Raw genomic sequence first — 72,089 nt, forward strand, 5'->3', positions numbered from 1 at the left:
CCGTCGAGAGAGATGGTCCATGCCTCAGCACAGATAGCTTCTGTCTTTCACAAATATTATAAGGTCTTATAGAATATCCATAACCCAGAACCATCTCTTTTAGATCCTCTAAAATTCCACCAAACTAATAGATTACCTCAAATACCTCCCCTCTCAAGCTGAATAGTCTATTAACTCCTTTCTTTATTTACAAACTAACACACGTTATCAAAGACATCCGATCGGGGAAAAATCTTAAACCTGATGGGTTTACAGCTGCTTTCTATTCAATTTTGGCATTTGCTGACCCCTATTCTATGCAAAATGTTTAACACGGTTCCTTCGACCGGTCCTTTTACTCACCAGACTTAAGAGGCACACATTACCTTTATTTTTTAATGGTTTACCATACTTTATTTTGTTTTTCTTACTGAGGGGGTCTTTCCCTCCTGCTTTTCCTGTGCCTGTTCTTATGGTGCATCGTTTATGGATGCTTTGGTTGATACATGAGCAAATATTAACATCGTAGAGAGGCTTAAGGTATCTCTTTTTGTTAGCTTACTATGTAACTGCCTATTTTTTTTTTTGTTTCCCTATAAATCTGTACATGTACTGATCGTTTGGATCTTATGAAAATAATAATATAAAAAAAAACTACTCTAAAGGAGGAAGGACATACATGATTCATTCTTAGCCGATTTCCCCATCCACATATTCAAAGTGAATGGGGGAATCCTTCTCAATGTGCTGATGTATTCTGACAGGGTTGGAGCCTTTCCCCATCGGCAACATACATTGATCGGTATGGCCAGCTATAACCAGCAACAATGATTGTTCGGAAACAATCCTGACAGGATGGTTGTACACAAGTCGATTAATAGTGGTCAGCCACTTTTCTTCAACCTGTTGATAGGAGTAAATTGCAGATAGATCTCCTCATCAACATGCTGCACCTTAATTATATTTGTGGTCTGTGGTCGGCTGGTGACCAAGCTGCACTGCTTAACTGTAATGACGAAAAGTGAGGTAATTGACCTCACCATGCTGTCAGGAAGGTGTTCAGATCAAAAAAGAGTAAACAGAATAACAAATATTTGAAAATCCAACATTTCAAATGTGCCTTTATTTAGCGGTTTGCCTGGAATTCAGCTTCATAAATAAGAATATTTTCAATTACATTTTCATAACAATACATCTGTTACAGTATATCTGTAACACAATGTGGCACAATCTTCAATAAGAAAATCAAAAGTTACATTTCATCAACTCTCTTAGACAAATGGTGGCATAACTGGATGAATCTAATTCAAAGGACAGCTTTAACGATGGGTTTGCCGTTTGTAGAATCTCCGATTTTGACCATTTTTCCCTGCCTTGAATTTGGACATCATCCTCTTCAAAATGTTCATATGACAAATTTCTTGGGTATTTCAGTATATGCCTGTAGCATCCTGGAATATTCAGTTGCAGGGAGCCAACCCGAAATTTGCTGAGCTGCAGACCAGCTTTGGCTAGAGCCTCCTTATACCAATGACCAACCCGATTAGAAGGATACTTAATGCTGTGTCCGGGCATGGGAAGAACTACCTAAAAACAAACATATTTCAGTCTATAAATAAATGAAGAAAGAGGTACACAGTTAAACTGTTCCTAACTGCAATATGTCTTCAGGTCCCTCTGCTCTTAAAGCAAAACTCTGACTTTAATTGCTCAAACCAACAACCAGCCCACTCCCCCAAGCCTTTCTAAGGGTTTTTTTTTTTCTTTTTAATTCCATTCATACACTTTTTACAGTCTTCTAGATGGTCCAGCGATGTCACAGGAGCTTTATGTTCTTTTTCAGCAGCAGCAGCAGGCAGATATTCTTCCAGGACTCAGTGGCACTCACACAATGACATGAAAGTGCATCCCCCGGGTGTTTGCCTACTACATTCTGGACTCATAGGAAATGGGCAGAATGAAGCAAGTGTCATTCTGCCTGAAGAGGAACAGCAGTGCTGAACCAGGTAGAAGCTGTGAAAACAGTAGGTGCAACCTTTGGCGCTTTTTCTTTTTACATTTGAATAGAGTATGAAGCCTATCAGGTTTTTTTTTTTGCCATCTCTGTAAAATTTGAGAGATTTTAATTAACTTCCTGTCCTGTAGACAACAGGAAGCGAGGGGAAATCTCTTGAAAGTGAAGTAAATCTTGTGACAGTTGTCAAAGGAACAAGTGTGCCCTTTTAAAAACATTTCCCCTCAAGTTCTGTTATTTTGTCATCATTTTGGATTTTCCTCCACTCTATTTTCAGTAATAGTGGTTACCAGAACAAATTAAAAGCTATGTTCAGCTTTAGAGCATAGTACAACAGCAATGCAAATTTTCCAAATGTTCTAACCCCCTTTTTACTCTATCCAAACCTTAAAATTACATTTTTGTTTTTGGGTTTGGACATACTTTAAGTGGACTTAACTTTCATGTCAATGGATTTTACATGGTACCTGGGTTTGTGCTTGTTGTGGAAATTGCATATTTAACAGTGGCTCACTAAAGATACCTTTCTTTTGTAAAGATTTGGAAGGAAGTTTGGCCAAGCCTAACCCCCCCCCCCTTCAAAGTCACTGTCCAAACAATGGATAAAAAGCCCTTTTGTCCTCAGGACAAATGGTGTTGGTTTGGGGGGATGGTATATTCCTTAATCACAAGTCTAAATGACTGCTCAAAGCTGCATGAAGTCAGTCTCAAACGAAACATCCATGAAGCGATGACTGCTGACTTTTCTCTGTGCCATGTGCTTGAAAAGCAAACGGGACTCCATGGCTGCAAACTTCTTTTAGTTAAGTATATTTGCTTTATCTTTATCTGTATCTGCTAGTCTTGTATTATGCTCCTAAATATTGTAATAGTTTTGTATGTACAGATTGTTTTTGCATAGTAAAAGCACATTTATACACCACAAAGGTCTACGTTTCCTTGGTTGTACCGCAAAGTGACCCTTGCTAGAAACGCAAGCAAAACAGTGCTTCAAGTTGCATCTAAAACCAAAAACTTTTCTATACTGCAGTTTACCAGTCATTAGATGCCATGGCTGTATTTGTCTGTTTTCAGGGTTTATCCCTGTATTTTTACCTTGTGATTCTGAGAATAACACACTTCTCGTATCTAGGAAGGGTGTCATGGTTGTCACCAAGGCTGGACTTCAAAACAGGTCTGCCTTCATCTTTATTACATGGGATATGAGGAGAATAGAAGTGTACAGTAGGAAGAGGGTTTCTTGGTTTTAACTCTCCATTAATTTAACTTTTAAATCAGTTTACATACTCATTTGCTCTGCCACTTTCAGCACATGCAACTAAGGCAACACTGGTCTCAGATAACTTGCTGTGAGAAAACAATTATACACAATGGTCTGTTTTCCCAGTGTTGGATTTTGAAGCATTCAGAAGATTATGTCATTTTCACGTTATATACCATGAAACAAACTTAGTTACCTGGTTCATTAAATATACATTGTCTGCCTCTTCTTCAGCTGTGACAGCATGAACCTATTTAAAAAACAAAAACAAATTAGTCAATTTACAATGTAAATAAAATGCACCTATAATGTATATTATATATGGAAAGTAGAGAAGTCATATGCATCACATTCACTAATTGATGAGATTATGAGACAATGTATAGCAAGCAGTACATGCAAAACACATCTGGATAATAATAAAACTTTTTTATGATTCAATAAAGGATATTTTGTTATATGGTCTATAAAGTGTTAAATTAATAAAACTTGTGTGATACGACCTCTGGGGTCCTCCTTCCATACATAAATGAATAAGATATTGATATTGCTATGATAAAACAATTCACTCACTCTATCAAATAGTGAAGATTTCTGATTCTTATCCTGACAGCATAATACCAAGTCTCCTTCAACAACCTTTAAACCATAAGTAGTCATTCGGTAAGATGCAGCTTCATTCCAGACTTTGCTGCAAAAGGCATGGATGTAGAAGATGCGCATTGAATGCGGAATACTGAGCCAGCATCGAATATTTCCTTCATCAGTCATTCCGTATCTATTCAAAGCCCGCAGCATCATCTTTTCGCGTACTTTAAAGTCCGGCATCAATGCAAGAGCACCTTTAGCATCCCCTAGAAATAAACATAAGGAATAGGTAAATCTAAATTCCAAGCAAAAATTAAAGCCCACAAGTTCCATTTTATGATAAATATACTACTCACCTGATAAACATCAGGTTTATCAACGACTATAAACATGATAAAGTCAAAGGTATAGTAACAGAATAAAAACAAGAACTACCCATGCTATGGATATATACAAAAAAATATTAATAATCTAAATTAAACAATGAATGTTAAAGTGTGTGGCTGTTGCTGCTACAAAGGTGCTACATGCCCTCAACAAATAGATAGGTCCAAAGTCACAGCATTGTCCTAAGCAAACACCCTCTAAGTGCTACAAATAAATATATATAATCATTATTTCATAGCAATCAAACATTCATAAAAGTGCTCAAAAATCCTATAAAGTGCTTAGTGTCCGTAATATATACACTCATCGGCCACTTAATTAGGTACACCTGTTCAATTACTTGGTAACACAAATTGCTAATCAGCCAATCACATGAAGGCAACTAAAAGAGGAAGTAAACACTCCTCTGCAACTTTTACCTTTAGGTAAGCCTATGATAAGGCTTACCTATAGGTATTGTAAATATCTCCTAAACATGTACCGTTTAGGAGATATTTACCTTACATGCAGCCAGTGACATCACTGGCACATGCACTCTGAAGGAACGGCCGCTGGTGCCGTTCCTTCATAGCCCCGTGCCGTGACCGTCGGCTCCCGCGCGGGAGTGACATAATCGCAGGTCTGGCCAATCAGATGGCCGGATGCCGCGATCCCGGAAGACGGGCGACTGAACATCGCCGGGTGACTGAACAAGCGAGCGGCACAGCGGGGGCTCGTTCTAAGGTAAGTATTTCATAATGAGCTAGTATGCGATGCATACTAGCTCATTATGTGTGTTTCTCTTTCAGGTTGGGAAAAAAAATAAACATTTTAATGAGTTTACAACCTCTTTAATGCATCTAGGCATCTAGACATGGTAAAGAAGCAATTATTTCAAAAACTGCTGATCTATGGGGATTTTCACGCACAACCATCTCTAGGGTTTATAGAGAATGGTCTGAAAAAGAGAAAAAATCCACTGAGTGGCAGTTGTGTGGATGAAAATGCCTTGTTGATGTCAGAGGAGAAGAGCAGACTGGTTTGAGATGATAAAAAGGCAACAGTAAATCAAATAACCACTCGTTACAATCAAGGTATGCAGGATACCATCTCTGAACGCACAAAACATCGAACCTTGAAACCGATGGGCTACAGCAGCGACAACTACACCGGGTGCCACTCCTGTCAGCTAAGAACAGGAACGTGAGGTTAAAGTTTGCACAGGCTCACCAAAATCGAGCAACAGAAGACTGGAATAACCTTGCCTGGTCTGAGGAGTCTAAATTTCAGCTGCAATATTTATATGGTGGGGTCAGAATATGGCGTAAACAACATGAAAGCATGAATCCATCCTGCCTTGTATCAAGAGGCCCACACTCACCTGCGCTTATGGACTCTATGCCCTAGGCATTAGGAGTCATAAGCTCTTGCCAGCAAGTCCAGTATGGGTAAGGGCACTCTCTTCTGCTCCTCTTTCACCATACCCATTTTTGTCTCTCTCTCACTGCTCCAGGGCAGTGTTTAACCAGTTCCAGACTGAAAGGATTTAGCTCCTTAATGGCCAGGCCATTTTTTTGTGATTCGGCACTGCGTTACTTTAACGGAAAATTGGGCGATTGCGCGACACTGTAACGAAATAAAATTGATGTCCTTTTTTCCCCCACAAATAGAGCTTTCTTTTGGTGGTATTTGATCACCTCTGCAATTTTTATTGTTTGCGCTGTAAACAAAAAAAATTAGCGACAATTCTGTAAAAAAAAAAAAAAATTTCACATTCTGCTATAAAACAAAAAAAATGTAAAAATCAAAATGTTTTAACCTTTTAGGCCAATTTGTATTCTACTACATATTTTTGGTAAAAAAAAAAAAAATATTGCAATAAGCGTATTTCGATTGGTTTGCGCAAATTTATCGCGTCTACAAACTAGGGGAAAGATTTATGTAATTTCTACCTGTAATGGCAGCAATCTGCGATTGTTAGTGGGACTGCGACATTGTGGCGGACAGATTGGACCACTGACGCTTTTGACACTTTCGGTGGACCAGTGCTAAAAAAAAGCACTGTTACTGTTAGAATGACATTAGCAGGGAAGGGGTTAACCTAGGGGTGATCAAAGGGTTAATTGTGTGCCTAGGGGAATGTTTTCTAACTGTTGGGGGAAGGACTTGTGAAATGATCATACAGACCTGTGATCCTATATAGAAGGATCACATGGGCTCTATGATCATTTCAGAGAGAACAACGGTCAGCTGTGTTTACAATAGCTAACCGTTCTCTCTCAGCGGGGGAGCGATCGCGGGTGCCCGTTGGCAATTGCGGTCGCTGGTCCCGTGGATCGGCTTCCCCGCTGCCTAGTGGGGACGGCGGGCGGTTGGCAAGTGGTTAATATTTAATCTTGCTCCTCACAGGATATACTGTAACTCTCAACATGCAGAGGAACAGACAAGGAAAAACCCTCCATAGCGCAACCCCATTTTATTAATTAAAACACACACAATAAAAACACACATGAAAGCTGGTATACAATTGTGAACAAAGCCAAACCCGGAAGTGAACTCCAACGACTGTATGTGATGGGACCTTACTGGAGCAATTGAAATATATATATACATACTGTTTAAAAAATAAATTAAAGGAACGATTTTATAATCAGTACAGCATCAAGTCAGTTAAACTCCTGGGATATTGATCTGGTCAGTTAAGTAGCAGAGGGGGTTGTTAATCAGTTTCAGCTGCTTCGGTGTTAATGAAGTCAACAGCAGGCGCACAGCAGGTGCACTAGATGGGCAACAATGAGACAACCTCCAAAACCGGAAAAGTTTTACAGGTGGAGGACAGTAACATTTGTTTTCCTACTCATCTTTTCTGACTATTTTTCACTAGTTTTGCATTTGGCTGGGGTCAGTGTCACATGAGGCAATAACAGGACCCTATAGAGGTTGCACAGGCAGTCCAACTCCTCCAGGATGGCACATTAATACATGCATTGTTAGAAGGTTTGTTGTGTCTCCCAGCACAGTCTCAAGAGCATGGAGGAGATTCCAGGAGACAGGCAGTTTTTCTAAGAGAGCTGGAAAGGGCCAAAGGGCCATAGAAGGCCCTTAAACCATCAGCAGGACCGGTATTTCCTCCTTTGTGCAAGGAGGAACAGGATGAGCACTGCCAGAGCCATACAAAATTACCTCCAGCAGGCCATTGGTGTGAATGTCTCTGACCAAACAATCAGAAACAGACTTCATGAGGGTGGCCTGAAGGCCCAAAATCCTCTAGTGGGCCCTGTGCTCACTGCCTGGCACCGTGGAGCTCGATTGGCATTTGCCATTGAACACCAGAATTGGCAGGTCCATCATTAGCGCCCTGTGCTTTTCACAGATGAGAGCAGGTTCACCCTAAACACATGTGACAGATGTGAAAGGGTCTGGAGAAGCCATGGAGAATGTTATGTTGCCTGTAACATCGTTCAGCATGACCATGGTGGTGGTTCCCCATCCACGGAGGTGACTGTGACTAACAGGAGTTGGTGATAGGCCTCTATACTCTTTACCACTGAGGAAAATACAAGTATCTTACTATTCGTCCAAGGTTCATCTGCCTTTTTCCTTTTCTGATTGGGTTGTCTTTACGGTATTCTGATCAATGGTACTGACCGGTATGTGATATACTGGAGGGTTTATATGATTCTTGATCTGAATGAATCACCATATTGTTGACAGGAATCAGTATACTACGATTCTCAATCATCCCATGCGCTTCCCGGCTCCTTTGGTTTCACCCCCTGTTTATTCCTCTTTTTTTTTTACAAGCAAAGTACAGAGTGATGAACTTAAGCTCCAGATGAAGCATAAATGCGAAACATGTTGAGTTGTACTGAGCTCACACTCAAAAAATCACTTGTACCTGTGATGACCGCATCTACAGATCCCCTAAAGTATAGTGGTACCAGCCTGTCCCCTATGATGGACCGTCCCGATGTGGACAACATCACAGATAACTACTTAATTTGTACATGCTTTTATGCGTTTGTTTAATTATTATTTGTTTTCTTTTTGTTTCTTCCCTTCTTTTTGCTATCTACAGACTAGCCGTCATATTTGCACCAAATAGGCTATGCTTCTGTTTTTAAACTTTACAACACTAAATGTTTATTTTTTATACATCTGTGCCGATAAAGTCCATGTTTTCCGACCTATTTTTTCAGTTTAAATGTGGTAAGAGTATGCAACCAGTGAACCATGAAGGAATTGATACCACTGAATGGCCCCTTGGTTGCCTGATCTATATCCAATAGAGCACCTTTGAAACATTATGTTTCGGTCCATCAGACGCCACCAGGTTGTACCTCAGCCTGTTCAGGAGCTCAGTGATGCCCTGGTCCAGATCTGGGAGGAAATGCCCTAGCACACCATCCGCCGTCTCATTAGGAGCATACCCCGACGTTGTCATGCATACAAGGACGTGGGGGCCATACAAACTACTGAGTACGGTTTTGAGTTGCTACAATGAAATTTCACAAAAATAGAATAGCCTGCTGCATCATTTTTTCAGTTTGATTTTCGGGGTGTCTTTGAATTCAGCCCTCTGTAGGTTTATTGATTTTCATTTCCAGCAAACAATGTGGCATCCTTTCCTTCCTAACACATTACCCAGTCCATATCAGTATAGATATCCTGTATGATATTTTCCCCCATTGAGATCTGATGTGTTTTCAAAGTGTTCCTTTAATTTATTTGAGCAGTATATTTATTTTGGACATTATAGGATTTTGAGCACTTTTATGGATGTTTAATTAATATGAAATATTGATTGAATATATTTATTTGTAGCACTAAAGGGTTGAGGGTGTTTGCATATGTCATAGTAACAGAATCACCTTTTTTCCCATCTGGTGATGGCTATTTTCATCTGCACCATGATTCCCCATTGGCTTCATTTTGTATCCTGAATGTCTGCCCAGTAAAACCCCTATCCATACATACAAATGTGATTAGTTTACTGCAAGGGCTGCTGGAAAAAGTAGCCCAGAAACCAGCAGCTATCAATAGGACGAAAGCTGGAAACTGAGTGCTCTTGTGAAGAAAATAATTTTTTAGCTACATGTATAAAAGCATGATACAATAGATGCTAACGCATTTGGGCATTTGCAGCCTTCTTCATAGCATGTAGCAGAAACCAGAAGCATCTGTAGAGCCGCTGTACTGCATCATGCAACCTGCAAATTTGAGGACATAACTAAACCATACTTTGGATAACTTCTACACATTTTTCAATCACATCTTTTCTCGGTATAGTGATCTCCCTGCAGCACTCACAGTGCACTTGTAGGTTGGGACATTGTGTTAACATTTAGCTAGAGAAAATTAGGAAACTGCAAGACAGGTACCAATTACAATCCACAGCCTGTTAGAAGGATCACACTTTATAAACCAACTAAGATGAAAAAGCAGCAGCATCACAGAAGGGACGGGGAAGTTGAATAGGAGTTGCTCTGGCTGCAGAATTTCCAGCTGAATAAGTGCTCAGTTTGTGCATGATTTGGAAACAGGGAGTGCTTGTTTGTTAAGTATCATGTTATTCATGTTCAGGCCTGAAAGGCATATTATTGAGGACTAAACACTGCCTTAAAAGTATTTTCATATTTGTTAAAATATATATTTAGGTTCATGTTCACAGTCCGGCCACAGATTTACTCTAGTAGGTGTAGCACCCTCCTAGGTAGGTGCTAGGAAAACCATAAGGGAGGCCCTGTCTGCTTATCAGGGGGGATTGCTTGTTCAGCTAGGCTGTCATGTGTTCTCAGGTGTGACTGTTAAGCTTGGGGAGTCTCCCCACCGTGTCCAATGAGGGCTCTCATTGGACAGTGGAGGAAACCTGGCCAATAGCACACCAGGGCTTGTATCCACCCCAGAGGGCAGAATTCTGCTGCAGTGCATCCTGGGAGGGGGTAAAAATAAGTCTGAGGTGAGCACATGACAGGGTGTCTTTGGCGGGAAGCAGAGTCCCAGGAGGAGGGTGACGGCTATCTCTCCTCCTGTCAGCGGTCGGCCTAGAGGACAGAAGGTTGAGCTGAGCTGCAGAGAGGGATCCAGTGTGCTGTGGACCAAGTGGAGCTGCTGGGGCAGACGTTTCCAGGAAAGCAGTGTCGTGAGTACGGTAAACTGCCCAGGGGTCTGCCTAGGATAGGGGACCACATCAGAAGGTCAGAGGGATCCAGGAGCCGGCTAACCAGGAGGAAGCTTAGAAAGGGGGTGCCTGAGTCTAAGCCCTGAAGAGAAGTGTGTGTGTGTAAAGAGGGCGCCAGTGCGGGCCCTGAAGTGTTAAGCGTTGCAGCAGATGTACAAGTAGCTACCTCACAGAAAAGTGTTAAGGGAGCTTCCACAAGGACTATGTGCCACAAGAAAGTAACAGGAGTCAGTTCAGTGCTAAGAGACCGCAAGTCAGCGCTCATTAGCGCCAACTGGCGTTGACCGGAATTCAGCCAGCGGCAGCAGGCATTTTTTCAGTTGTCCCCCTAATATTGTGCATAGCTGAGCCAGAAGAGTATCCCACTCATCCCTTCTCCCATCCAAGTTCTCAATAAACCTAAAAACCCAAAGATACTGGACTGATTCTTGCTTCAGTGCTCACACTTGGAGAATATGCCTAACTGTGCTGCTGTTGCTAGCGGTAACCCTGGCGGACCCATATCCAGCAAAACGGCTGGGAATCCTGCTACATAGAAATCTGTCATGACAGATTAATGGAGGCTGCAATTTTGAAAATGTAAATTTACTGGCTGCCATTCTGATGCCAAGACTTCAATGCTGTCTGAGTTCCGCCGACTTGGAGAAAGTATTGAGATAAGAAGTTTTGACACAATTACAGCATGCTGGTTCCGGATCTTTAACTTAAAAGTACAAAAGTCAGTCACAGTCAGACATCTAGCATAAGGATTCCTGTATTGGTAGCCCACAATTTTCTTCTGTGAGAGTGTCACTTTAAAAGGAGCCTAGATTTCAGTTTGAAATTGTAAACTCCAGATTTTTTTTTTCTTTTTTTAGCAATTCCAGTTATACAAAGACAGTGGCATCACTATAAGAAAATAAAAACATTTTTCGTCCATACATAATAGAACATGAAGAACCTGGGGGGAAGCAAATGCCTCACCTGAGTCATAGAGTAAGAATTCCAGCAAGAGCTGTGTCATGGGTATAAACCCACCTAATAGTAAATTCTCAACCATGGAACTACAAGGTGTGTTTCTAGGACTATACATGAAGTGCAGTAGAGCTTATGAATTCTGAAGGTATTTGTCAAAAACTCATGCCAGAAAAACCAAAACTAACCAACATTTTTTTGGCAGAGTTCTTTGCAGCATTGAAGAGACAAGACAAAGTCCTCTGTTATTATGTGACGTCATCATGCAGAGTGGTTTGTCCGATCCAGTTTGCGATTTCTTTGATATGCATATGATTTTTTTTTTTTTTTAAATATGCAAGTTCATTACTTTACTTTTGAAAAATTTGAACCTGCATAACTACACTATGAGGCTGTCTGTATACTTTCTATAACTGGAGCATTTATCCGAAATAATGGAGAAGATACATTGCTGGAAAGGTTAATGGCAGAGTGCCTCAGGCATTATGCTGGATATCTATTACAGAAGGCTCCAGTGATGGTTGTTTGAAAAGCGCTGTTTGAATGCTCAGCTTTTGAGGGTCAACTCCATCTGGTAAGCAGCCTTGATACTTCCCCTTGGTGCCTTTTGCAAGAATATTTCTACACAGAGGATTACTTTGGAAACTCTCTCACACTTTAGAGTTGATTGCTTTCATTATTTCCTATAATTTTTATTGGGACTTTTTGATAGACCCATTTATATAATCTTTATATACAGAGGACTGATCTTTCACTAATTTGTGTGAAGTTTTTTTTATTTTATATGTTACACAGGTGGTTTTACATTTATTATATGTTTAGCACTGCACTTATTCATGGGAATTCTTTTTGATTTGGAATCAAGATACTATGCCATCTGCTTTATTTTCTATATTTTTGTAAATCTAAGTGCAGGTGTCACGGTTTATTAATCTCAGCCTTAAAAATAATAGAAATTTTAAACATCAAAGCATATTGGTGAGGTAGTCGGCCGTTTCCATTATAATGGATCACAGTTCCTGGTTGCATTGATGATATGTATGAGTTGCAGTGGAGCAGGAATGCAGCTGGATTATCCCCCAGGTATATTCCTGTAAGATCAAGGATGATAGATATAACCTCTGACCAAAAAAAGTCACATCAGGGAGCACTCCAAAAAAATGTGGAGTTGTACATCTTGTTGCAACTCCAGCATAAAGGGGAAGTGTGTGGGAAGACTTTATTTAGGTAAGTGGGAGCCCTACATCAACTTAATAGAAGCTTAAAGCATGTTTCTTGGGTTTTGCTGGCATTAGAACACTTACATATGAAGTAGATCATTTTATCCCTTTGGGGCTGGGTGAAGGAATATCCTAGATCTGATTCCCACATCCAGATACAGGGAGGGGTAAATTCTGGTGGTGAATTGAACAAGAGGGTGTAAATTTATAAAGAGTGTGTCGCAGGGGTTCTACATCCATGCAGAGTTTTTCAAAAAGTGAACTTTGTGTCATGCGGAGAGAGTTTAGTGGAAAGGAAGTGGTGGAGTTTTAGGCCTTTCCAGAACTTTAGTTCAAGACTCATTATACATTGGACCCCAGAGATTTCTTTAAGACAGATTTCAGTTTTGATGAGAGAAACACTATCCCCTCTATATAAGCTATAAAGATTGCAAGGGTTTAAACAATCTTTGAGCCAATCACACAAGCAGGAAACACCATTTCTGGGGGCATTACATACATGGTTGGTTCCTCCTGTTTGTAACATTCAAAGGATGAGAATTGTGACAGTTTCCCTTTAAGGCATCCATATAAAAAAGGTACCTAAGGCCAGCTGCAAACAGCTATTTACAAAGCCACAAAAGCCCCACCAACACCAGGTTGCTTTTGTCAGTTTTGCGGAACACAGAGCAAAAGATTTTAGTAGGACAAGGTACTATTTTGATGTTTTGCAAAACAGTCAAGTACACAGTAGGATCACTGGTATTGGTATTTAATGATCATAATAAGTAGCAGGTGTGGCAGGCACGGAAGTCAAAATTAGCCTAGGTCCACACTGAAGCCGCTTTGAAATTGTGCGAGTTCAGCTAAATTTGCATGATTTTAAGCCGGCATTTCATTCCGACTTTGGTGGCGATTTCAGACATCTGAGCGGGTTCCTGCACAGAGGTCTATGAAAATCGCTCCCAAAGTAGTACAAACTACTTGTCAAACCGGACCAATGTGAACATGGACTTAAGCAGAAGCAAATCCATAAATGCATTCATTCAGGTGTTCTAGATATTTACTTAAACTAGTAATAGCAATCTATTGTAAGTTAAAGCTAACATTTAAAAATTACCGATGCTTCCTTTAGGCTGCAAGTACAACAACTTTTCAGTAAACTCTGAAGTTGCACACAATCAGAAACATTTTCATAAAAAGCAAGTTAAATGACAGATTATTAATGGTTGACATTCACTGCGAAGAGTATGTATTTTGATCATTTTTATATCTAGCAATTTAAACACAGTGAATTGCAATTTTACACTTGCCTGACTCAAAAAAGTATCTTTTTGCTTTGTTTACTGGATCATCACAGTCCTCTGGTGTGAAGAATAACTTTACTGCCAGCGCCTGAAGAATACAAAATAGTTTTTATTTTTTGACACTGAATTCTAGCCTGTAACAATTGGTATTCTTATGCATATTGTTAACTGTAAAAACGTATCTGGGCTATTTTAGTGCTAGTAAGTACAAACATTCTCTTTTTTTTCTTGTCCACTGAGGGACACATGAAGTCTTAAGACAGGCATAGACAGTTTGAATGTCAGCCAATTCCTAGTGAACTATGTATGGGCAGGCTTACTGTATCCAAGTGGATTGATCAAACTACTTGGGTAGAACCAGCCTGTCAGATTTTAAATGCGATTATTGCTAGTGGCTGGTATAGCTTCTAGCAATAATCACTGTGTTCTCCAGACGGGGATGGCTTCCACTACACCGCACGGGGAGAACACAATGGCTCCTCAGGAGATATTTCCACACCAACAATGGCTGGGTTGATGGTGGAATTGAGTAATTTTCTTTCCTGCAACCAATCGCTCTGTCTATGGCCAATCCTAATCCTTCCAGTTGTTAAAAAAAAAAACAATGCAACTGTGGTGAGGGTAACATAGCACAAAGACTAACAAACCCAAGAAAAAAGGGGAAAAAAAACACAACAGAAGACCAGCCTTGTAGGCTTGCAAATCTGGAAATATTTACTTAATGCGACTACTCCAAGAATCACTCACAGATCTAGACAGGAAACACTATCCTTTAGAGCATAAGCATAGATGATGGTCTGCCTGAGCCACCTAAAGATGGAGAAACAAGAAGCTGAAGCACCCTTACAAGGTCCTTCTAGGAAGACAAAAGAGGAATCAGTTTTCCAGAAAGAAGCAATAGCTGAGAGAGAAATTCTCATTGCCCAGACCACATCCAGACTTCCGAAAGAAATTTCAGTTTGGTAAACTGGAGCCGAGCAGAAGAATGGAATAACAATGCCCTTGCTGAAGTGAAATGCAGAGAAGGAAGTTCTGGGCTTTAACGTCATTTTGTCCTTATGCAAAACCAGCAAGGGTTCTTTGCAGACTGGTTGGTGAGTTGAGCTGGGAATTTTTCTGGTTTTGTCTTGCATGCGTTGCCCTTCCATGTGCTCCTTGCTGTGAAGGCCAGTTATAGGTTGGGCCAGGGGCCATATTGTTTGTCAGCAAGGGTTCTTTGCCATGTAAAACCTTCCGTTCAAACGCTTGCCCTGATGAGGTGAAGGCTACAAGAAACACCACCGTGTGGGTGAGAATAGAGAGATATGTCTTAGCTAGTTCCTCTGAAGTGCAGAGGGACAAAATTTAGATCCCATGGAGTCACAATGGAACAGACCAGGGGAGATACATGGGTGGGAGACCCCTGAACAAAGGTCTCAATAAAAAGTGATAGGCCATCAATCACTGAAATAGAATATAAAGAGCAAAATCTTGATCCCTGATAGTGCAGACAGCCAAACATTGGTCCAGACTCAGCTGAAGGAAGGAGAACATTCATCCCACAGAAACTCCTAGGGGTAAATCCCCGAGACCCACACCAAACAAAGTATGCATTTAACATTGATGGTATACTGATAGTAGACCTTGCGGGATGTAGACTTCCTAGCTGTGGCCATAATTAGGAATCACAGATTTAGAATGTTCCCTGTCTCTTAGAACCTGGGCTTCAACAGCCATGCTGTTAAAGCCAGTGACTGAAGCACAATGGTTAATCGGTCTTAAGTCAAATGATCTTTGCGATCTAGGGGAGCCCACAGAGCATCTGCCAGGAGTCTTACCAGGTCAATATACCACATCCACCTGGGACAAAATAGAGTTACAGAGATAGCTGCTGAACCTGGAGGTCCACATCCAGCATTCCCCACCTTTGACAGAGGTCTTGGAACACCTCCTGGTATAGGGACCACTACCCTCTATTTAGGTGCCTTTTGCTGAGGTAGTCAGCCTGTGAATGGTGGGGGATTTAAGTCAGTGCCGTGGCACTGTCCGACAATCTGGATTGAATTACCTAGCAGGATGGTCCAACCCTGCAGAGATAGCCAAAGATTCAGGATGTTGATCGTGAGATGAAATTTTGACAACAAGTTCCCTGCATTTACCGGGTGCTCAGCTCTCCTCCTAAGCCTGATTTACTGGTATCCATTGTTAGGATCCTCAAAAGGATGGGAAGGAAGCACTTTTCCCAATACCAGAACTGGATTCCTGAGCCATCAGGCCAGGGACAACCTTATTTGACCATGGTCTTTGCACAGGTTTTCTCCCTCTGAAGCCTGTCCAAGTGTCCAGCAGCCATAACACTTAATCTTTTCCACCTCCATTGTTCTAAGGGCCATACTTCTGGGGTAACGAGGAACCAACAGGTGTATGCAAGATAAATCCATATGTGCACACGTTCCTGTGTGTCCACATGCATACTCCTTCCCCATTTATAGCTTTATCATCAGTGCAGTTAGGTAGAAGGAAGAGGGTGGGGAAAAATAAAATGGTAACGTTTCCGTGGTAGAGCCCATGACAGAAAATAAAGTTGACTCATGTTGCCTTTGCAGTTCATGAAGCAAAAAGCAAGCCCAGTATAAAAAGGAGAATTTTAACTCCCCACAAAAAATAGCAATCAGCTACAGTCGCTACTGTAGCAAACACAGTTAGTGTTCTTATACTAAAAGTCAGCAGCCACAGTATTTGTAGCTGTTGACCTATATTTTCTCAAACAGACTGAAGCTCCTCTTTAAATAAAGGAAACCTCAACCCAGCATAGGTTTTCTAGATCACAACAGTCCTCTGTGAACTGGAACAAGGACAGTAGTCACTGCCGAATGCAGAACTCTCCCAGAGAGAACACCAGTATGGATAATCAACTGGGAAATTGTGCTCCTTGGCTGACTGGCGAGAGTTCTGGAATCTTCATATTTAGCATGAATCTTCCAATAGCAGTTGATGACTGGACGAACTTCCAGAATGGCAGGGCAGTTGCAAACAACACCAGTTACTAATGAACTGGGAAAACCTGCACTTGTTGGTTGACTAGAGACTTCAAGGATTAACCACTTAAGCCCCGGAGGATTTTCCTGCTAAACGACCAGGGGGTATTTTGCGATTCGGCACTGCGTGACTTTAACAGACAATTGCGCGGTCGTGCGACGCTGTATCTGAACAAATTTGGCGTCCTTTTTTTCCCACAAACAGAGCTTTCTTTTGGTGGTATTTGATCACCCGTGCGATTTTTACTTTTTGCGCTATAAACAAAAAAAGATCGTACATTTTGCAAAAATAACAATATTTTTCACATTTTTTTATATGAAATTCCCCAAAAAAAAAATGTAAAAATCAAAATTTTTTAAAATTTTCGGCCAATTTGTTTTATGCTACCTATGTTTGGTAAAAAAAATCGCAAAAAGCGTATTTTGATTGGTTTGCGCAAAAGTTATCGCGTTTACTAACAAAGGGAAAGATTTCTGTCATTTTTGGTGTTTTTTTTTTTAACGTGTAATGGCGGCGATCTGCGATTTTTTTTGCGGTACTGCGACATTGGGGCGGACAGATCGGACCCTTGACTGACATTTTTGACACTTTTGGGGTTACCAGTGACATTTCTACAGTAATCAGTGCTATATATATGCACTGTTACTGTAAAAATACACTGGTAGTGAAGGGGTTAACTTTATTTGGGAGGGAGGGGCTGTGTGTGTCCCTAGGGGCGTGATTCTTACTGTGATTGGCTGTGGCTCTAGCTGTAAGGACACTGATCAAAGGATCTACATACTAGATCCGAGTGATCAGTGTTTTTACAGCGAGGAGAATGACAGGTGGCTTGTTTACACAAGCTGCCTGACATTCTCCTTCTCCCCCGCCGATCGCCGAGTGACCGGCGGACATCGGGTCCGCTGGTCACATGCGCGGGGGGGTCCATGACCGCGCGGGAGCGCGCCTCCGCGGGCGCGCGCTCGCTCCCCAGAGCCTCACAGGCGAGCGACGTAGACCTACGTCACTCTGCCTGTGAGGGGCCGACTGCCGCAGTAAATATACTGTGAGCAGTCGGCAAGCGGTTAAACAATAAACAGCATACAACATATAACAAAAGCTGTTAATAGCGAAAAAACTAACAGAAAACAACAGGCTTGAATAAAACATGCTCACTCTCCTGAGGACACTAGTAAAAAACAGGACTGTTTGCGGGTTATTCTGTGCTGGCTAATAGTTTTTTTTGTTGCTAGCGTCCATTTGTGCTGTAGGTACAGTATAACCAGAAGGTTTAAGATTTGATATGATGTTGTTGTTATGCCCACACCTTCGGCCAATTATGTAACAGTAAGAAAATTATACTTTTAATGCTAAGTTCATTAGCATCACTCACTTACTGTTTATGTGTATTCTTACCGTTTCTTCTTTTAGCAAAGCTAATCCAACTTCCTGTGATTGCATGTTGCGCCCTTTTCCAAATCTTTGAGGTCCGTAATAGTTTAGAAATCCTCTCACCTGCAATAATAAGTTTAGATGAAGAAGAAAAATATAGCTGGATGACCTGAATTTTCATCTGTCCATATTTAAAGTGGAAGTGCAAACAACTAAATTCACATTTGAAATAAATGAGCATCAACTATCTTACCCACCAAAAAAATGGGTAATTCTGTTGAGCCAGTCTCCTAATCCAGACATTGTTGTTTGACAGCAAAGTAAGGTACTGACCCTGCTTTCCTCTATTTCAGTTAGACCAATGCAGTTTTGTCAAGACCCGCCCCAGCCTGTGAGTGAATACTGAACCACCGATGCAGCACACTGATGAAGTCAGCTCTGTACTCTCCCTCCTATCAGCCAGCTCTCTGTGTACTGTATGTGTAAAAGCCCGACTGTCCTACACTGCTGCCTCTTCCCCCTTCCACCATGAATCCTAATGTGCAAGGAGCCGAAGGCTAATAATAAGACAGAATGATTTACTATTTTTATATTCATTTTAGAACTTATTTTTGATGAATAATAACAGAGTCAAATAGCGATATTTTACGTATAACGGTTTATACTTTTGCTGTAACATTCACATATTTTCACATAGGCCTCATGCACTGTGGCTGTTTGGCTGATGTGTGTCATTTCCAGCAATTTTAGGTGCCAGGGAAACACAAGTGCAGTGCCCATCCCTGCTGTCAGCAGCCTGTCAAAGTCCATGAAAGGCTAAAATACGCATTATCTAGACGCTGTACTGAGTTGCACTATCATTTAGGACCCAGAAAGGACATTCACCAAGAACGCAGAAACTGGGCAGCTATGTTTTGTTACACTCTTACCTTAATATTATGCACTGCATCTTCAATTCTCTGATCCAAGTTAAAGGTGTCACTGCTGTGATTTCTAACATTTCTCAAAATTAGTGTAAAATGGTTGCCAGAAAGCTGTCCGAGATGTATATGGCACTTTGCAGGTCGTACGTTATGTATTTTTATACCATTTTTTTCAAGCAGCTTTCCAATTTTCTGCATTCTAAAAAGAAAAGCAAAAACAAACAAAAAAAATATTGTTGTTTATTTTATTTTATTTAGACTTAAAGCCAAAAAGTTTTTTAGTTTTGGATTAGACCTCCTGTTGGGTTTTTACTGCTATTCAGGGCTCCATTAGAGAAAACATACCTTTCCTTCTCTTCTGATGACAAAGTTATCACCAGACATGAAGTGAGGGAAAATTTTGAAGAGGACACAGACAAAAAATAAAAATCTGACATGAGTCTTCACCTACTCTACTACAGAATTGTCACAGTTTAGCCTGCAGTTTCCTGCTTGTGAAATGCTTACCTCCTTGCTGCAGTCATTCTGCTGGACCTGTAGTTCTACTAGCTTCTGTGTTCACCTGTGAGCATTGTCTGCTTTACTCTGGATTTAAATCTTATTCCCTTATATCACTTCCTGGTCTACCTTCTAGTCTGCTTCTGTATATATATATATATATATATATATATATATATATATATATATATATAGACATGCTCAGTGCAGCTTGCGTTACCTGAGCAACTTTCTAGTTTTTCTGTTCTCCTGCTTGCCCGTGTATCACTTGTAAACTGTGTCTGACTTCCCGTGTACCATCCCCAGCTTCACCTACCATTTTTGCCTGCCTGCCATGTGCCCTGACCTTGATTTTTGTTTTCTGTATTCTTTCTCCTGCAATATATACTCTGCACACGCAAGTGGTCTCCACATCTTCACCTGCGCAAACCTGGGGGCCCCGACCTGGCTTCGGTCTGCTGCAAGTCCATCCCCACAATCAGGGGCCCTGGTGAAGGAGTAGGCTGAAGCTTAGACTCCATATTCCAGGGACCCCCAAGTTTTTACAAGGGTTCACTACCATGGGAACCTGACACAGAACAGCTTTTATACTTCTATCTGTGTTGCTGTTTGAGCGGTCACCAAAATTCCTGTTTTGTAAAAACAAAAAGTTAAATCAAGAAGCTTTAGAAATTACATTCATTTAAAGGACACTTTTGCACATTCTATGCTTTTAACATTACCAAACCCAATATAATTAAGAATAATAACTTTCTGTGAAGAAGCATGTAAACAGAAGACACCAGGATGCCAAAGTGTGAATGAACCCTTAATTCTTGGTACATGGGGAAGAATATAAAACTAGGGATGCACCGAATGTTCGGCGGCCGAACATTATTCGGCCGAAAATAGAAAAAATAGCACTTTCGGTGTTCGGCCGAATAAGTCAAAAGGCCGAATAATTTTGTGCCGAATAATAGGGCTGAACGATAGTCGATATGATATCGACTATCGTTCTGTGGCCGTAGGCGATATTCATATCGCTGAGGTCACGATATTTACAGGGGGAAGGGACTCGGAGGAGGACAGGAGGACTCACAGACTTCCGTGAAGCCGGGACACTTCAGCAGTGAGCATACATTACATTACTCACTCGTGCACTGCAGCCCGCCCCACACATTCAGTGAGTCTTACTCTCCTCCCTAGTTTTTTTCAATGGCACATTCAGGAAGCCAATCACGCCGTGATTAGCTGCACAGCGAACCAATCACGCGTGCCTGCACACCTGATTGGTTCCGCTGTGCCGCTACTCACGGCGTGATTGGCTTCCTGAATGTGCCATTGAAAAAACTAGGGAGGAGAGTAAGACTCACTGAATGTGTGGGGCGGGCTGCAGTGCATGAGTGAGTAATGTATGTATGCGGCTGTGCTCCTTTCCAGGCTCCTACTAGTCCACCTCCAGCCTCCTACTACCACCACTATGAGAGACTGTCTGTCACTGTATAATCTGATCGAGTCCACACTGACACTGACTGACTGTCACTGAGTAATTGATGTTACCACATTAACCCTGACCTGCCCAGTGCCCTGTATCTGCAATTAAAATTTACAAGGCTGCCTGCATGCTTCCTGATTTCCATTCCCAGCATCCTTCCCAATCCCTACAGTGTCACTAACATTAACCCTATGGTACAAGGCTGCAGTGTGCACTGAATCCCATTCCCTACAGTAACATTTAGGGAGAGAGAGAGACATGAGAGGACAAGAGAGAGAGAGAGGACAAGAGAGAGAGAGACATGAGAGGACAAGAGAGAGAGAGACACGAGAGGACAAGAGAGAGGACAAAAAATTGGCAAAATAAATGGAAAAAATGTGAAACACCGCGTTCGGTATTCGGCCTTTGGCCAAACATTTTATTATTATTCGGCTTCGGCCAAGAATTTCATTTCGGTGCATCCCTATATAAAACGTTAGCACCTTTTAGCAGCCATTGCTCCTCAGCACAGAAAACCAGCCTAAACCATGATGTATTGATATTCAGATAATGAGATCTGTAGGATTCTTATACAAGCATCATAGGCTTTATGTGTTAAAGGATTAAAAGTCTGGTTGTCCTTACTAACCAGAGTTTACTTTTAGTAGTATGGGGAGAATGAAACAAATATTTAGACGATTTTCTGTGAATAGAAAGAAAGAAAGAAAGAAAGAAAGAAAGAAAGAAAGAAAGAAAGAAAGAAAGAAAGAAAGAAAGAAAGAAAGAAAGAAAGAAAGAAAGAAAGAAAGAAAGAAAGAAAGAAAATGTTGCCTCTGTACAAATCCTTAGTAAGACCTCATGGAATATGAAGATCAGTTTTGGGGACAAATCACAAAAGGGATAATCGGAGAACTAAAGAAAGTGCAGAGAAGGGCAACTAAACTGATAAGGGCATGGAGGAGCTCAGCTATGAGGAAAGATTAGAGGAATTAAACATATTCTCTCTTGAGAAGAGATGAACCACTTAAGCATCAGAAGGTCTTACACCCTTCCTGTCCAGAGCATTTTTCAGCACTGCGCTATTTTAACTGGCAATTGCATGGTCATGCAACACTGTACACAAATTAAATGTATATCATTTTTCACACAAATAGAGCTTTCTTTAGGTAGTATTTTAACACCACTTTTTTTTATTATATAAATGAAAAAGGGTCGTAAATGAACAATATAAAAAAAATCAAACAATCACATTTCCTTATGAATTTAGGCCAAAGTATATTCTGCACCATTGCTTTCGTAAAAAAAAAAAAAAAAAAAATCTGAATAAGTGTACAATAATTGGTTTATGAGAAAGTTATAGTGTCAATAAATTAAGTATATACTGTAATTATTATTATTTTTTTGTAATGGTGGAAATCAGCGACTTAGTTAGATAGTTGGACCGTGATCAGTGCGGCAGGCAATCTGACACTGAGTGGGAACTGACTAACACTGACATCAACAGTGAGACCAATACAGTTATCAGTGCTAATACTATACACTATCACTGTACTAATGACACTGGTTGGGAAGGGGTTAACATCTAGGGGCAATAAATAGGAATAACCATGTTCCCAACAAGTGTGATGTGTGCTGCTTTTACTAATAGATGTGGCTGATTTTTCCCCCTGCTTTGCAGGGGAAAGGTACCTGCACAGAGCCTTGTATTGTTAGTAAACACAGGGCTCTGTGCTTGGATTCCCTAAGCCGATCAGCAGGCCCCACCATAAATCATTGACAGGGACCTGCTGACTGACTTGTGCTGTGCCCAATAACATCACAGATTGGGCGGGGGGCGCGCGCCATATAACCAGAAATTCCGGGTCACATCCATGTACATTTAACAATGCAGACAAATTGAAAGCCGCTATCAAAGAAACCTGGGCTTCCATAACACCTCAGCAGTGCCACAGACTGATCGCCTCCATGCCACGCCGCATTGATGCAGTAATTCATGCAAGAGGAGCCACACCAAGTATTGAGTGCATACTATACTGTACATGGATATACTTTTTCAGTAAGCAAACATTTCTGAATTAAAAATCCTGTTTTATTGATCTTATGTAATATTCCAATTTTCTGAGATACTGAATTTTGGGTTTTCACTAGCTGTAAGCAATAATTATCAAAATTAAGCAAGCCATAGACAGATCAAAATTTGGCCGTTCCAGCTGTAACCGGCCCAATTTCAATCCATGTGTTTATGTATATTTAATAATCAACTTCAGTACAACCAGCCTGTTGAGTTTTTTCATTCGATCACTGTCAGCGGCTAAAAGCATTGTATTCTGACGGCTGGGAAACCTCCTGCTGTAAGAATACAACAGCTCAGTGGAAGGGATTCACCCATGGGGGAGTAAAAAAAAAAAAAAAAAAATTAAAGTGGTTAATGTATGGCCTGCCTAAGAGGAAAAGAGATGAACTTACACATAAGGAAAGACTTCTTCACAGTAAGAGTTGTGAAAATGTGGTACATATTACCTCAAGAACTATTTATCGCCAGTTTAGCAGATTGATTAAATAAAAAAAAAAAAAAGAACTGGATGTATTCCCAAATGCAGAACATATAACTGGATATTAACATTTACAGGTAATAACATCAGAGTTTGTTGATCCAGGGAATATCCGATTGCCTTCTGGAGAATCAGGAAGAAATGTATTCTTCCCCCACTGTAGCAAATTGGACTATGCATTATAGTTTTTTTTTGGCTTCCTCTGGATCAACTGTGGATTAAGGATTCTGTGTATGGATGATTTATGTTCATTTTTTGTATATTGTTTGAACTAGATGACCCTTTTCAACCTAACTTACCTCTCTGGAGTCACTTTCTTGACAACCATAGACTGATAAGTAATGGCTTTCTTATCTTTAATTCCTGCATAACTGAAGTCTGATGGAAGCACACCAAGTACAGATGACAGGTAGCTGATAGCCTCTAGTGTTTCCAAGTTCTCCTTCTCAAGAGTAAATGCTGCAACAACACAATCACATCCTTTTTAATAACTAAATGCTAGAAAACAAAATCAAGTTTTTTAGATTTTGCTAAAAAAAGTCTCAAGTCCAACCTCTAACAACTCCTGAAGCTTTGGATACTGCCAATACCGAGTACCGATACCTTTGCGGTGCGATTTGGGACCATAATAAATAAAGGAGCTCAAATCGCAGTACAAAGAATCGTAATCGATTTGAATAGAAATGCAGCGCGATTCCTGTCTGAATTGCATGCCGTTTTCCCACACCTCTCCTGTGCGAACCCAGGCTGAAGTCACCATGACAAGCACATTGCATTCCTGTTCAAATCACATGCGATTCTTTGCAGTATGAGTTGAGCTCATTAATTTTGTATGGGCTAAAATCACACCGCAAAGGTATCAGAGCATATGCACAAGTACTCATGCAAATGCTTAGTATAGGCACTGATACTGGTATCTGTGCAACCCTAGTCCTGGGGAAGACAAAACATCCTAAACCATTACATTTTACCACATAGGGTAAAAAGAAAAAATGCTAATAACTCTATATTTGCACCTGAATCAATACCCTGGATCAACATTTTACTACAATAACCACTAGTATTTATCATTTTAACAATGTGATGTAAGAAAATATTTTTTACGCTATAAGAGCCGGTTCACACTACCACGACCAGAAAGTTGCCCCATGAAAGAGCGACTTTTTAGCACGACTTTGAAGAGACTTGTAAGAGACTTAAATGATAGGCGACTTTGTCTGTGGGGAATGCCTGGCTAATCTTTTTCTTCTTCCTGGAAAGTCTGGTCACAGTCGCTTGAAAATAGATAAGGATCCAACTTAGAGATGACTCCCATTGAAGTCTATGTGCACAAGTCGGATAGAGGTCACCTTGAAGTAGTACAGGAACCTTTTCTGAAGTCGGAGAGACTTCAGTAGTGCATATTAAGACGGCTCTCATTCATTTACATTGAATTTGTAATGACAAGAGACTTGGGGCGACTTGAGGGCACACAAGTCGTGTCCCAAGTCGGAGTAGTGTGAACCGGCTCTTACTGATTTTTCTACTTCGTTACCGTATGTTTCTAGTTATAAAAGTTACAGTATAAACTGAATTGAACCACTCTTCATGTACAATAATTCTCTCCCTCTAAGGCCCCGTTCACACTGGGCGATCCGACTTGGGGGGGCGACCTCGGAACGGCCAGCACGGACTTCATAACATTGAAGTCTATGGCGGTCGCCCCAAAGAAGCTCCGGACCCTTTTTCTAAGTCGGAGCGACTTGTGTCGCTCCTATTAGAACGGGTCCGCAGCTTCCCTATGGAAGGCGACCTACGGCGACCTGTGAGGCGACCAGGTCCCCTCACAGGTCGCCTTAGTGTGAACGGGGACTAAGTATTGTTGTATAAAAAATAAATAAATATATATGTAGGAAGTGGGAAAAGAATTTGAGGAATGCAACCTTTAGACCAGTCCCAGGCAACTTTAAGGATATCTTACAGGTATATGTAAAGTGGATTTTGAAGCCTGGAACACACAGTAAGGGCTCTTTCACGCGGTCCGCTCCGTAGGCGGATCCGTGCTGCTCAGCTGGGATCGATCCGCGATCCCCGCTGAGCCGGCGGATGACAGCTCCGTCTTCGCTTGCAGTGCGGAGAGGGAGGTGTCACAGCCCCCGCTGCTCTCTATGGGGGATCGGATGAGAGCAGACCGCCTGTCCGCTCTCATCCGATCCGATACCTGAACGGATGGAAAAATAGGGTTTCCATCCGTCCGGATTTCACAGACAGGATCAGATACGGATGACAGCGGGTGTCAGCGGAGGTGTCTCCGCTGACATCCGCTGCCCCATAGAGCTGCATGGAGGATCCGAATAGATCCGCCTAAAAAACTGACAGGCGGATCTGATCGGACCGCCCGTGTGAAAGAGCCCTACATTTTTTTTTTCTCAACCCAGCGGGCTGTACAAAATAACCAGAGGAGCTTGCAGTACTAACTATGCGATGTTAGTACAGTGATCTCCCCGATGAGCTATTGTATTCTGACAGGGGGACCATTTCCCCCTCCCCCTCCCCCACCAGTCAAAGCTCACCAGCTGCTGAGTATCCAGCATGCTCATTTGACAGAAGCCAGTTGTGAGATCGGCTTCTGTCGCACAAGGGTCAAATATCAGCCAGTTGCTACAGTACTGGCTATTTGTTTCCTGAGTGTACAGGGCTTTACCCATCAGATTATCCTTGTATCAGCTGTTCTCTCCCTCTTACACAATGTCAGAGTTTTTTTATTTTTGTAAACAAAAGCAGCCCACCACTTCCTGACTCCTCGTCTGGGTGAGAATGACATCTGGCTCCCCCTATTTCCTGGGATGACCACAACGCATATACTGGGAGGCAGTGTTTCGGTAAGGAACGCATGCACATCATGAGATTCCGCAGACCGTGAGTCACTTCCAATCATTTCAGACCTGGCTGAGACCTGCAGCTTGCCTGCTTACATGCAGAATCCCATAGAGTGCATAACAAGAAGTTTCAATGAGGAGGATTGTCAGGGTAGTGGTGACAGAGAGTAATAGAGTGGCATAAGATGAACTTCAATAAGCATGTTTTTTTCTTATGCTCATACAGAAGAAAATATTAGAGAGGGAATTTAGTTCCACCATCATACATACACACGATATTTGGGGGTACTTGGACAGAAAATCCACATATGTGTTTACAGTTTTAAATTATTACTAACACTGGCAGGACTAGACATCAGAGGTGCGTTTGATCATTTTGGGACTTCCTCAAAGTACATCCATTTACGGACAACACTCGCAGAATGAGAGCCATATTCTCATGCTATAATTGTACCCAGCTATCAAAACTTCCTGTGTGAAGTGACAGGACCAGATTAATTCCTACCTGTAAATATTTCAGAGTGCTCGTCTGTTCTCTGCCTCTTCCCGGAGGAGCTCCTTTTCTCTCTGAACCTCACAGTTACGGAGGCTCTTTGCACTCCATCAATGTCTTTCTCCGAAAATGATTTGGTTTCCACTAACTTCCCAAATTTCCTGCTGATGAAATGATGCACAGATGTCCTGTGTTCTTTACTCACATCTGGTTGAAATGTAAACGTAGAGTTTTTGACTTTTGCATCTAAAAATGTAAAGAATTTGCCTGCTTCCTCTTCAGATGTGAGTCCAGAAAGCTCTTGGTAATCCAGGTTTGGTTTAACGAGGAGCTCTGTGTTTTTTGTGAAAGTTACCAGGAATGGGAATGTCTGTCTCACAGCGCTGTGAATGGTGGCTCTCTCATCTTTACTGGAAAAGAGGCCCAAAGAAAGTTCACTTGACTCACATCTTTCAACTTGGGATTCAAAAGAAGATTTTACCGAGTTGGCAAAGTTGTTTAAAGCTTTTTGCACTTCTATACTCAACAAAAGCTTAAGTAAGTTGTGTAAGCCTTCCTCACAATCCAATGGACTGAGGGTCTCAGCGACATCGTCCACGTTATCCCTCACTGGTTCACCTTTACATTCAGCCTGCCCTGGTATGGTGGTATCTTCAACATCCCTTTGGTCAGTCTTCTGTTTTTTAAACTCAGGTTCATTATCTCTCAGTTTGAGTTCAGATTCTTTACTGTGATCTTCTGTAACCAGATGGCCGGTGACATCAATCTCTGTGACAACAAAGTCAGCTGGAGAATGTTTGATAATTCCATAAAAACCAACATGGTCACTAACATAACAAAGAGTATCAATGCATTTATCTGGGAATCTGTCTTCCATTTTGCAGATGCATAATCTAAAAAAAAAAAAAAAAGAAAATAAAGCAGGATTGTTCACACAAATATAGCAAACAATGAGTACAGCACTTAGGCATCCTTCACATAGACAGGCACGGACAAAATCAAAAGAAGATGTATTACTGCAGCTGAGCTGACAGGTTGTTGCAGACAGCTATGACAGTTCAGCCTACACAAAGCACTGATAGGTTGATAGGAAACGATACTGTCTAATGATTTCTGCATGTACTGTATATAGACATCCAGCAGTTACAGTGGATATAAAAAGTATATATACCCCTATTAAAATGTCAGGTTTCTGTGATATAAAAAAACTAGACAAAAACAAATCATTTCAGAACTTTTTCCGCCTTTAATGTGACCTATAAACTGTACAACTCAGTTGAACAAACTGAAATCTTTTAGATAGAGGGAAGAAAAAATAAAAAACTAAAATATTATAGTTGCATAACTGTGCACACCCTTAAACTAATACTTTTTTGAAGCACCTTTTGATTTTATTACAGCACTCAGTGTTTTTGGGTATGAGTCTATCAGCATGGCACATCTTGAGTTGGCAATATTTGCCCACTCTTCTTTGCCACAACACTCCAAATCTGTCAGATTGCGAGGGCATCTCCTGTGCACAGCGCTCTTCAGATCACCCCACAGATTTTCAATCTGATTCAGGTCTGAGCAATTCCAAAATTGTATTCACCTTCTGGAGAAGCCATTCCTTTGTTGATTTGGATGTATGGTTTGGGTTGTTGTCATGTGAACGATGAGTGTGGGGTAATGTAGAGAGTAATGGTGCCTCCCTTTTAGATAAAACAACAAATTATTGTGAAGCTGCCTTCAATTTAGGTAAGATGAACTTAAATAGAAATGAAGGAAGTAGTGAGGCGCTAACACATAAGTACAACAAGTCACGAATATTCTCTTATAAAGGGAGAGAAAAAAATTCCTGCGCTAAGTTAAATAAATGACAGTGTATTCGATATGAAATTATGTGAGCAGCTAGCACCAAAATCAACTAACAGTGATCAATAACCAAAATCTTTACAAAAAGTGCAGCGCTAAAGTAATTTGAATAATAATGTGGCAAGTGGAGAACCACAAAAAAAACATATACAATATAAGCAAAATAGTGGGGCGTGTGGACTTTGCATCTGGAGTCGCCAACGTTTCGTCCCAGACGAAGTCTTTTGATGACGAAACGTTGGCGACTCCAGATGCAAAGTCCACACGCCCCCTTACGGAGCCGGCTGCTTTACATTGCTTGATGCTGTTTTGGACAATTGCGGGACGCCGCACTGTTCTATGTACCTGTTTTTTACCTTCTCACTGTGAGTAGTATTCTTTTAATAAATTGGATTTTATATGTTACGGAATTACGCTATGGGCTTTTATTCTTTTTATATACTCATGCTTATATGATGGAGTGATTATGAAGCATTGGAGCTTGACAACCGCTGGTGACATTGGTATAACATCTTGCTGGGAGAGGCTGTCTCATTAAATTGAGTTGCCAAGGAGTTCTGGTAAGCTGCTTGTGATACTTGTGCACAGAGGTGTCCCCATCCTTCACTTTTCCCTGGGTGTCACTGAAAAGGATTGTTCTCCTCAACACCTTGCATGCGGATTCATTTTCATTTGCATTTCTGTTTTGGGACTTTATTCAGTATTTTGGACACTATTTTGCTTATATTGTATATGTTTTTTTTGTGGTTCTCCACTTGCCACATTATTATTCAAATTACTTTAGCGCTGCACTTTTTGTAAAGATTTACGAATATTCTCTTAAATCACAACCCTAAATAATGAATGTAATAGTGCTAAAATAAATCACCAAATGCGACTAATATCAGTGCAAAACAACTCAAATAATAAAAAATATACCTAGAACAATTGGTAATGGTACACAAAGCAGACGTGAATAAATGGCAGAATTAATAAGAAAAATGCTAGTGCAATATTCCTCCTAAACACAATAATACTGGTGTTATAAGAGGGTGCACCAATTTATGCAAACAAGATATAATGATATAAGTACAGGCATACCCCGTTTTAAAGCGGAGTTCCGGGCACAAAATCGACCTAATCGATTTTGTGTCCATCCGCTTGCTCTTCTTCACCTGAAAAGGAATTGGATAGTTAGAGTTATTTTATTTTTTTTTTTTACTTACCTTGTAATTGTAGAATGAAATACTCACCTATTTTCCACTTCCTCCCTCTGTGGCCGCGGCCCGCGTCGTCACTTCCGGTTTGCAATGATTCCTGGGAGCTGAACGTCATCGCTCCCAGGAATCAATGCGACGGCACCGGCCCCGCTCGTCACTTCCGGTGCGACGCCGCATTCCCTGCTAAACAGCTTCTGGGCATGCCCAGAAGCTGTGAAGGAATGCGGCGCCGCACCGGAAGTGACGAGAGGGGCCGGTGAAGGCGCATTCTGGGAGAAGAAGACGCGGAAGAGGACACAGAAGAGGATCGCGCTGGCTTCAGCTGCCACAACAGAGATGGCAACGCTGGAGAAGAAATTTTAAAAGTGAGTATTTCTTCTTGCAGGTAAGTGCGAACCGGGACAGATCAGAGGCTAGCCATTGTGGAATGTACTAGCCCTGACTGTCCCGGGGGTATGTTCATTGAAAAAAATGATTCTGTGCCCGGAACTCCGCTTTAAGTACACTCACTTTACGTACACTCGCAAGTACAGACACAGCCTGGTCAGCTTGGCATGTCACTACTTCCGGTTTTTAACATTGGCGTCTATTGGAAATCTTAGTCAGCTTGACATGGCACTGCTCCCAAACCATAGGTAATCTACCATGTCATAGTCCTGAATCCCCTTAACATGCTCCCCAAACTTCATGTCCTTGTCATTTATGGTTTGGGAGCAGTGCCATGTCAAGCTGACCAAGATTTCCTATGGAGCTAATGTATTTGCATGCATTGAGAAATGAAAAAAGGTATTGCTTCACTTTAAGTACATTTTCGTTTTACATACATGCTCTGGTCACATTTTGTACTTAAAAGTGGGGTATGCCTGTAGGTGGGTTGCTTCATGCAATAAACCATAGAAGAAAAACTCCAGGACAAATAAATAGGAACTAAAGTGTGGATTGAATAAATGTGAATGAGTGCTGGACAGTGGACACAAATATGAATGATGAAAAAGTGACACACCATAAAAATTAATTAAAAAAATTGCCAGAAAGTCCATATGGGATATAAAAGTTCCAAGTGAAATAGTGACAATTCTTGTGTGGTTTCTCTGTGCTTCATCTCTTAGTGGGATATAAAAGTGACGTGGGGATATCTGATCCTTCACCCAGTGAGCTGAGGTCACTTACCAGAAGCACTAAGGCCTCTAAGGACCTATATTGCAGTTAGAGCTTTAAGGTCCTGCAGCGACACCCTCCTCCTAGGTGAAGATTCAGGGGTAATATTCTCCTATATGGATGGCTCAAATCCCAGGTGGCTCAAAAAACACATGGAGAGGTACTCATGGTGAAGTAATTTTTATTAAAGGTAGAATAAATGAAAGAAACTCACATTTATTGGTGCCACTTAAGGCACTTGCAGTAGGCAATGAATACAAGTCAGTAGGAACCGCTGGGAAGTGTTCCTTCTGCGTTCCACGCTACAGATTCCCGCAAACCGGACGTGACGTACTGGACCCTCAATGCATTTCGCTGATCATAGCATCATCAGGCAGATTCCTGAAGATCAGGAAGATTCCCGTACAGTTTTTAGGTCACATTAAATGTGGAAAAAGTTCTGAAATTATTTATCTTTGTCTCATGTAGACTTTTTGTATCTATTGATACAAGGAACGGATAAGTAGTTGTATGTTATCCAAATAATTGCCAAATTATTGAAGACCTACATTTGCTTAATAATCAATAAACTTTTAATATTTCCTGAAGTTTGGATTATACGATAATTAATTTAAACTATTTTTAATAATAGTGTTAATTTGGTATGTATGGAAAATATCAAATATTTTAATGATTTTTTTTTAAATATAATAATGTTTATACAAATTGCAAGTGATTAGCAATGATGAATTTAGTATGGAGTTTGGTATTAAACATGTACTGTAGAAGAGCTGGCCTCCTATGGCTTTACTCAGCTCAGCAGTCCTGGAGAGATCTGGGACTGCAGTATCTGGAAGGGTTAAGTCTGGGCGTTCGGACATCTATAAGAGCTGTGTTGCCAGGCCGTATGGCCACACCCTCAGGTGAAGGCGTAATGACAAAACGCGTCAGGGCGGGAGGTCAACATGCCGACTATCCAGAATGGTTTGCTGGTTTATTTGGTATATGATGTGATGGGCAATATACTTATTTAGTTTTATTAAATAGATTTTAGTTTAAACAAAGCGTTTTAAATGAAATTATGCTATGTGCGCTATTCTTTCCTTTGACCACAAATGAGCATATTAACCTATGGTGATATCTGGTTTTAATGAGGACCTATTTATCCGGAAAGAGTTTCCAATGCCCATCGTGCCAATCAGTAAAATAATGGGCAAAAGAAGTCGCTGAGTGTTGAACCATAAGGGGAGTGGATTTCACTTTGTTCACTGTGGTGAAACAGATGTGGAAAACAAGATGCACTTTGGAACTTGAATTTATTGTGAATTTGTATAAATTAAAAGGGGACTTCTTTTTTGGGTGAATAAAACTGTTCTTTAAGTTACTACTTTCCCTTTATGGTGGATTGTTGATTTCACTTATCACTTGGTGATTTTATATATGCTAATATTATAATAATAATATTGTTGTGTTTATGGGATAGCACTCCCTGAAAGAAATGGGTTTGTGTGTTAATTTTAAATGTTATGGTAGCAGCTTTTCTTTTTTTTTTTTTTTTTGTATTCCAGAAAGGTGAGATTCCTCCTAAGCGCCGTAGCATCTTGGAGTAAATAAAAAGTACCAACATTGTGCATAATAGGTAGGTCTTGTGGCCTGGTAACAAAAATTGCCTCAGTCTCAGCCAAAAGGCCTATCCCATGAGGTGTAATGCAGAAAAGACCTTTAGGTTCTATTCACACCTGGGTGTTCTGAATTTCAGGCAGAATCGCCTTGATTCTGCCCACGATTTAAAATTGTGGCAAAATGCACAACACACTTGCGATGCCATTATTTCTTAATTGCCCCCCAATTGCGGTGCGATTTTGCCGCAATAAATTGTGCTGCTATCGCAGGAAATAGCAACACGCGGCGATTGTTGTTCAAAAAGGAGCAGGAGCTTCCTTTGGGTGACAGGGTAGCATGTTGCATTGACACCCTGACTCCAGATTGAGACTACAAGTGGCGGGTTCCACGCGTTTGACGCAGGCATGGTCTACTGTTGTCGCCTTCAGGAAAGCCACCCTGAGAAATGCCATGCAGCTATTGTTGAAGTACAGTATATGCACGTAGAGAGGAAATTACTGTAAAGGGACTGTGGTTGATCAGCAACACTGGGATAAAAAAAGAGGGGCTCTAGTAAAAATAATGTCACTCAGTTATCTACGTTAAAATGAGGTGCTCATCTAAGCACCCTCTTCCTAGATAGAGGACACCATTTATTCTACGATCAATGTCCCATCCTCTGTATTATTCTCACAGTCAGCATGCAAAGACAGGTTCGCCTTCTGAACATGTTACATCTGTATTTAAGGGGTAACATGTTCAAGCAGATTCCCCTGTCCCCTTTAAATCCCCTCACTTTGACAGCAGGTGGGGGTTCCTCTCCCCCCACTGGCACATTGCCTCCCTTTGACAGAGGGTGGGGGTTCCTCTCCCCCACTGACACATTGCCTCCCTTGGAAAGCAGGTGGGGGTTCCTCTCCCCCACTGGCACATTGCCTTCCTTTGACAGAGGATGGGGGTTCCTCTCACCCACTGACACATTGCCTCCCTTTGACAGAGGATGGGGGTTCCTCTCCCCCACTGACACATTGCCTCCCTTGGAAAGCAGGTGGGGGTTCCTCTCCCCCACTGGCACATTGCCTTCCTTTGACAGAGGATGGGGGTTCCTCTCCCCCACTGGCACATTGCCTTCCTTTGACAGAGGATGGGGGTTCCTCTCCCCCACTGACACATTGCCTCCCTTGGAAAGCAGGTGGGGGTTCCTCTTCCCCACTGACACATTGCCTCCCTTTGACAGTGGGTGGGGGATTCCTCTCCCCCACTGACACGTTGCTTCCCTTTGACACCGGGTGGGAGTTCCTCTACCCCACTGACACATTTCCTTGCTTTGACAATGGGTGGGGGTTCCTCTCCCCCACTAACACATTTCCTCGCTTTGACAGTGGGGGGTCCTCTCCCCCACTGACACATTGCCTTCCTTTTGACAGCAGGTAGGGGTTCCTCTCCCCCACTGGCACATTGCTTCCCTTTGACACCGGGTGGGAGTTCCTCTCCCTCACTAAGACATTGCTTCCCTTTGACAGCAGGTGGGGGTTCTTCTACCCTACTGACACATTGCCTCCCTTTGACAGTGTGTGGGGGTTCCTCTCCCCCACTGGCACAATGCCTCCCTTTGACTGCAGATGGGGGTTCCTCTCCCCCATTGACACATTGCCTCCCTTTGACAGCAGGTGTGGGTTCCTCTCCCCCACTGACACATTTCCTCCCTTTGACAGCAAGTAGGGGTTCCTCTCCCCCACTGACACATTGCCTCCCTTTGACAGTGGGTGGGGGTTCCTCTACCCCACTGACGCATTTCTTCGCTTTGACAGCAGGTGGGGGTTCCTCTCCCCCACTGGTACATTGCCTCCCTTTGAAAGCAGGTGGAGGTTCCTCTCCCCCACTGACACATTTCCTCGCTTTGACAACGGGTTTGGGGTTCTTCTCCCCCACTGACACATTTGCAATTTCCTGGCTCTGCCCATCAACCACATTATTAATTTATAGGGATCTGTGAATTAATAAACTACAAGCCCTATCTGCCACCGCAGCAGACGGACTTGTAGTTTTTATGGACTGCAGGCATGCTGATCAGTGTGCCTGTATTTCACTTACACTTCCTACAGCTCTGAAACTGACAGCCTGTACGGAGGCACAGAGCTGGAGAAATAGTCTGCAGGCACCTGCAATTAGAGATGGGCTCGGGTGTGCAAGTTTGCACTTGCCTGATGCCACCAGTAAGCTGAAACTGCACTCCACTTATTATAGGCAGCGAGATATTTCCCAATCCACAGCTGCACAGATCAGGCAGTGTCCGCTTCCTGGCTGGATTGGGCACGTTAAACTCGAACATGCCCGAGCCCATCTCTACCTGCAATGCTCTGCAGCCTCCTGCGATTGCACGTTTCTTTCCTGCAAAAATGTGCATTTTTTTAAGGTGAACTTATCCTTTCACACTTAGCATTTCATATACAAATGTAAAGATCGCACAATTTCATATGCATTTACAAAACATTTTATAAAACGCGTATGGTGCTTGCGCTGCATATTTGCTAATGGCACGCCAAACACAGTATAAATTGTGTAGTTTTCATGCAAAAAAGTGCTTCAAATGCAGTTAAAAAAAAAAAAAATCAAAACTCAATATTTAACCTCTTCCGGACCGCCCACCGCAGTAATACTGCGGCAGTGCGGCCCTCCTGTACGAACCGACGTAGGTATACGTTGGTCACGCGCCTGCAGCTAGGGGGTGAGTGCGCGCCACCGCGCTCCCCCCACTCATCAGCGGGGACTTCGATGCCACCTGACACCCACGATCGCTCCCTGCTGAGAGAGAACAACGGTCAGCTGTTGTAAACACAGCTGACCGTTCTTCTCCCTGGAATGATCACAGAGCTCCTGTGATCCTTCTATATAGGATCACATGTCTCTGTGATCATTTCACAAGCCATGCCCCTCCCACAGTTAGAAAAACGTCCCTAGGTACACATTTAACCCCTTAATGACTTACTGTGTTAACCCCTTCCCTGCCAGTGTCATTATTACAGTAACAGTGCATATTTTTAGCACTGATACTATAGTAATGTCACTGGTCCCCCCATAAATGTGAAAAATGTCAGTCAGGGTTCCGATCTGTCCGTCATAATGTCACAGTCCCGCAAAAAAAAAAAAAAAAAATCGCAGATCGCCGCAATTACTAGTAAAAAAAAAACAATAAAAATTACATAAATCTTTCCCATAGCTAGTAGGCACGATAACTTTTGCGCAAACCAATCAAAATGCGCTTATTGCAATTTTTTTTACCAAAAATATGTAGCAGAAAACAAATTGGCCTAAAATGTTAAAAATTTTGATTTTTAAATTAATTTTTATGGGAATGTTATATAGCAGAATGTGAAAAATATTGGTGTTTTTTTTCAGAATTGTTGCTCTTTTTTTGTTTATAACGCAAAAAATAAAAATCGCAGAGGTGATCAGATACCACCAAAAGAAAGCTCTATTTGTAGGGAAAAAAGGACATCAATTTTATTTGGGTACAGCGTGGCACGACCGCCCAATTGTCCGTTAGAGTAACGCAGTGCCGAATTGCAAAATATGGCCTGGTCATTAAGGGGGCAAATCCTTCCGGTCCAGAAGTGGTTAAAAAGGTGTCAGGAATGTCCATGCGCAGTCCTATGCGTGTGGTGCAAAAACACAGGATTTACATACATTTACAAAGGGACAAGTGTGAATGCAGGACACTGCTTCTGGCAGCATTCAGGGAGCCCTATTAGAAATCCCAATATCCCCTCCCCCCAACCTCTGCTCAGTCAGGACCAGCTCTGTGCTACCTCATCCCTTTAAACCAGGACACACATATTATTACACAGGTTCTGGGGCAGATTAAGGTGGTAATTAAACTCACTCGGTGCCTTCTCTTCATTATATTAGCCTCAGAACCTGTGTCATTAATATGTGTCCTGGATTAAAGGGATGTCTGTGCCCATGTATGAGTTGTGCTAACCATAGTGGTTTAATGCTGCACATATAGACAGCTAGTACAAAGCTCTGCGCACTGCCCTCACCCCCAATCCCCCTCCATACACCCTACAACCCACATTCATCTCTCACACCCTCCCATCCACATGGCTAACCTCACTGTACGGATCTTCTGAGCATCATCTACTTCCTGCTTATAGACCACTCCCCGCTCTACCCGCACCAACCAATCGCCAGCTATACAGCTAGCCCACAGACACGCCCTCTTAAAGGTACATGTTAAACGTGAGCGGAGGCTCTGTTAGTTGAATGGGAGGTGAGGCGGCATACAAGGGGTGTAGGCGGAGGGGGTGTACGGATTAGTTGCAGTTTCCAGTGTGGTGAAAGCAGGGAGAGGAGAAGGCGGAAATGTGATTGGTGAGGAGATGAGTGGGTGAAGTGCGGGCACCAGGCTGGTGGGTGAAAAGTTTCCTGTCTCCCCCTAGATAGGCTGCCTGTGCTGGTAAGTACCAGGGAAGGTGTAGGTGTGTGTGTGTGGGGGCTGCTAATGACAAGACGTGAGTGTTAGGTATTGGGCAGCTTCCTGTATGGGACTTCCTCCTCCTAATAGAAGGGGCTGCTGACACCTTTATGTCATTTTTGGATAGAGTGTCAGTTTTTATTGCTGTCTGTGCCCCTCTTCCTGAGATTCACCTTCTCTATTTGTCCTGTTTTACTGAAAGTGGAAGGAATCCCACAATTTGGAGTTGTCACCTCATCCCTTTAAACCAGGGCACATATTTACACAGGTTCTGTGGCTGATATAATGAAGATAAGGCACTGAGTTTAACCGCTTGCCTACCGCCGCAAGTACATATACTGCGGTGGTCAGCCCCATGCAGGCAAAGTGAGGTATGGGTACGTCACTCGCCTGCGAGCCAATAGGGGGCGCACTGCCGCCCCCTCACTGTGATCCCTGCGCGTGTGACCGGCGGACATCACGATTGTCCGTTACAGAGGGAGAAAGGCAGGCGGCTAATGTAAACAAAGCCGCGTGTCGTTCTCCCCTGTGTAAGTGCAGAGATCATACGGTCCTGCTATACAGGATTGTATATCACTGTAGTTACACAAACAGCCACATCCCATAACAGTTAGAAGCACGCCCCTAGGGACTCACTTAACCCCTCCTTCTCCAATAAAGTTAACCCCTTCCTTGCCAGTGTCATTTTTACAGTAACAGTGCCTATGTATAGCACTGATTACTGTAGTAATGTCACTGGTACCCCCAAAAGTGTCAAAAATGTCAGTCAGGGGTCCGATCTGTCCGCCACAATGTCGCAGTCCCGCAAAAAAAATCGCAGATCGCTGCCATTACTCGTTAAAAAAAAAAAAACAATAAAAATGACAAAAATCTTTCCCTTAGGCTCCTTTCACACGGCCGCTCCGTGTGAAAGGTCCGCTGCGGGACTTTTTTTTTTTTTTTTTTCCACGGAGCGGATGACATTTCTGTCATCCGCTCCTTGTGCCCGCATATCATCCCATCCGTTTGCGGATGATATGCGGACATAATGTATGTCTATGGCACTGCGGATGTCAGCGGATGACACCGCTGACATCCGATTTTCCTTCCTTTCCGTTTTTTACACGGAAGGAAAAATAGGGTTCTGTTCCGTTCATTAAAACGGAACAGAACTGACAGGAGGAAAATCGGGTGTCAGCGGATGGTATTCCGCTGACACCCGCAGTGCCATTCACTTACATTGATGTCCGCAAATCATCTGCAAAAAAATAGGATGATTTGCGGACACACGGAAAGCAGCGGAGCGGCCGTGTGAAAGGACCCTTAGTTAGTAAACGTAATAACTTTTGCGCAAACCAATCAAAATACGCTTATTGCTTTTTTTTTTTTTTTTTTTTGATTTTTTTTGTTAAAAAATTTTGATTTTTACATTTTTTTTGGGAATTTCATATAAAAAAAATGTGAAAAATATTATTTTTGCAAAATTGTCACCCTTTTTATAGCGAATGATCAAAAAATCGCACAGGTGAACAGATCGGACCCCTAACTGACATTTTTGACACTTTTGTGGGGACCAGTGACATTAATACAGTAATCAGTGCTAAAAATATGCACTGTTACTGTAATAGTTACACTGGCAGGGAAGGGGTTAAATGTGAGCCTAGGGGAGTGATTCCAACTTGGGGGGGGGGGGGGCGTGGCTTGTGAAATGCTCACAGATACCTGTGATCCTATATAGAAGGATCACAGGCGCTCTGTGATCATTCCAAAGAGAAGAACGGTCAGCTGTGTTTACAACAGCTGACCGTTCTCTCTTGGCAGGGAGCGATCGCGGGTGTCAGGCAGCAATCTGAGCCACCTGCCCTGTGCATCAGAGTCCCCACTGGGGAGTGGGGGCGGGAGCGCGCCGCTGCCAGCGCACGCTCGCCCCCTAGCTGCAGGCGCACGACCAACGTACCCCCTACGTCGGTTCGCGCAGGAGGACCTGCCTACCGCAGTATATATTTTTTTCATTGCTTTCAATGGGAAGGTGTCTCTTTTTTTTTTTTTATTTCCCAAAGATGCTCCAAGCAGGATTTTCTTCACTGCAACGGAAGTACACTGTCCCAGTGTGAACATATTCATTGATTTTAAAGGGAAGCATTTACTTCCGGTGCCCATGTGAGAAGCCGCGCGGAACGGCGGCTCCGAGATTACCAGCCTAGAAAACCTGTTCTGCAGCCCACCCGACCCGGTGGACCATCTTTCCACACCTCGGGGACCCAGTAACTATGGACAACTTCGTCCACCATGGCCCTCCGCCAGTCAACCCGCCCCCCAGAGGCACATGAGCTGAGCAGGCCTCACATGAGGCAGACATGGTGGGTGTGACTCCTCTGCCTGCCACCGCTGCACAGGGACCCCAAACCCCAGCATTCCCTGAAGCTCAGGTTGCCTCACTAGCTCAGGCGGTAGCTGCCCTGCTGTCCCCTACAATTACAGAGGCTGTGGACAAAGCAATCTCCCAGGGCATTGCACAATTGAGGAGGGAGCTGGGGGAACATTCCCACAGGCTGACAGTTAGAGCATAGGATGTCTGACCTGGAGGACGAGCTCCAGGGCTCATTTTCTATGGATCAACAGGCCAGGCAAACACAAAGATATCTTCTGGATGACCTGGAGAATCGCTCCAGGAGAAGTAATCTCCAGATCATAGTACTCCCAGAGATCTACAGTGCTGACACTCTAATTGACTTTTGCATGACCCATTTCCCTACAGCCCCAAGAATTACAGCTGCCTGCACAGTGGAGCGGGCACACAGCCTGGGTGCCTCCTCTGAGAGATGCTCTCCTCGCCCTGTAATTGTCTGGTACCTAAATTACATGGATAGACAAAAGGTCCTTAAATCTTTTCTCAACTCCAAATCCTTACAGATTGATGGCCACAAGCTACTATTATTTGCGGATTACTCGCAGGAAGTATCAAGACGCAGAAAGGCTTTTCAACCCATTTCTCAGGCCCTGTACCACAAGGCTATCAAATTCACCCTTGCTTACCCAGCTACACTCCGCCTTACTGACGTTTCTGGAAAGCAGAAATCTTTTTCACATCCAGATGAGGCCAGCCACTTCCTTCAAACCCACCTACATATCTCCTTGGATGCCTCTCCCAATCCCTCGCCTCAACACCCCCAGGGCTCGAGGGAACAAAAAAGCCCCAGGAAAGAGTCAGCCAAAAAGTTGCACTTGTCTGGCCCTGCCTCTCGCTCCAGGACACGCTGAGCTCTATTTGGCGGACTCCTGCCTATGATGGCGGGGACTCTAACTTGCTCAGCCACCATACTGTGCTCATGCCCACGTCCTCTCCTTCATCCATCTGAGGTTCACCTTTCTACCCAAAAGACTAGCTCCTATTGTTTATGTTAGATGTGCTTTTCATTTAATGCTGTTCTCCTGCTGCACTGTTATAGGTTTATTGCCAACTGCTGACTCATGTTTATTTGTTCTATTTGGGGATACGCCCTCCCCTAGGTGCACAGCCTTACCCTGTATTGGATTTCTGCAGCTTACCTCTTCTCTCAGTCATATTGGTATGTTCTGCCGTGGCGGACCCAGCCAGTCCTGCAGAATATTGTGAGGGCGCCAGACTCCAACTATCGGTAACGATGTTCCTTATGTATGTGTGTCTTACATGTGGAAAAAAGAGAAGTCTAGGCTTCAACTGGTTTTTACCCCTGGGTTTTTGCCCTGGGCCCCTGTTGGGCCTTGTTTTCCCCTTATTTCCTCCCGTCTCCTGCCAGATGCCTTCTCCTTATTCCATGTATTACTGCTCGTCCCTCTTTTGCTGCGCTACACCACTACTGCAATACTGAGAATATGGTTATGTCTGCATTTGAGTCTTCCACAGATCTTTGAACCCACATGAAAGTTGTTTCATGGAATGTGAAAGGCCTCAGGTCGCCACATAAGCGCATAGCTTTTCTCAGACACCTTAGGCGTCTGAGGGCTGACGTCACGGTTCTTCAGGAGACCCACCTGTTTGAAAAGGACTTTGTCCGCATGAAAAAACTGTGGGTGGGCCAAGTTTTTGGCACTCCTGCTGTCAAAGGTAAAGCAGGTGTTATGGTCTTAATCCACAAACGTTACCCCAACAAATTGCTGTCGTCGAGTCTCAATGGTGAGGGACGTATAGCCAGCCTTCACCTCAAAACCCTAAATCGAGACTCGACGATAGCACTGGTTTACGCCCCTAATACGCCCTCTAAATCATTCTTCCAAAACCTCACTACCCTCTTAGCTCCTTTTATTCATTTCCCTCTGTTAGTGGCTGGAGACTACAACCAGCTCATGCATCCTGGTGAAGACCGATCTGCAGGAAGGGACTCCCTCTCCACCACTATCTCACAGCTCCCAACTTCTTCACTCCTGCGCTGATGGCGTGTGTCTGACTGATGTATGGCATTTGACTCACCCTGACACGAAAGAATACTCCTTCTCACACCCTCACAACACCCTCACCAGAATTGATTACATTCTCCCCAATGACAAAATGCTGCCTTATACAATCCACCCCAGCATCCACGACATCGCTATATCTGACCACTCTCCCGTGTCGGCGGACCTCACCTACTTTGCCACTAACTCCTTGAAAGGGACTTGGCGTTTCCCCTCTTATCTAGCCAGGGACCCGAGGGTCTGCTCATTTCTCAAGGACACCTGGGCTGACTTCCTTGCCCATAATGCCACCCCAGATTGTTCTCCGACTCTACTTTGGGAGGCGGGTAAGGCAGTTCTGAGGGGCCGACTCATATCTTATGCCATGGCCTTCAAGAAAAATGTTGCAAAGGAGTATACGACTGCCAGTGCTTCCCTTCAGGAAGCACAGGCCAACCTTAACTGTTCCAACACCCCCACAACAAGGAACACTGGTGTTTGGCAAAGGCACGCTTTGCGAGTGGACAGAAACATGGGAAAATCTACATAAATCCCACCAGGATTGGAAATTTCACACCTTTGGGAATAATCCTGGCAAATTACTGGCCTCCCGCTGCAAGGGCCCTTACACTCCCACATATCTAGCTGCCCTCTAAGACCCTCAAGGTACACAGGTAGATGACCTCAATCTTATCATCCAAATATTTGAACAATACTATAAATCTTTGTATGGTCCCGACCCTATAGACAACTCGGCCACTTCCTCGCTCCTGTCATCCATTCCACTTCCCAAGGTATGGGAGGACCACCTGCACCTCCTCAATGGCCCCATCTCTTTGGAGGAAGTAACTACCATGATTAAAACATTGACACCAGGCAAATCCCCTGGCCCGGACGGGTACACCCCAGAGTTCTATAAACTAGCTTCAGACTCCATTGCCCCTACCCTGCTAGAGGTCTTCAATCATATACTAGAGGGACACCCCTACTTACCTACGGGATTCCAAGAACATATAAAGCTCATACCAAAAAAAGGAAAAGACCCCACTGAACCATGCTCCTACCATCCAATCTCGCTTCTCAAGGTTGACTCCAAAATGTTCTCCAAGATCATGGCAAATAGGCTGGCCTCTATCCTACCCTCTCTTATCCACCCAGCTTAAAGCAGGCTTTACTAACGGCAGGTCAGCTACCTCTAATACCAGGAAGGTTCTCGTAGCACCAGAAGTAGCGAAGCCTGATCCCACCACTGACGCTGCGATTATTATTCTAAACGCCGAAAAGGCGTTTGACAACGTCAGCTTTCAGTGGTCTGATCTGGTACTCACAAGACTAGGTTTCACCAGCCCTATTCTACATTTAGTCTGTGCAGTGTACACTTCCCCATCGGCAGAGGTGGTTGCTGCAGGTAACATCTGCCATCCCTTTTGCTTGTTTAAGGGAACAAGGCAAGGCTGCCCCCTTTCCCCTCTGCTAATCAATCTTGCCATAGAGCCACTCTCCTGGTTCTTGCTACATCACCCTGACCTAAAGGTAATCCGTGTGGGTTCGCAAGAAATGCGTTCGGCTCTTTTCGCAGATGATGTGCTGATTTTCACATCCGATCCACAGCACGACCTCCCCATCATCCAATCCATATTTGGTGACTTACGCAAATGCTCTGGCCTGCACATAAATTTCTCAAAGAGCAAAATCCTACCCCTTAACACCACGCGTAAACCTCCTTGGGCCGCTTCCTGCCCGCTTAGAGTAACTGACACTTTTTTTATTACTTGCCTAGGGGTGAAGATTGTAAGCCACCCTTCCTCACTTTACCTCCTCAACTTTACTCCTGTCCTGGATAAGATCATAGCAGAACTACACAATTGGCAGAATCTCCCTATCTCCTTCTTCGGCAGGTGTCATTTGTTTAAAATGTCTAGTTTCCCCAAACTACTCTACCCATTGCAGACCATCCCTCTCCTCCTGTAGCACTCAGATATTCAACGGCTTAATAAAGCATTGAACGCCTTCCTTTTGGAAGAGCCGACGTCCCCGAATTGCTCTCCATAAATTATGCCTCTCTAAGCGAGATGGCGGAATCGATCTTCCGAACACTAGACTCTATAATCTGGTATGCCTCCTACGTGGGTGTCTGGACTGGATAAGTTGCAAATCAAGATATACCAACTTGGCACTAGAATCTCAAATGGTTGCCCCTTATGACTTGGTTGCCTTGAAATCCAAAGCTCTGATCAGAGATACGGTCGTGGCCTGGAGGGGAAGTGAGGAAAAAGCTGGGAGCACCCCAACGCCTTTCTCGTTACTTTCCTATCCGACATCGCCCCCTGTTTCCCCAGGCGCAGCAACACGCTGCCTTTCACAAATGGTGTACGCTAGGCGTAACGCTATTCTCTCAACTCTTTGACGATTTCACTGGCAAACCACTGAGCATCAATGATATTTTCCAATCATTCGGAATCCCTTTAAGTCATCACTTACACCTTCAACAATGTGTGGGCTTTGTCGATTCCCTTTGCCAATCCAAAACCCAATGCTTCTGGGCATCAGTCATGGACTCCTGGATACTACAGGGCAAACATAAAATATCCCATCTCTAGAAACCATTACATGAGGAACTCTATAGCCATGTTTCGCAGTCAGTGGCCAAACCCTGGAACAAGATCCATCAACCCTCCATCCTCCACAAGCTATGGGAATGCCAACAAATCTCGACCTTCTGGGATCAGCTTCTCCGCTTCATATCACGGACATTGGGCCTCATCCTGCACAAAGACATATATGTCCTCATATTTGGTCATTTAGACTCTCTACAATCTTCTCTGCCACAAAGGTCGAAACTTGTTCTCTTCTAGCATAAGCAATGGTTGTTGTTTAATGGCTGCACGCAGAGTTATACTTAGACATTGGTTAGACACAACCCCCCCCATCACTGAACTAATCTCAGATCTTCATGCCTTCCTGAATAAGGAACAAACTGGTCTCACCCTAAACCCACATTCTCGTCCGAAAGCCTTCTTTCGAAAATGGAACTGCTTCACCACCTCTTCCATCCACACCCCCGGGGCAACAGACCTGAGGATTACCTACCTGACCTCTTTTGCGGATACCTCTGACATGGCCTCTCATTCCACGTTTTGTTATCTTTATCATGGGATATCTTATTGCATTGTGTCTTTTATTTTATACTGCAGAATGTCATCCCTGGCACAGCAACTTTGCCCGGTACACCAGTAGCTTTACTTTCCAGCTGCATCTGCATCTTTTCCTTGCCCCCCCCCCCCCTTCTCTTCTCCTTCCCTCCCTCCCCCCCCCTCCCTTCTTTCTTTTTCTTTTCCTAACGTAAAATCTATTTTTATCATGCTGTTGTTGTTTATTAGTTGAATCTTGAAGTTCATCTGCGTTTTTGTTCTTTCCACCTAGTGTATTGTCGATATGGACTTCACCTACTATGTACGACTTGTTACACTACTATGCATGTTCTGTTATTTCAAGATGAACTTCAATAAAATCTTGTTTAATTTTGAGCTTTTCAGGTGTTTTTTTTTTTTTTTTTTAACTCAAAAGTGCTTGAAAAACTGCCCAGTGTGAAAGCAGCCTAAATGAAAGCCAATTATATATCGTACATTTTGGGCTGTATAGTCTTTCCTACAGACCAATAATATACACTGATTTGGGTTATTTTTACCAAAGAAATGTAGCAGTATACATTTTGGCCTAAATTTATGAAAAAAGATGATTTATTTGCAAAATTTACAGTCTCTTTTCATTTATTTAGCAAAAAATAAAAAGCACGCTGGTCATATGGGTACAATATTGCATGAGGTATCAGTGCATGCTACTGAACATAATTCAAAAGCTCTGCTTTCTTTGGGCCAAAACTCATTTAAAATGGTCTGTTGCAAAGTGGAAAACTGTTCTGTGGTCAGGTGAATCAAAATTTGAATTTATTTTGCAACAATGGTCAGATTGGGAGCAGCAGCTGCTTCCCAGTTGACATCAGTGGGACTGTCTGCACAGGGATGCGTGGAACACCTGTGCATCCTTGTGCAGGTAAACATGGCCCATGTATGCTGTAGCCCGCCCCATGTGAGTGAAGCCTAAAGTGTTCTGTAAAGACCTTGTGTATGCATGCGTATTTTACGGCTCTATACTCTACTGTATTACTGTATGTACTGCATTACTGGTATTTACACAGCTGTGTACATTGTTCCCATGACGACAATGCATCTGTGTTCCGATTAAATAAAAAAAGTGGCATTTTTACCCCCGTGTGCAAGAGGCCTGAAAGAAACTAGTATATCAGCATTGGGCAATTCAGATTAATTTGAAAGGCTGTGGGGTCCATCAATAAATTGCATTATAAGAAAAAAGTGGAGGCAGAATGTTGGATAGATATGTTCTACCATGCCTTGAGATCGGTAATCAATTGCAGCTATAACTGTTTTGTATTTGTTTTGTGCACACATTTTAACAAACTAGATTGAATGAAAAATGATGCGTTTTTTTTTAAATACAGAATTTGAAGATGAGTAACACCGTAACACCATCCACTTTTGTCCGTAACCTGAGTCCTGGATTATTTAGACAGCTGGCAGATTTTCTTGATCCGCAAGATGGATGGAAAACTATAGCAATGGATATAAAAAAAGCTTCAGGGGAATCCCGATACTCACAGTTCCATATAAGGTAATAAACCATATTGTTATTGTTCCTACACTATATTAAAGTATCTCAAGTAGAGTCTATTTTTTTCTTTAGCTTCAAGTGTGAGAAATTGTTTCTGAAATCTGCTCTGTCATACTATAGGGCTGATAAGAAAATGTAACAGTTACGTTTAGAGGCCATTCAGGTTTCAAAATGTTTATATATTTAACCATACTTGACAAGTCACAGGTGAGTTTATTCTTAGAGCCCATTCAGACAGGGGCGACACGACTTGCTGGGGCGACCTGTGAAGTCGGCGCGACTTGCACGGACTTCATATAATTGAAGTCAATGCAAGTCGCCTCCAGGTCACCCCAAAGTAGTACAGGACCCTTTTTCTAAGTCGGAGCAACTTGTGTTGCTCCTATTAGAACGGGTCCTGCGAGCGACCAACCGCGACTTGTCAGGCGACCAAGTCGCCTGACAAGTCGCGCTAGTGTGAATGGACCCTTAGACTACTGGGTTATGCTACATGTCCAGGCGATTGGATACCAGCAAATAGCAAAGCTTGACACTGCCCCCCGCACAACTCCTCCCACTTCCAGAATTGTTATTCCCTAGTCTATGTAGGTAATGGAGCTGTCTCTCTCAGCTGAAAGAGGAATTTCTACTTTTCAATTTGAGCTGCCTTTCTCTGTTGAGCCTCAGTGCTTAATAGCAGTGACAGCTTTCCTGATTAGTCCCTATGGAATTTCATATCCCAGAGGGACGATGCCCATACCTAGACCCCAGGGGAAGAATATGGACGATTTGTAGGCTGCACTGGCACTCATGTGTGGCACTCCCTTTGGCAGTCAATTGCATCTGTAGGTTACTTTACAATCCAGTGCTGATGTCTGCAGAGGCAGAGCCCATTGCCTGAATGCCCTAAGGGGTATGCATATCATAGAGAAGGTGAAGATTGGTGTGTCCTGTGTTTTCTCTGCCTTTGGGCAGCTTGTGAGACTCATGACATGGGCAGTGGTTCGCCGCCACACTTGGAGGAACTGCATGTCCCAGCTGGTGCAGTACCACTAGAGGACAATATGGACATGCATTGAGGGTACTGATTCCTCTCGCATGCCACTGCACAGACTTAGCGGTGCTGCAGCATGACCGGGCAGCAGTGCTTTGCAACTACTACCCTGTCTACCAGTGCTACTTTGCAGAGGCTGCCTGGAGACCAAGCAATGGGCACCATCCTGCAATCGCCCATTTCTTACTGTAGGCACTAGCTGAGAAGGACATGTATTGTGGAGCGCTACAGCACAGGGTGTGGTGCAAAGATTCCAGGCCCCCCCCCCCTATTAGTTTTTGTCTATATTGTGGCCTCTTGTGGGCTCTGCAGGCAAGGCGGATCTGGCACCAGAAGGATCAGGGACAAGTGCACTACACCTATTTGTTTCAGTAGACAGTCTTCCTTCCAGTTTCTCCTATAGGGCAGCAACTAGGCTCTGGGTCTCGGGCAACATCTAGTTGCTCACAGACTCGTTCAGGGGCTCAGTCTGTAGGGACCTTCATGCTCAAGGAGGAATTCTTAGCTGCTTTTTCCACTGTGTTGGGACAGCCAGCAGATATCTGTTTCTGTGAGGCGCTGTGAAAAGATGACCGGAGGAGGTCTAGTTCTTCATCCCCACTAGAATTACTTTGTGACTTCCTTCTACCACCTTTTCTCGGGATGGAAGAGAAGGAATTGGAGAAGGGAGGGTCTGTTGAAGTGTTTTTTTCTGAGGCAGATGGATTCTCTGAAGAGAATGCCAGGCTTCTATTTTATTTCCATCTCAATGGTCCACTGTGAGCTTTCTTACAGATATTGTAAGACATTAAAACAGTTGCTAATTAGAACCGTTGGGCCCTGGGGAGTGCCCAAACCACCAACCAAGTCCCTTGGAGCCCTGTTTTCTGCTTCTAACCAGTTGCTCCCTCAGGGGGGTCATTGCCCCTGTTCCAGAACCATAAAGATTGTATGGTTACTATTCTAATCTATTCATGGTGCTGAAGCCATGTGGCAGTGGGTTGCTCCTTCTGGATCTGAAGGGCTTGAACAAGTTCTTGCATGTTCTAAGGTTCTATATGGCATTTGTGCGGTCAGTGGTTGCTTCCCTCCCTCTGGATTTCCTGGCTTCAGTACATATGAAGGATTTTTTTGCATATTCAGTGTATAATCCTTTGGGATTATATTCCGAAGTGGGCTGCAGCCGATTGACCTTTTTTTAGTGCCCTTACCCTACTACCCTCCTTTATCCTAAGCGCGGATCTTTCCATAATACTAGATATGAAGGATGCCTACTTCCATTTACTGTACTTATATTTCCATTTCATCAACGTTTATTCATTGTTCATGATGTTTTAACCTAAAGTTCACTTCCAAATCAGCATTTGTGAACTTAAACATGCGTTTGTTTTAATTGTCTAGGTTTTCCATTATATCTATACTGCTGCGTATTCTTTATCATTATTTTTTTGTTAGCACCTTTAGGCCCCTTTCACACACAGTCCGTTCAGATCCGCCTGTCAGTTTTTTTTTTTTTGGCGGATCTGAACGGACGCCCCATGCATCTCTATGGAGCATCAGATGTCAGCGGAGACATGTTCGCTGACATCCGATCCGATCCGTCAAAACTGGACGGATGGAAACTCTATTTTGCATCCGTCTGGCGGATCGGATGAGAACGGACAGACGTTCCGTTCCCATCCGATTCCCCCATAGAGAAGAATGGGGACCTGACAGCTGTGTCTCCGCACACAGCGCGGAGACACAGCTGTCATCCGCCTGCTCAGCGGGGGATCGGCGAAACGATCCCCCGCTAAGAAAAACAGAGTCCGTCTGACGGACTCCGTGTGTGAAAGGGGCCTAAATGTGTAGCATCTTTAGTGTATAATTTGTAACAATCTTTTAGCTTTAGCTTAACAGGTGTTTAGGGTATTCTTTTCATGCTGTTCTCTTATGTATTTGATTGTTATTTTGTTATGTGTACTACTTTGTGTTCATAATGCACAGGTCATTTATTTACTTTATGTATTTGATATACCGTATATACTCGAATATAAGCCAACCCGAATATAAGCCGAGGCACCTCATTTTACCACAAAAAACTGGGAAAACGTATTGACTCGAGTATAAGCCTAGGGTGGGAAATTCAGCAGCTACTGGTAAATTTTGAAAATAAAAATGGATACCAATAGACACGGTAGTACAGGAGATGCAGGGGCTGCGGACATGGCACAGGAGATGCAGGGGCTGCGGACATGGCACAGGAGATGCAGGGGCTGCGGACATGGCACAGGAGATGCAGGGGCTGCGGACATGGCACAGGAGATGCAGGGGCTGCGGACATGGCACAGGAGATGCAGGGGCTGCGGACATGGCACAGGAGATGCAGGGGCTGCGGACATGGCACAGGAGATGCAGGGGCTGCGGACATGGTACAGGAGATGCAGGGACTGCGGACATGGTACAGAAAATGCAGAGGATGCGCAGGGGTCCTACTTTCCCATCCCCGAGGCGCCTTACATTTAAAAATGCCTGGCGTCACACATCAATGTGCCATCTGCACAAGAAGTGCGTACGGACTTTCCCGAGCTTCGGTGGCGAATGCGCAGTGTACATGTCAGGCCGGGGGACTTGTCGGCCTACCGATAAGTCAGCAGTCACCGGACCACCAACAGAGGCTGCAGGTGCCCGCAGATGAGCGGGAGAGACCGGAGAACGGGTAAGTGGGACCCTCACTCGAGTATAAGCCAAGGGGGGCTTTTTCAGCATAAAAAATGTGCTGACAAAGTCAGCTCATACAAGAATATATACGGTAATCTATGCATAGCTTATTTTTATAATTTATTTGAAAGGCGATTTTTAAGAGAAACCTTTTACTCCCTGCCGTGTTTTGCATTTGTGAATGTGCATTTGTTTCAATAGCTGAGCGTTAATTTTTTAGCTTTTTTTCAAGTATTTCTTAGCATTATTCTTTTATCGCTTATTGTCACAAATCCTGTAGCATGCCATCTGTCTTGTTTTTATAGCCTACCATGTTTTAGAGCTAAATCTTTTGTTTTCTGTTCTTTTGTTATATATTTTATTTATGTTGTTATTTTACTGTGTATGGTGCTTCATGCTCATTGTGCATAGGTTATTGATTTTATTTATGCTCATACCTTATTTGAAAGGCGATTTGAAGGAAGCATTCAAAAGGGAAAAAGTCCAACACAAGAATTGCTTTATGACTGGGGTACAACAAACTGCACCGTCCATGATCTCACAGATCTGCTGCGAAAGAAGAATTTCCTGACTGCTGCTTCAGTTTTGCTTAATGGTAATTCTTTTGGCACTTAAATTGTAAAATCAAAGGTTACGTTAAATTTAAACTTACCATGAAAAAAGAATAGGAAGCTTTTATCAAACTTTGTATTGTAGCTCTATGTATTGGTCATAAGAAATAATTACACTTTAAAGTGAACTAAGACCATTTTATTCGAAGTAAAAAACAAAAACGTGTTTGGACAGTATTTACACATCTATACCACTAGAACATTAAGATAAAAATGACTCTGCTAAACATTTTTGAAGTATTTTAAATACAACCAGTATAGGTACCGGGATTTGTCTTTACTTGTACTGCAGTGCTCAGCAGTCGCAACCAATAGGGCTCTGCTGCACTGCACCACTGTTAAGGCCCATACACACGATAAGAAAATCTGTAGGGAAAATTCGTCCGACGACCGATCTGTCGATTTTCGGATTGTTAGTATGGTACTTTCGACAGCCGACTCCGTCTTTTCGGCTGACAAAATCCTGATGTGCAGGCTATATAATTTTTGTCGTCCGTCAAAACAACGTCCGATTTTCGTCTCATTAGTACAGATTTCGATGGAAAAAAAATCTTAAGAGCAAGACTAGGCATGCTCAGAGACGAAAGAACACATACAAAGCAATCCAACACATGACATGACTTCTGAAGTAGAATTCTGTCGTATGGGAAAATTCGTATGAAAATAACCTCTTCACTTTCCACATCAGACTAGCATGCCACAAAAAACAGACGACAGATCGTTCGATAATCTGATCGTGTGTACGGGACTTTAGACTCCACAGTGCAGTTAGTCTAACAGAGGAAGATTGCTGACAGCAAGAATGAGCTAAGGGGCGAGGTTGTTGCAAGCCGGATATTCCATATTTTTTTCCATCTTCTTAAAAAGTTGCTCTTACAAAAATACCAGCGTTTCAGGCATGTGTTTCCATTGTTAGCTCATTAATAATTACTATTACATGTTAGCTACATTGTTAGCTCATTGATAATTATGAATTACATTCTTGTTGTTCCAGTACAACATCAGTTTCAGGCATGCAAAAATTCGGCATCCCTTACACTTCTCTGGCTTCTAAGAAATACAGTTCAACACAGTGTTGTATCATTAAGGAAAATTTCCAAAATTCACAACATTTTTAACACACAAATAAACAATAAACCTAAACTGTGATAAATCTAAAAATTAAATATGGACTATGTTTTTATAAAATCTGGTCATACAGAAATGTTAAAATGTTAAATAATTAGGCTAATATTCAAACATGTGGAATGTGAAAGTGAGCACACCGCCCACTTTTTCTTGCTTTAACTAACTTGATCTCTACCGCCGGTGTTTCTCAATCCCCAGTGTTGATTTATCTGATGGTGTTTTGATTATCATGGAACATGGATGTCACCGTCCTCCCTGTCTTAGAATTGACAGTAGAATTGCAGACACCTTTTTATATGTAGGTCATACAGCTTGCACCAAGATTTGACCAAACCATCTTTGACCATATAGTCGCCAAGCAGGACATGCAGGAGAATTTGTAGACCTTGCTACCGAGAGCACTTGTCTCAGGTTTTCCAGCATGCCCCGGGTGTCGTTTGCAATTATTTGTTGTCATCATCCCAAGTTTGACTAAATGGAAACTTTAATCTTGATCATCCATTCTTACCTCCACTAGTAACCACATTTTTCTCCCAAATTTCCTAAGATACATGCTAGGCAGATAATGTGCATATCTGTCATTTTAACTACATGGGTTTTCTAAATTTACACTTTGAAAATAAAAACATGCCATTGATTAACAATGATCTACATATATTATATGAATATTATTCTTTTAGGGCATCCGCAGGTTTATCAACCTAATTAGTTTATGATTTCTCTTGATTATATTTGATTGTTGTTCAGTAATTCCATTACCTTTACAAAATCACACCTCTGACCCAAAGAAGATTTTTAATACCAATGAATTAAAACCGAGAATGAGAAACCATGTCACACCCTTTTTTATTATGGTGCACTACAGAACTTCAGACAAGGTGCCCAAGAAACCCTAGAAACCCCCCTGTGTACATTAGATCTAACATTAATAATTTTTTGCTTTGCGTGTGAACAGATCAAGAGACAAGAAGTGCTTGCCCAACAACCCTTATAGATGATTTGGAGAAACGGGTCACATCTGAAAAATGTAGCCAAACAAATCGTGGAGACCCTGTTTGTCAAAGCACAGATCCAGAGGAGAACGATGAAGAAACAGGTATTGTTCTTTTTAACCACTTGCTTACTGGGCACTTAAACCCCCTTCCTGCCCAGGCCAATTCTCAGATTTCAGTGCTGTCTTACTTTGAATGACAATTGCACGGTCATGCAACTCTGTACCCAAATTAACTTATCATTTTTTTTTTCAAACCAATATGGCTTTCTTTTGGTGGTTATCACTACTGGGGATTTGTATTTTGCTGAACAAACAAAAAAAGACCGACAAAAAAAAAAAAAGTTTTGTATAGTTTGTTATAAAATTTTGCAAACAGATAATTTTTCTCCTTCATTGATGTGCGCTGAAGAGGTGGCACTGATGAGCCCTGATAGGCGACACTGTTAAGGCCGCTCTGGTGGACACTGATAGGTGGCACCAATGGGCACTGGAGGGGACTGGTAGGTGGCACTGAAGGGCACTGGTAGGTGGAACTAATAGGTGGCACTGGTGGGTACTGGCAGGTGGCGCTGACCTGCACTGGTAGGTAGCACTGGGGCACAGATGATTCTCTCCTCTTCGGGATCGATGTCCCTCTGACAGCAGCCGGCGATCTACTTTTTTTTTTTTTCTCCTCACACTGATAGCGTGAGGAGAAAAAAAAAGCCGATCTCCGGCTGCTGTTTACATCAAGTGATCAGCTGTCATTGGCTGACAGCTGATCACGTGGTAGGAGCAGCCGGGATCGGCCCCTTACTCAGATCTGTGATCAGCCGAGTCTCATGGACTCGCTGATCACCGAGCAAGCAGTGTGCGCTCTGCAGGGAGCATGTTGGCAGCTCATGCACAGGAGGATGTACATAGACGCCCTCCCGGCAATTAACCACTTAAGCCCCGGAAGATTTTACCCCCTTCCTGACCAGGGCTTATTTTGCGATTCGGCACTGCGTGACTTTAACGGACAATTGCGCGGTCGTGCAACGCTGTACCTAAACGAATTTGACATCCTTTTTTTTCTCCCACAAACAGAGCTTTCTTTTGGTGGTATTTGATCACCTGTGCGTTTTTTTTTTTTTTTTTTTTTGATCATGCGCTATAAACAAAAAAAGTGTCAATTTTGCAAAAATAACAATATTTTTCACATTTTTTTTATATGAAATTCCCCTAAGAAAAAATGTAAAAATCTAAATTTTTTAACATTTTAGGCCAATTTGTTTTATGCTACATATTTTTGGTAAAAAAAATCGCAAAAAGCGTATTTTGATTGGTTTGCGCAAAAGTTATTGCGTTTACTAACTAAGGGAAAGATTTTTGTCATTTTTGTTGTTTTTTTTTTTTTTTAACGCGTAATGGCGGCGATCTGCGTTTTTTTTTTTTTTTTTGCGGTACTGCGACATTGCGGCGGACAGATCGGACCCTTGACTGACATTTTTGACACTTACCAGTGACATTACTACAGTAATCAGTGCTATACATATGCACTGTTACTGTAAAATGACACTGGCAGTGAAGGGGTTAACTTTTTTGGAGAGGGAGGGGGTAAGTGTGTCCCTAGGGGCGTGTTTCTAACTGATTGGCTGTGGCTTGAGGTGTAGGAACAGTGATCAACGGTCCTACATAGTAGAACCGTATGATCACTATTCTTACACAGGGGAGAATGACAGGCTGCTTGTTTACATTAGCCGCCTGCCTTTCTCCCGCTCTAGCGGACGATCGCGAGTGACCGGCGGACATCGGCGGAGGTCCGCGAGTGGGAGCGCGCATCCGGCGGCGTGCGCTCGCTCCCCAGAGCCTCACAGGCTAGTGATGTACCGATACGTCACTTTGCCTGTAAGGGGCTGACCGCCGCAGTATATGTACTTGCGGCGGTCGGCAAGTGGTTAAGGTCTGCGCTGTAGCTGTCTTTTTGGCTATAGCGCTGATGGGAAGTGGTTGAAGCACACATGGGTAGTCTGCATCCTAGTATACTGTAGCTGTTGCCTCGGTGAAGATTGGCCTGGTCACATCCTGCACTGGCATTTTAACCACTTCCATGCTTTCAGCGCTGTCACACTTTGAATAACAATTGCGCGGTCATGCAACACTGTACCAATAAGGTATAATTTTTTTTTCTTTGTGTGAGTCGGTTGGCACTCATCCTCGATCCTTTTTTGTGGCTCGGATCTTAACCTTTCGTCAATGGGGCGTTGATCAGAAGTTGGCCTTGAGTACCATCAAGGGCCAGGTGTCTGCCTTGGCAATCTTCTTTCAGCGACCCCCTAGCCATGCACTCTTTAGTTCGTACTTTTATTCAGGGGGTTCGACATGTGGCTCCACCTGTAGGGTCTCTTTTGCCGCCATGGGATTTAAATTGAGTGCTTTTGGTTCTCCAGAAACCTCCATTTGTGAATATTCAGGAGATTATCTTGTCTACCCTATCCTAGAAGGTGACCTTCTTGGTGGCTATTACCTCGGCCCGCAGGGTATCGGAATTGGTGGCATTATCCTGTCGCAGTCCCTATTTGGTGGTCCATAGGGATGAAGTGGCTCTTCGTCCCTGTCCATCATTCCTGCCCAAAGTTGTCTTTGACTTCAATTTGAATAAGGACATTGTGTTGCCTTCCTTGTGTCCCAAGCCGGCTCATCCTAAGGAATTTGGTTTGCATACCTTGGATGTGGTTCGTGCAATTCGGCAGCTACTGAGTCCTTTCGGAGGTCAGACTCCCTTTTTGTGGTTATGGACGGACCAAGAAAAGGGCTGCCGGCTTCTTTGGGCTACCATCTTCAGAGGGATCAGACAGACAGTGCTCAGGCCTATTCCATTGAAGGTCAGGTTCCACCTTTCCCTGTCATGGCACATTCTACTTGAGTGCTTCTTGGGTCTTCCGTTATCAGGCATCCATATCGCAAGTTTGCAATGTGGCCACTTGGTCATCGGTGCATACCTTCACAAAATTCTATAAGGTTTTATTTGGCATTTGTTCATGCTTCTTTTGGCTGCAAAGTTTTGCAGGCTGCTGTTTAAGAAGGGGTGTTTTTTCTTTAGTTTTATTTTTTCAGATGGGGCTTCTGTAACCCGGTAAAGGCTTCTGTGTCCTGGTTAAGGGCACTTACAGTATCTCACAAAAGTGAGTACACCCCTCACATTTTTGTAAATATTTTATTATATCTTTTCATGTGACAACACTGAAGAAATGACACTTTGCTACAATGTAAAGTAGTGAGTGTACAGCTTGTATAACAGTGCAAATTTGCTGTTCCCTCAAAATAAATCAACACACAACCATTAACGTCTAAACCGCTGGCAACAAAAGTGAGTACACCCCTAAGTGAAAGTGTACGAATTGGGCCCAATTATCCATTTTCCCTCCCCGGTGTCATGTGAACCGTTCGTGTTACAAGGTCTCAGGTGTGAATGGGGCGCAGGTGTGTTACATTTGGTGTTATTGCTCTCACTCTCTCATACTGGTTACTGGAAGTTCAACATGGCACCTCATGGCAAAGAACTCTGAGGATCTGAAAACCAAAAAAACTGTTGCTCTATATAAAGAAGGCCTAGGCTATAAGATGATTACTAAGACCCTAAAACTGAGCTGTAGCACGGTGGCCAAGACCACACAGTGGTTTAACAGGACAGGTTCCACTCAGAACAGGTTTTGCCATGATCGACCAAAGAAGTTGAGTGCACGTGTTCAGCGTCCTAACCAGAGAATGTCTTTGGGAAATAGACATATGAGTGCTGCCAGCATTGCTGCAGAGGTTGAAGGGCTGGGGGGGGGGGGGGTCAGCCTGTCAGTGTTAAGACCATACACCGCACACTACATCAAATTGGTCTGCATGGCTGTCGTTCCAGAAGGAAGCCTCTTCTAAAGATGATGCACAAGAAAGCCTGCAAACCAATTTGCTGAAGACAAGCAGACTAAGGACATGGATTATTGGAACCATGTCCTGTGGTCTGATGAGACCAAGATAAACTTATTTGGTTCAGATGGTGTCAAGCGTGTGTGGCAGCAACCAGGTAAGTCGTACAAAGACAAGTGTGTCTTGTCTACAGTCAAGCATGGTGGTGGGAGTGTCATGGTCTGAGGCTGCATGAGTGCTGCCGACACTGGGGAGCTAAGGTTCAACTATGAATGCCAACATGTAATGTGACATACTGAAGCAGAGCATGATCTCCTCCCTTCGGAGACTGGGCTGCAGGGCAGTATTCCATCATAACGACTGAAACGCCCCTCCAAGATGACCACTGCCTTGCTAAAGAAGCTGAGGAAAAAGGTGATGGACTGGCCAAGCATCTCTCCAGACTTAAACCCAATTAAGCATCTGTGGGGCATCCTCAAATGGAAGGAAGAGGAGAGCAAGGCCTGATGTTGTCATGGAGGTGTGGAAGAGAACTCTCCGTCGATGAACTCAGAGAAATGGATTTTACGGAAAGTACAAAAATCAATTTTTTTTTCACTTAACAAAATGGAAAGTAAATGAACGGAAGAGAATTCAAACCCAAATCAATATTTGGTGTGAGAACCCTTTTCCTTCAAAACCGCATCAATTCTTCTAGGTACACTTCTACACCGTTTTTGAAGGAACTCGGCAGGCTCCAAACATTTTGGAGAACTAACCACATATCTTCTGTGGATATAGGCTGTCTCAAATCCATCTGTCTCTTCAGGTAATCCCAGACATCCACTTAGTGACGTGGGTTTGCAAGGCGGCCATCTGGTCGTCAGTGCACACTTTCACAAAGTTCTATAAAGTGGATGTCTTGGCATCCTGCGGATGCTTCTTTTGGCCACAAGGTTTGCAGGCTACTGTTTAGAGGACTTGATCCTCTTTGAGGGTGTTTTGTTTTTTCAGTTGGGCTCCATTTGTTTTGGCTGAGCTCCTGTTGCCTGGTTGGCTACCGTTTTAGCCTGGGGAATTTTTTTGCTGTTCCCTCCCCTCATGTTTAACACTGCTTTGGGACGTCCCAATGGTTATGAAGATTAGGAGCTGTGTCTGTCAATGAATGAAAGAGAAAATGGGATTTTTGACTTACCGTAAAATCAATTTCTGTGATGTTCATTGAGGGACACAGCACCCACCCCTCTGTGGAGTTGTAAATCTTCTGAAACTGCTTGTAAGAAAACTGAGTACCTATAGAAGAGAGAGAGAGTATACCCCCTGGGACTGCCCATAGGTGTAGCCAGACTTTTTTTCTGCCTAGTGTCCTACTCCTTTAGGGGGCAGTATAACCCAATGGTTAGGAAGATCAGGAGCTGTGTCCATCAATGAACATCAGAGAAATGGATTTTACGGTAAGTCAAAAATCCCATTTTTATTTTTTCTGCATCCCAGTTCCTATGTTTGTGTATAGTTGAGGACCACTACATCTATGGTCCTCAATGTTGCTCGTTTCTTTATTCTTCAAAATAACTTGGACTGCACATCTTGAAAACCCAGTCGGCTTTGAAATATTTGCCTGGGTGAGACATTGCTGATATAACAACCTTGTGTCTTATTGTTGTGCTCAGTCTTGCCTTAGTGTATGACCAGTAACCTAAAACTGTCTTCCACAACTTCACCTTAGTAACTGAGTTTGGCTGTTCCTCACCCAGTTTTAAGCCCTCTACACAGCTGTATCTGTTTCAGTTAATGACTCTTTCAACCTACATATGACATTGATGATCATTCGCACCTATTCTGTACAATTGGTTACTCATCACCTAACTGTAAACCTTCAAAATCCCTTACGTTGTGCAAATGTTCGTTTACTTTACATTTGGCAAATTTTAATAAAAATAAACAAAATATATATTTCTCTTACGTCCTCCGACAGTCGCCGCCTCTTCATATTCGTCACATATGGGGTATTAGACTTTGCTCCGAAGGAGTAGCTAGGCAACAGAATATGTTAACAATAAAGCTTTTAACATATCCCACCCTCAAGGGGTGGTCCCCTCAGTCAATACCCTCCTACTTCCTGCAACCATATCTCAGTTTTAATGTCTAGCTTGTCAGGAGTGGCTGGCTTTTTCTGTGCTGGGGCTTTCTGCCCCAGACTCTTTCTTCTTTTTAAAATTTTGTTTGAGTTTTCTCTCTACCTTTGCTTAGCTGTTATTTTTGTCAGCATTAGTTAGTTCTTCGGATGAAGAGGATCATGCGGACTGGGTCTCGGGCTGATCCCCCTGATCGCAGGTCGTGGGTCAGTGGCTTCCCAGTCTGCCATCGAGCGTTCAGCCAGGTAACGCTCCTGGCACAGTGAACGACCCATCCCTGTTCGGTGCAGGGATTATTGGTGAGGTGGCTACCTCACTGGACGCTGTGCGGTTTCTTAACCCCCATTTTGTGCGTCTTGAATGCGACTCTCCCTGCCTCATGTGCAGCGGCTTGTTCGCCTGTGCGGGTCCCCCACGCCATGTGAGGTAAGTGTATTTATGTGGGGACCTGTCTGTCTGGGGGGGTGTCAGTCTGGGACTGTGTAACCTGCCTTTAATCACACTGCTTGTCTCCCTATCTCTCGGCTGCATGCTGTGGGCTGCAAGGGGGGGGGGGGGGGGAGCTGTGTGACACTGTCTGTGTCAGGCTGATCAGTGTGTGAAGCTGTGTGCTGTGGGGCATGTTTTTTGGCATGTTTGGGCACTATACAGCGATCGCTGCGGCGATCTGACATGTATTCTGATACTGGAATGAAATGTGTGTTTTTTACTACACTGTGGAGCGGCGGTTTCGGCGCCAAACGGCGCCATTTTGCCTACACCCGCTCCGGCCGCATGTTTTACATGCATGGCGGCCATTTTCTTGTAGCCTCCATAGGCTTACATAGAGCGCCCTGGCAGCATCACTTCCTCTTTCCAGGAACACCGATCGAGGCAGCAGCTGCGGCGAGGGTCTCCTCAGGTTTTACCCTTCTGTTCTTGCTATCCATTGCCTGTGTTCAGTTTGCATATTCCCTGTGGGGGTCTTATTGTGCTTGAGTGTGGTGCGGTGGGCTGCGCTTGCCGCGCTTGCTTAAAAGGGGCAGTTAACCCTTTGTTGTCTGGCATTACAGGGGCAATGGATTCTCAGGAGGGAAAGTTTCCTACAGCCTTGGTGGAAAGCCAGGGGACCGCTGTCTCCCCCCCAGGGGGGGATTTGGCCACTATTGTGGCTGGCCTTGCTGCTCAGGTGCAGATGCTGGTGGCTGCTCAATCTACTAAAAGGCCCAGGGTTGCTCTTTCCTCTGATTCTGAGGGTGAAGGTGATAGGGCTGTTATGGCGGGGGCCTCCTTATCGGGGTCCCGCTCCTCTCTTGATCTAATAGGGTCTGAGGTGGAGGCTGAAGTTGAGGGGGTTGATAATTCTCCCCCTGGCTCGCCTGAAGAGCTTGCAATCATGGATGAGTTGATTGCTTCCATCAAGCAAACGCTGCGTTTGCAGGATGAGGTGTGTCCCCCCGCCGCCTTGGCGGCTTATGGGACGCAGAGAAAACGCAGGACGCCGCAGGTTTTTCCCTGCAACGATGATTTTCAGCGCGCTGTTAAGGAACAATGGCGCAATCTACGCAAACCTTTTGCTGTACCAAGTAGATTCAAGCTGCGTTATCCTTTCTCGCCTTCCACTGATGAAAGGTGGTGTGTGCCACCCCCAGTGGATCACGCAATTGCGGTTTTAAACAAAGCCACTGCGATTCCTGCAGAGGATTCCCCTGTGTTCCGTGACGCCACGGATAGGAGACTGGAGTCTCTTACCCGTCATACTTATTCTGTTACGGGTTCTATGCTTAAGGCTCTGTTTGCTTCTCTCATGGCGGCCCAGGCGATCGCAAGTTGGACGCAGATGCTTAGGCGCGTCCTAGTGGCCGATTCGGCCTCACCGGCGACCCTGGATATGGTGGATCAAATCCACCAGGGTGTCATGTATCTGTGTGATGCGGACCTGGACCTGGTTCCGTTGGCTGCACGTGTGCACAGTGTGGCGGTGTTGTCTCGCCGCCTGATTTGGTTAAAATGTTGGTCGGTGGACCAGTCTTCACGTAAGACCTTAGCCAATCTGCCTTATGATGGGTCTCGCCTTTTTGGGGAGTCCCTGGATGTGTTGATTAAGGGGATCACCGGGGGTAAGAGCACTCTCTTGCCCCATTTCCCCAAAGCTAAGGGGGCTTCTGGGAAGAAGCATGCTAATTTTCGGCCCCCTCAGGGGTCCTTTCGTGCCTTTCGGCCGCACTACAAGGGCAAGCCGTTCAAAGGTCAAGGCTCTCAGAAGAAGCCCTGGTCTGGTAAACAGAAGTCCGGCCAATCCGGATCTGCAGCCCATAACAGTGCGGCCTGAAGGGGCGCCCTCACCCAGTTTTGGGGTGGGGGGACGCTTGCTCGGTTTTCTTCAGCCCTGGTTGGCCCGTGTGCGGGACAGATGGGTTCAGGAAATCGTTCGATCTGGTTACAAGATCGAGTTTCTCTCTCGGCCGGAGAGCAGATTTTTTCCCTCAAATCTTCAACTGTCTCCAGAGCGTTTGCGGGACCTGCACCTGGCGGTGCGGGACCTGAGGGCTCAGGGAGTGGTGGTTCCGGTGCCTCATCGGGACAGATTTCGGGGGTTTTATTCCAATCTGTTCACCGTGCCCAGGAAGGAGGGCAAGGTTCGTCCAATTCTGGACTTGAAGGCTCTGAACCGCTCTGTGCGGGTTCGCAAGTTCCGCATGGAATCCCTGCGGTCGGTGGTGGCTGCCCTGGTTCCGGGGGAATTCATGGCCTCCATCGATTTGAAGGATGCGTACCTTCACATCCCCATTTTCGAAGGTCACCAGAGGTACCTTCGATTCGCCATTGCGGAGGATCACTACCAGTTCGTGGCGTTGCCTTTTGGTCTCGCCTCGGCTCCGCGGGTCTTCACCAAGGTGCTTGCACCGGTTCTGGCATTGTTGAGGGCCCAGGGCATTTCTGTCCTGGGGTATCTAGACGACATCCTGGTTCGGTCTGCGACCAGCCAGGGTCTGGAGGAGGACCTGTCTGTCACGATGCAAACTCTACAGGAGTTTGGTTGGACGATAAATTTTCCGAAGTCGACGCTGAGTCCGTCGGTTCGTCTTCCCTACCTGGGAATGATTCTGGACTCGGTACAAGCGAAGGTCTTCCTGCCGGAAGACAAACTCAGAACTCTTCAGGAGGAAGTCAGGTCCCTCAGGGACGTTCCGCACTCGTCTCTGCGGACGTGCATGAGATGTCTGGGATTGATGGTCTCGGCTTTCGAGGCGATTCCCTTCGCCCAGTTTCACACGCGGGGTCTCCAAGCGGAGATCCTGTCCAAGTGGGACGGGCGACCTCAATCTCTGGATCTTCAGATCTCGTTGAGTCATCGCACCAGAAGAGACCTTCTGTGGTGGCTCCAGTCCCCGATGGTGTCCGGGGGCAAGTCGTTTCGTCCTATCTCGTGGACGGTGATCACCACGGATGCCAGCCTGTCGGGCTGGGGTGGTGTTCTGGGCGTTCTGTCTGCCCAGGGGACTTGGTCGGAGGGAGAGTCTTCCCTTCCGATCAACATTCTGGAATTACGTGCGATAAATCTCTGTCTTCATCGCTGGACGGACCGGCTGCAGGGCTGCCCGGTTCGGGTGCAGACGGACAATGCCACGGCGGTGGCCTACATCAACCACCAAGGGGGCACCAGGAGTGCCCGGGCGGCTCGAGAAGTGGCCGACATTCTGTCTTGGGCCGAGACTCATGTCCCGGCGATAACGGCAGTTCACATTCCGGGGGTGGAGAACTGGCAGGCGGACTATCTGAGTCGCCAGACCCTGGATCAGGGGGAATGGTCTCTTCACCCGGCTGTCTTCCAGACGTTGTGCGCGAAGTGGGGTCTTCCAGATGTGGACCTGTTCGCGTCTCGTCTCAACAACAAGGTGAGAAGGTTCGTGGCAAGGACGCGCGACCCTCGGGCAGACGCGTCGGACGCGTTAGTGGCCCCGTGGCATCAGTACAGGCTGATGTACGCGTTCCCACCGATTCAGTTGCTGTCCAGGTTCCTTCGCAGGTTACTCTCGGAACGCAGCACGGTGATTCTTGTGGCACCGGACTGGCCTCGCCGGTCCTGGTACGCAGACCTCGTGAATCTGGCGGTCGACGCCCCTTGGCGTCTACCTCTTCGAGACGATCTACTGTCTCAGGGTCCGATTTACCATCCTGCTTTACAGTCGCTGGCTTGGACGGCCTGGCTGTTGAGACAGAGGTCCTGAAGGAGAAGGGTCTCTCTCCAGAGGTCGTTCATACTTTGATCAACGCGAGGAAGTCTTCCTCAGGGAAGGTTTATTACCGTACTTGGAAGGCCTATTTTGCCTGGTGTGAGTCCAGGGGGTTTTCACCCCGCACGTACTCGGTTTCCCGTGTGCTGTCTTTTCTTCAGACGGGTGTTGATCAGCGTTTGGCGCTGGCTACGACAAAGGGTCAGGTGTCTGCGCTGGCCGTTCTGTTTCAACGTCCCGTGGCTTCCAACTCCTTGGTTGGCACTTTTATTCAGGGTGTGCGGCATCTGGTTCCTCCTAGGAGGGATCCTTTGCCCCCTTGGGACTTGAATCTCGTTCTATCTGTGTTACAACGTGCTCCTTTTGAACAGATCAGGGAGATCTCGTTGTCTATGTTGTCCAAAAAGGTCGCCTTTTTGGTGGCGATCACTTCGGCTCGCAGAGTGTCGGAGCTGGCGGCTTTGTCCTGCAAGTCTCCGTACCTGGTTATTCATTTGGATAAGGTGGTCTTGCGACCTAATCCTTCTTTTCTTCCGAAACGAGTTTCGGAATTCCATCTTAATGAGGATATTGTCTTGCCTTCGCTGTGCGCGAAGCCTAAACATCCAAAGGAGGTGAGATTGCATTCTCTGGATGTTGTTCGGGCGATAAGGGTTTACCTTAGATCGACTGAGTCTTTTCGTAAGACTGACTCCTTGTTTGTTCTTCCAGAGGGTCCTCGGAAGGGCATGGCGGCTTCGGCCTCTACCATCGCCAAATGGATCAGGCAGACCATTGAACAGGCCTATGCTTTGCAGGGTAAGGCTCCTCCTGTCCCTGTGAAGGCGCACTCTACTAGATCTTTGAGTACGTCTTGGGCCTGTCGTCATGGGGCTTCTGTAGCCCAGGTGTGTAAGGCGGCGACCTGGTCGACCGTGCACACTTTCACAAAGTTCTACAAAGTAGATGTTCAGGCATCGGCGGATGCTTCCTTTGGCCGCAAGGTTCTTAGTGCGGCTGTTCCATAGGGTCCCTTGTTGGGGACTCCTGGCTGTTGGGATAGTTTTTTGTATCCCCTGGTTTTTTTGTCTTTTCCTGGGTTGTTGCTCCTGTTGAGCACTTGTTTTTTGCTGTTGCCCAGCGGGTTTCCTTCCTTTGGTAAGGTTCCTTTCTTTGATGCGGAGACTGCGTTGCCTTTTCGGCGCGGATGCGTTTCCCACCCCTCATGTTTGCACTGCTTTGGGACGTCCCCATATGTGACGAATATGAAGAGGCGGCGACTGTCGGAGGACGTAAGAGAAAACGGAATTTTTGTAAAATCTTACCTGTAAAATTCCTTTCTCTGAGTCCTCCGACAGTCGCCGCCCCCGCCCCTCTTTTGGGGTTTGGTTGTATACTCTACTGCTATTCCACTAAAACTGAGATATGGTTGCAGGAAGTAGGAGGGTATTGACTGAGGGGACCACCCCTTGAGGGTGGGATATGTTAAAAGCTTTATTGTTAACATATTCTGTTGCCTAGCTACTCCTTCGGAGCAAAGTCTAATACCCCATATGTGACGAATATGAAGAGGCGGCGACTGTCGGAGGACGTAAGAGAAAGGAATTTTACAGGTAAGATTTTACAAAAATTCCGTTATTTTTGAAAGCATTCTTACTTTACCACATTTCTTCACACCTGCCCAAAACTTCTTCTGCACAGTACTGTATATCTGAAGCCCAAACTTGTTCTGGCTTTGGATAAAGTGTGGAATTTTTTTTTTTTTTTTTTATGTCATGTAAGATATATAAATTGTCTGTGAAATTCGTCCACATCACCATTGTTACCAGGTCAGAACGTGATGGAAATGCAATATTTTACAGCTGTTAGTGAAACAGGAATAGAAGGGAAATCTTCTTCCAAAGGGAACACCAGTTCCAGTGATAACTGAGGGGATTTCTGCTTATTTTGAAATGGTTTCCTGTTGTGTCTCCTGGACAGGAAAGGAACATTTTTTTTTTCTCTATAGGACACAGACCGCAATAGGACGTGGGTTTTAAGCATTCCCTCTATGCAAAACTGGAAAAAGGTTTGGCTTTAGGTATACTTTAATCTTCACAAAATATGTGGTTGTGCTTACTTAGTCCCCTTTGTTTAATCATGCTGACTATTAGAACAACTCACTTGTAGGCAAAGAACTGAAACTATATTTTATCCTGCTGAGACCTGTTTATGACATAGTGAGGATGTGGAGTTCTAAATATGACCTGAAGCCCTGGTGTTCAGCATGCGGTCTGCTGAATTATCTCTGCCAACTGTACAAGTAACAACCCTGCCTGTGCAGAGGGAGACAGTGGCGCCAGAGCGCGTGATAAGTAAGTGATCGCCAATGGGAAAGGGTATTAACTTTTACCGACATAATCGCCAATAGGTGGATTGAGGGGAGCTTAAAGGAGTTGTAAAGGCAGAAGGTTTTATTATCCTAATGCAGTCTATGCATTAAGATTAAAAGCATTTTGTGTGCAGCAGCCTCCCCAGCACCTCCTAATACTTACCTGAGGCCAATCTCTGTCCAGTGGTGTCCACAAGTCCCTCAACCGTTTGGGACTCTCCCTCCTGATTGGCTGAGACACAGCAGTGATGCCATTGGCTCCCCCGGCTGTCAATCAGTCTGTTGGCTAATCAGGAGATAGAGGGGGAAGGACCGAACCCCAGCTCTGTGTCTGAATGGACACACGGAGCTGCAGCTCGGCTCATGTGCCCCCACAGCAAATTGCTGCTTGCTGTGGGGGCACTTAACAGGGGGGAGGGGCTAGGAGCAGTGAAGAGGGACCTGAGAAGAGAAGTATCCAGGCTTCCCTGTGCAAAACCACTTTTCATGTAGAACAACATGTTTGTTACAAAAAAAAAAACAAGACTTTACAATCACTTTAACATTCAATCCCACTAACCACCAATGTAGATGGGTTAAATTTCACTGCTAGAGACCACCAGTGTGGGGTTCAATTTTTCTTGCCAGTGACCACCAATATGGGAGGGGGGTTAATTGCATTGACACCAGTGCTAGGGGCAATTAATGCTTCCCCTGATGTGTGCATGCGTTTAGCGTCAGAAAAAGTAACCCCAGACATCCCTAACAACCACGCTAAAAACATTTAGTTTGCATGAGTCCTTGTTGTAGCAGAGCCTATTCATCTGAGATCATTTTGTTTTATTCACTGTAGAGTTGTTTTATGTATTCATCAGCCTATTGTTTTTTAATAATTTTCCTGTGGTTTAGTTGTGTTTTTTAATGTGTTGCAGGGTTTGGTGTTTTCTCCTTTAATGAGCTGAAGAGAATTACAAGAAATTTTGATGATCGTCCACTTTCTGATGGAGGGAATAAAATCGGAGAGGGGGGTTTTGGAGTTGTGTTCCAGGGACAAATAAAGTCTGAAAAAGTGGCAGTAAAAAAACTGACAACAGTATGTCTCACTCATTCATTAAGCACTCTTTCATTGCCTATGCCAAAAAGTTCTACAGAAAATATTTAACTTTTTTTTTTTTTTTTTCTACCCCACAGATTGTTGATGGTAGTCTACAGGACCTTAAAGATCAGTTTGATCAAGAAATAAAAGCAATGGCTAAGTAAGTTCATGTTCCATTTCCTAATAAGTTAAGCCAACTATATGCACAGAGAACTTGCTTGTCTCCAAATGTGTTTTAGTCCATTTTACACAATCAGGTCTTGCAAGCATACTGGTTTAGGTGATGCAGAAGGTAGAGGGAATGCAGCTTTATTATTGTCATCTTCTTATGTCAATGGACACATTTGCTGCATATAATCGTCTATTCTGTTTCTCATCAGTTGTGAATAACCTTTTTATTCTGTATCTTTCTAGATGCCAGCATGAAAACATTGTGAAACTACTTGGCTTTTCAAATGATGGGGACCATTACTGTTTGGTTTATACTTATATGTCTAATGGATCTTTGCTGGACAGGTTAGCTTGCCTGGTATGTAGCCAACTAAGTCTTTTTTTATTACTTGCATAGCTGTTATTGGTTTTCAGGCAGTGTGAACACCTGTGCACATTATCAGTAGTAAAGAGACATGTCTAGGCTAATTACGAACAGCTACATGGGTGAATGGCAGGGTTCTTCTGCTGTACAATGCATGTAGGACAAAGAAATTCATGGATCAGGTACAGAGAAGAGGATTTATCTGGAAACTGTGTACAGGACAGCAAAGGGTGTTGCCAATACTGTTGGTGTCGCAGGAAATTATGCTGGCACTGTGCTCCCAAGAGTGACAAATCATAGAAAGCAGAAACAAGGTCGTGATCTATACCCAGAAGTTACTTGATTAAATAAAAGAAGTGAGTCAAACAAAACCAAAGAAAATTCCCAGCTCAACTTACCGACCAGCCTGCAACCAACCAAATCACCACGTCTTAGTTTTAGTTTGCACACATTTGCAAATGCATGCGTAAGCTGCAGAACCACGTCTCGGCACCCAGTATTATCTGCAGTCCCAACTTAAAATTTTGAGAGCCTCCATAGTAAAATCCCATGCATTATAATGGTCAGGCAGAGGGCAGGTGAGCCTGGAGGGAGCCCATCCCTCTTTTAAAGGCACAGGGGCACACTGGACACCCAGCATATAGCACAATGACAGCAAAGGTGTCCAGTGCGTCCCCTCACCAGTTATCCAACAGTACAAACAAATAGTCACTTCCCACACCTATAACTGGCCTTTGCAGCAAGAAGCACATAGAAGGGCGATGCATGTCAAACAAAACCAAAGAAAATTCCTAGCTCAACGTACCAACCAGCCTGCAACCAACTGAATTGTCGAACAGTATACGTTAAAAACGGGTTTAGTTTTCACACATTTCCAAATGCATTTGTAAGCTGCAGAGCCACATCACAGCACCAGAAGTGAGCAGAGTGGGAGGGTCAATTGTGAAAAGATAAGTGCCCTTTGTGGCCTTTGCCTTCCTCTCATCTCGGTGTCTTTATCAATCTAATGGTAAACTAAAGGGAGACATGAGATATCGACCACCTTCTTACCATACTATTTCCCTGAGATGTTGGTGGAATATTTTGAACCTAGGACATTTTTTATTAAAAAAAAAGTGAACATGCCTGTAGCAGAATAGAGTATGGTTTGGATTGCTTCAAGGGGCACGGGGTGACCGAGAACCCCAGTTGGGTCTGCACTAATCTGACTCGCTGTACAACCACACTGGACTCAGCCTGTCATGTTACCCCAGTTATCCTGGGTTCTATATGTGTGGTTTGTGTTGAAAGAGCGAGGGCCTCTTTCACTTGGGACAATAATATTTCTGAACAGTGTCCCTCGGGAAATGTATGAAGATGAAAGGTTTGACTTTTCAGATTGCTAGATAGTGAGATGGGGTGGAGTTTGTTGTTAAGTGCCTGTATTCCATTGTTTTGTGGTTTGTGTGCCTTAAGATCAACTTATTATGGGATGTGTATGTGGATTGGTTGCTAAGGGGGAGGGGGGATTGTCCCACAGTGTGTATATCTTTGTGCCTGTTTCAATAAACATACAGTTCTGGGAGTCAACTAGAATGAATGAATGTCCAGTTACTGGGGGGATTTTGCCATGGCTATTTTAGTACTTACTCAGCTTCAAGGATTATACAGCAGAGATACCTAGGCTGGGTATTGGAGCTGCATTACATTGGTGGCAAGAGGTGGGATACAAGCCTTGCAGCAAGAGGAAGAAGCATTCGTATGGATTTGGAAACGCAAACGGCAATGGGAGAACAGCAGTTCGTACAAATTCGGTTACATGAATGGAAGTGTGAATGGAGATGAACTATGCTGGATTAAAACGAGCCACGTTAAAGCATTAGCCAGCAATAAAACCAAAGCCGTGCTGATTGCAGAGCTGACCGAGGAGGATCGGGCACACAGTATGGCTATAGAAGCCATGGATACAGAGTTTGACAAAGAAGTGAAATGCAGGCTAGCATTTTATGGAGAAAACCCCTCAATAGAGCTGGTACAGGCAACGTTAGCCCAAGTGGATGCCTTTATCACAGCAAGAGAAGACTGGGAGAACTAACTCCGGCTGGCGAAGCAGCGTGCCTTGGAGAGACTGACAACTATTACACAGGCACCAGAGACAAGATTAAAGGTACCACATGATGCCTTTAAAAAGTTTGTGGAAACAGAGGATGAGATCGATGGCTTCCTGCAAGATTTTGAACGGTAATGCAGGTTGTACCAAGTACCCCTGACAGACTGGGTACGGATCCTAGCTGGTAAACTGTCAGGCCGTGCAGCAGAAGCATACAGAGCTGTGCCAGAGGAGGAAATCTCAAGCTATAGCCGGGTAAAGGAAGGGATTTTGGCAAGATATGCCATCACCCCAGAAACGTACAGGAGACCCTTCAGGGAAACCAAGAAACACGAGAAGGACTCCCACACCGAATGGGCTTGCCGTATACAGAGGGCAGCCCTAGCCTGGCTACAAGCCAATCAGGCAACCACAGCAGAAGCGATCACCCAGCTGATTTTACTGGAACAATTCTATAATGGATTAAACCCAGAGGTACAGGAGTGGGTAAGGGACCGCAAACCTACCACTCTCCCTGAATCGCCTGCAGGCAATCACGGATTAGCTTCAGACCAAACCCCAGACCGCTGAACAATAACCCAGGGTCACCAGCTCCACAACGATCAGGACTAATCCCTAACCCTCCAGCAAATCGATACCACTGGCACAACAGAGTGCAGTGCCATTTGTGCAAGAAATTTGGGCACTATCAGAGAGACTGCACTCAGAACTGGAACCACGCTTCATGGATTCGAACAGGACCACCTTCCCCAGCATGGGCAGCAGTTCACAGGCAGTAACGACCTAGCCTCAGACCAATGCGCAAGCCCATGATTACTAACCTTGGACCACCACTACCACAGGGGGGGGGGGGAAACTCCTCCAACCCTCAGATACCCATCCTGCAGTGGGGTACAGTGCCACAGGTGCAAGCAGTTTGGGCACTATCGACGAGACTGTACCCAGAGCAGGAACCAAGCTGCATTGATCCGACCTGGGTCACCGCCTTCAGCACGGACAACAGTCCCCTACTATCCCACAGAGGTTCCCCCAGTCGTACCCAGGTTCGAACCCACCAGGGAGCAATTGGGTACCCTTCACGAAGCTGACCCGGTGCAAGCTGCTATGGAGAACCGACAGCACCATCTACAATCTGTCCAGTTAAATGGAAAGCCCACACAAGGTCTCTGAGACACAGGAGCCACTCTCACCTTGGTCAAGCGACACCTGGTTCCAGATGCCGCCTGAACTGGAGGTTCAGTAGTGGTACTGATGGCAGGAGAAGCAGTACACGGGCTACCCACTGCGAGTGTCCACTTGAATTGGGGTGCCGGGTCAGGTCTGATTGATGTGGGGTTGATATGGGAGCTCCCCACCGTCCTCTTACTGGGGAATGACCTACGCCAGTTTTCCTCAGCGTTTCCGCTGGTCCAGATCCCAGGCCCACATCACGGAGACCTACTGGCCTTCTGAGGTCCAGACGCTTCACTGTCTGGATTGGAAGTAGTATTGCACCAGGTTTGAGAAGATGGCAGTGAACACCCCGTAAACTACTTGAGCAGGAAGCTTCTCCCGAGGGAAATGAGCTACACCGCCATAGAAAAAAAAATGCCTGGCTGTGGCATGGGCCCTAAAGAAGCTTCAGCCCTACTTGTATGGACAGCAGTTCACCCTACTCATGGATCACAACCCGTTGGTATGGCTAAACGGAGTGGCAGGGGACAATGCCCGGTTGTTGCGCTGGAGTTTGGCGTTACAACTGTATGACTTTACTATTCACTACTGCCCCGGAAAACAGAATGGCAATGCCGACGAGTTATCGCGACAAACTGAACTGGAAAAGTAATCTGTGAGTACTCCTCGGACATCCCCAGTGTAGCAGAATGGACACAGAGTATGGTTTGGATTGCTTCAAGGAGCACAGGGTGACCAAAAACCCCAGTTGGGTCTGCACTAATCAGATTCGCTGTACAACCACACTGGACTCAGCCTGTCATGTTACTCCGGTTATCCTGGGTTCTATATGTGTGGATTGTGTTGAAAGAGTGAGGGGCTCTTTCACTTGGGACAATAATCTTTCTGAACAGTGTCCCTCAGGAAATGTATGAAGATGAATGTTTTGACTTTTCAGATTGCTAGATAGTGAGATGGGGTGGGGTTTGTTATTAAGTGCCTGTATGCCATTGTTCTATGGTTAGTCTGCCTTAAGATCAACCTATTATGGTTTGTATATATGTATGTGGATTGGCTGCTAAGGGAGAGGGGGGATTGTCCCACAGTGTATATCTCTTTGTGCCTGTTTCAATAAACATTCATTCTAGTTGAATCCCAGAACTGTGTTCTGGGGGATTTTGTCATGGATATTATAGTACTTCCTCAGCTTCAACGATTATACAGCGGAGATACCTAGGCTGGGTACTGGAGCTCCGTTACAATGTCCAATGACTTAAATATTTTGACAGTTAGACAATATACTTGTCTTTGGAGTGCAAGTTGGACAATAAAAGAAAAGCAGCACAAACATTCCCCCGGTGGACACTCTGTGCCGGTTCACACTACTGCAGGCGCGCTGATCGCATGTAATTCGGAGTGCACTGCTCCTTCATTACATGCGATCTCCTGTGTGGATGCATATTCACATATACACTTTGTATGGCTGAAATTCGCACTGCACCCGCACAAAAGACGCACAGGACCCTTTTTTTCAGCTGCATCAGGATCTGATCGCACAGTGGTTCACACTTGTGCGATCCGATCCTGTGCGAACTGTCAGATCGCACTGCGATATGCGATCAAACTGGGGGTGTTATTAACATTTAATTGACACCCCCTGCGTATTGCATATGGCAGTGTGCATCGCACAAGTGTGAACCGGCACTCTATACTTCTTTCTTCTTCTTTCTTCTTTTTTTTTTTTTTTTTAATTTTTTTTTTATTTATTTACTGAATGTTGACAGTACAAATGTGCTTGTTTCAGAATAACACAGCTCCGTTATCCTGGAATAGAAGATGTAATATTACAGTAGGAACAACAAAGGGCA

At 44.1% G+C, this 72,089-nt stretch overlaps 2 protein-coding genes across 2 annotated transcripts in view; one reads left to right on the forward strand and one right to left on the reverse strand.

Annotated features, from left to right (window-relative positions):
• Positions 1 to 1,082: 1,082 nt before the first annotated feature.
• PUS7L (pseudouridine synthase 7 like) lies at positions 1,083 to 35,151 on the reverse strand (the record flags this gene model as incomplete). Its single annotated transcript, XM_082253541.1, has 9 exons — positions 1,083 to 1,566; positions 3,451 to 3,504; positions 3,828 to 4,108; positions 13,850 to 13,937; positions 18,263 to 18,361; positions 19,168 to 19,360; positions 23,964 to 24,123; positions 27,028 to 27,908; positions 35,012 to 35,151. 9 exons carry the CDS (start codon positions 35,149 to 35,151, stop codon positions 1,225 to 1,227), a joined length of 2,238 nt encoding a protein of 745 aa, XP_082109667.1. The 3' UTR covers positions 1,083 to 1,224.
• Positions 35,152 to 46,199: 11,048 nt separating this feature from the next.
• The window catches only part of IRAK4 (interleukin 1 receptor associated kinase 4), a 54,755-nt gene continuing 28,865 nt past the window's right edge, over positions 46,200 to 72,089 (forward strand). The window contains exons 1-7 of the mRNA XM_082257142.1: positions 46,200 to 46,365; positions 50,527 to 50,672; positions 52,772 to 52,912; positions 66,282 to 66,442; positions 66,541 to 66,605; positions 66,860 to 66,974; positions 72,026 to 72,089. The exon at positions 72,026 to 72,089 is cut by the window's right edge and continues 46 nt beyond it. Of these exons, the coding sequence (XP_082113268.1) occupies positions 46,205 to 46,365; positions 50,527 to 50,672; positions 52,772 to 52,912; positions 66,282 to 66,442; positions 66,541 to 66,605; positions 66,860 to 66,974; positions 72,026 to 72,089 (853 nt within the window). The 5' untranslated portion in view covers positions 46,200 to 46,204. The remainder of the gene's footprint in view (positions 46,366 to 50,526; positions 50,673 to 52,771; positions 52,913 to 66,281; positions 66,443 to 66,540; positions 66,606 to 66,859; positions 66,975 to 72,025) is intronic.

This window comes from Pelophylax lessonae (assembly GCF_965119305.1).
Source record: "Pelophylax lessonae genome assembly, chromosome: 4".
In the NCBI taxonomy this organism is placed as follows: domain Eukaryota; kingdom Metazoa; phylum Chordata; class Amphibia; order Anura; family Ranidae; genus Pelophylax; species Pelophylax lessonae.